At 40.0% G+C, this 72,089-nt stretch overlaps 4 protein-coding genes, 2 long non-coding RNA genes and 1 pseudogene across 6 annotated transcripts; 4 read left to right on the forward strand and 3 right to left on the reverse strand.

The window, feature by feature from the left end:
• The first annotated feature begins 10,335 nt into the window (after positions 1 to 10,335).
• LOC145888433 (uncharacterized) lies at positions 10,336 to 12,130 on the forward strand (annotated as a pseudogene).
• A 2,778-nt stretch (positions 12,131 to 14,908) lies between these two features.
• LOC145892934 (uncharacterized) lies at positions 14,909 to 16,146 on the forward strand. Its single transcript, XM_082982045.1, has 3 exons — positions 14,909 to 15,120; positions 15,181 to 15,421; positions 15,488 to 16,146. The coding sequence occupies exons 1-3, from the start codon at positions 14,947 to 14,949 to the stop codon at positions 15,850 to 15,852; spliced, it is 780 nt and encodes a 259-aa protein (XP_082838171.1). The 5' UTR covers positions 14,909 to 14,946; the 3' UTR covers positions 15,853 to 16,146.
• A 10,361-nt stretch (positions 16,147 to 26,507) lies between these two features.
• LOC145888452 (uncharacterized) lies at positions 26,508 to 29,819 on the forward strand. Its single transcript, XM_082979204.1, is given in 11 exon segments — positions 26,508 to 26,573; positions 26,666 to 26,771; positions 27,819 to 27,897; positions 28,630 to 28,728; positions 28,795 to 28,919; positions 29,010 to 29,151; positions 29,227 to 29,335; positions 29,394 to 29,518; positions 29,581 to 29,677; positions 29,737 to 29,772; positions 29,775 to 29,819. Coding segments are annotated over 11 exon segments (1,029 nt in total).
• Positions 29,820 to 30,194: 375 nt separating this feature from the next.
• LOC145888463 (zinc finger and SCAN domain-containing protein 20-like) lies at positions 30,195 to 31,588 on the reverse strand. Its single transcript, XM_082979215.1, is given in 6 exon segments — positions 30,195 to 30,466; positions 30,618 to 30,704; positions 30,818 to 30,850; positions 30,909 to 30,957; positions 31,125 to 31,269; positions 31,416 to 31,588. Coding segments are annotated over 6 exon segments (759 nt in total).
• Positions 31,589 to 53,351: 21,763 nt separating this feature from the next.
• LOC145893004 (uncharacterized) lies at positions 53,352 to 53,804 on the forward strand. The gene is made up of 2 exons (XR_014401391.1): positions 53,352 to 53,480; positions 53,573 to 53,804. It is a non-coding gene; the product is annotated as an uncharacterized LOC145893004 (long non-coding RNA).
• Positions 53,805 to 54,384: 580 nt separating this feature from the next.
• Positions 54,385 to 54,889, reverse strand: LOC145892982 (uncharacterized). Its single transcript, XR_014401369.1, has 4 exons — positions 54,791 to 54,889; positions 54,647 to 54,757; positions 54,507 to 54,600; positions 54,385 to 54,445 (listed from the first exon to the last, which is right to left on the reverse strand). It is a non-coding gene; the product is annotated as an uncharacterized LOC145892982 (long non-coding RNA).
• A 670-nt stretch (positions 54,890 to 55,559) lies between these two features.
• LOC145888470 (uncharacterized) lies at positions 55,560 to 62,809 on the reverse strand. The gene is made up of 9 exons (XM_082979227.1): positions 61,671 to 62,809; positions 61,518 to 61,620; positions 59,514 to 59,711; positions 59,056 to 59,259; positions 58,748 to 58,855; positions 57,300 to 57,470; positions 56,767 to 57,111; positions 55,842 to 55,906; positions 55,560 to 55,662 (listed from the first exon to the last, which is right to left on the reverse strand). The coding sequence occupies exons 1-9, from the start codon at positions 62,807 to 62,809 to the stop codon at positions 55,560 to 55,562; spliced, it is 2,436 nt and encodes an 811-aa protein (XP_082835353.1).
• Between the last annotated feature and the right edge of the window lie 9,280 nt (positions 62,810 to 72,089).

Here is a 72,089-nt window from a genome sequence, read left to right on the forward strand (position 1 = left end):
GTCTGTGGTACGCTGATGATGGAACAACGCCTACGGGCAAGCAAAGATGGGATAATATGGAGATGCCCGGACCAAGTAAGGGTTAGGGTTGATTTGCATTTCCCGTTGTCTTCTCCAAATTTAGGAAATGCCCAGAAGAAGTTGCGTTAACATACACTTCCTATAGTTGCCTTCATGCTTGCAGGAATGTCGAAAACAAGTCTCCGTTCGGACAGGATCGTTCTTCGAAGGAAGCAACCTGTCCATGGTTCAACTGCTTACAATTCTGTACTATTGGGCTGAGGGACGGAGTCAGGAGGCGATCGAGAAAGAGGCAGAAATCTCTAACAAAATTTCTGTTGATTTGTGTGGATTTCTCCGAGAGGTGATGGTTTTACCATTTAAATAGGTTGTTTAATACTTATTTACAAGGTTTACACTGGCATCATGCAGATATGCACAGAGGACCTTCTGTGGAATCCATGCATCATTGGAGGCCCAGGACATGTCGTCAGCATCGACGAGTCCTTGGTTGCTAAGAGAAAACCTTGCTCGAACGCCCAGGCTCGCCCGATTCCGCAGCAGTGGGTGTTCGGTGGCATTGATGTGGAAACCAAGTACTTTTTTAAAAGCGTGTTAATTGCATTTTGCACAGAACTATTTTGACAGGGACTGTTTTATGGAATTGGTTCCTTCGAGGGACCAAGTAACCTTGGAGGCAGTTATACGCCGACACATTTTGCCCGGCACAGAAATTTGGTCCGACGAGGGGCGGGCCTGTAACAATTTAGGAAGTAACTTCACTTAAGTGACCAGTAGATGTAGTTTTTTTAAACGTGTGTTTTTGCATTTGTAGACATCGGATATACTCACAGAACAGTGAATCACTCTGTGCAGTATGTTACGTCACAAGGCGTCCACACTAACACCATAGAAAACCTGTGGTCGGCGGCTAAACGCCAGTTACGCCAAAAAAATGGTGTCCATCGGGACTATATTCCGACGTACCTGGACGAATTCATGTGGCGTCAGAGGCGACCGAAGTCGCACTATTTCCATGATTTGGTGCTGGCCATCAGCACTAATCCAAAATATCAAGTGTAAATGTAAGTGTGATTAATGTGGTACATTTTAACAGTTTATACGAATGTAGTTTTTCAGATAGACTGGCGTTCCCGTTGCGGAAGACGCATGTGCGCAGGTAGAATAGGGCTAATTGCGAAGGGGCCTGCTGCAAAAAATCTAACTCTCGTGCAGGTAAAATATGGCTAATTGCGAAGGGGCCTGCTGCAAAAAACCTAACTCTCGTGCAGGTAAAATATGGCTAATGGCGAAGGGTCCTGCTGCAAAAAACCCTAACGACTGCATGGAGATTACCTCAAGGGTGCAGTTGGAAAATCTCAAATAACATAAAAATATTACAGTGCGGAAATAGGTTCGATTGTCAAAGAGGAGTTCTTCTTGATAATAATTAAGAGTCGATCAAAACAGTTGTAAACTGTAATTGTTGATGTCGCATCAAAAGATGCCAGCAAGACTGCGTTGTCCAAGCGTGCGGTGACATTGCGACACGAAGTTGTCTTCGATAAAGCCCAAGTTCTGGAGAAGGAGTTGGACCACTCCAAGCGGCTGTTTCTTGAGTTGCTTCACATCCACAAAAATAGTGGGTGCGTCAACGACAAAGAACAATGTGCTTTCTTTCCGACAGTTTATAATAATTTGTTGTAACTGTTGTGTCTCCTGCAATGTTTGGCGTTTTTGCCTCTAGCACGTGATTTGACAAGCGGTGTCAACGTGTCCTTTTTTCTTTTGCGTCCCTGCGTGTTTTAGTGCAGTTCACTTTTTGCATTATACCTGATGAAGTCTCGCCGCATGGCAGACGAAACGCCGAAGAAATACAGTACGTTATTTTATGCCAGAAGAGGAGTACATGCAATTGTTACATCACAAACAAAAGTTTGTCGTCCATTAAGAGAGGGTTAATAAAGTGGTATCGGGTTAAGATTTTACTATGTTGGTGTAGACACCCTTGTGGTTGTTCCTTCATGGTTACGTACAATTCCACACTATGGGAACCTTATTACCGCCAACGTCGCTAAATCGTGTTAACGTCGGTTGACGTTTTAATGATTTTTAAAAGATATACTCTTCTTGATAAAATTTAAGGACGGATTAAAATCGATTTAAAATGTAATTGTTACGTCAAAAACAATAGTTTGTCGTCGATGAAGAGAGAGTTAATAAAGTGGTATCGAGTTAAGATTTTACTATATTGGTGTAGGCACCCTTGTGGTTGTCTGTACATTTCAAGTTTGTGCGATGTTTCCTTCATAGGTACGTAGAATTGTACACTATGGAACCTTATTACCGTAAACGTCGCTGAAGCGTGTTAACGTCGGTTGACGATTTAATGATTTTTGAAACAAATACTGGTTGGATTCCGTTGAGAATGGGCTCGATTGTCAAGAAGGGGCTCTTCTTTTACATATTCGACAACCGATTAAAATAGACCTAAAATATGTTTGTTACGTCATAAACACTAGTTTGTCGTCGATTAAGAGAGGGTTAATAAAGTGGTATCGAGTTAAGATTTTACTATATTGGTGTAGACACCCTTGTGGTTGTTCCTTCATGGTTACGTACAATTCCACTGTACCAAATTTCAAGTTTGTACGATGTCTTCTTCATGGTTACGTACAATTGTACACTATGGGATCTTTTTGCCGCCAACGGCGCCAAAGCGCGCCAACTTTGGTTGACGTTTTCATGATTTCTGAAGGAAATACTGGTTGGTTTTTGTTGAGAATGGGCTCGATTGTCAAGGAGGGGCTCTTCTTCATAATATACAACAACCGAATAAAATAGACCTAAAATGTAATTGTTACGTCATAAATAAAAGTTTATTGTTGATTTAGAGAGGGTTAATAAAAAGGTGTCGGGTTAATTTTTTAGTATGTTAGTGTAGACACCCTTGTGGTTGTTTGTACCAAATTTCAAGTTTGTATAATGTTTCCTTCATGGGTACGTACAATTGTACACTATGGAACCTTATTACCGTCAACGGCGCTAATGCGCGTCGACTTCGGTTGACGTTTAGATGATTTTTGAAAGAAATACTTGTTGGTTTTTGTTGAGAATGGGCTTGATTGTCAAGGAGGGGCTCGTTTTGAAAATATTTGACAATCGATAAAAATAGACTAAAAATGTAATTGTTACGTCATAAACAATAGTTTGTTGTCGATTAAGAGAGGGTTAATTAGGTGGTATCCGGTTTATTTTTTAGTATGTCGGTGTAGACTCCCTTGTGGTTGTCTGTACCAAATTTCAAGTTTGTACGATGTCTCCTTCATGGTTACGTACAATTGTACACTATGGAACCTTATTACCGCCAACGGCGCCAAAGCGCGTCGACTTCGGTTGACGTTCTGATGATTTCTGAAGGAAATACTGGTTGGATTTCGTTGAAAATGGGCTCGATTGTCAAGGAGGAGCTCTTCTTTATAATATACAACAACCGAATAAAATAGACCTAAAATGTAATTGTTACGTCACAAATAAAAGTTTATCGTTCATTTAGAGAAGGTTAATAAAGTGGTATCGGGTTAATTTTTTAGTATGTTGGTGTGGAAACCCTTCTGGTTGTTTGTGCTTAATTTCAAGTTTATACAACGTCTTTTTCATTGTTACGTACAATTGTACACTATGGAATCTTATTACCGCCAACGTCGCTAAAGCGTGTTAACGTCGGTTAAAGTTTTGATGATTTTTGAGAGAAATACTTGTTGGATTGTGTTGAGAATGGGCTCGATTGTCAAGGAGGGACTCTTGTTTATAATATTCGAGAACGGATTAAAATCGACTTTAAATTTAATTGTTACGTCACAAACAAATATTTGTCGTCAATAAACAAAGGGTCAATAAAGTAGTATCGAGTTAACTTTTTAGTATGTTGGTGTAGTCACCCTTGTGGTTGTCTGTACCAAATTTAAAGTTTGTGTGACGTCTCCTTTATTGGTACGTATGGATGTATACTTTGGGACTTGTTTACCGCCAACGGCGCTAAAGCGCCTTAACCACGACTTTCATTTTTTCATATGTTGGTTTACGCACCCTTGTGGTTGATCGTACCCAATTTCAAGTTTCTCACAGGTTTGTTTCATTTTGTAATCAATGAAGCGTAAAAATGTATTTCTTCGTTGCTGTTGTGCCTTTTGCCGACCTTCATGTGCCTGCAGGAGAACCGCGTATGTGTGTGTGGGCGAGAAACTTCGTCGTTGCGTATCTTCGGTTAGTGACGTCACAGTGACGTAATTTTTGGTGTGACGTCATAACTTGACCCCACCTTCATTGTGACGTAATTTGGGGGTTCCCCGATTTTTAGAAGATAGGTACGTACAGTAGTACACTAGACCCCAGCTGTAAAACCATATAACACAAAAGAACAGCTGTTGCTATCGCTACACTTTGAAATGAAACAAGCTTGCCAAGACGAACTAAAAATACCTGTTACCCGTAACCCAGTGGAAAGAAATTCCGAAATGACAACTGGCCCATGCAACCTTCATCCATAAATGCAACCGTAGACATGTAATTCAATGGAAAAGCATCATCAACAGCCAAATAGTAGGGAACACTAATGTTAGATGCTGGCAAGCTTTTAGGGGCAGGAATACATAAAGAACCTTTATCAAATTTTTTTCCAACTCTGGAATTACTGAAGATCACTATGTCGACCTGAGTCCCCAATATCCACAAGAACAAACCGATAATGGGCATCACAAATTGCTAAAAGCACAATGGAGAAAAAACCCTTATAATTAAAAAATTCAGTGCCACTATTAGGTGGAGCCTTAATTCTAATGTGTTTTCCGTCGATTGCTCCAATGCAGTTTGAGCATTGCCAAAACTTATGAAAATCTTCAGCAATTTGCAACCAATCTTCTGCAGTAGGAGGGCGCAAAACTATTGGAACCAAACATTCCCATAGCGCCGAACAACACTCCCTGATAATTATGCCTACTGTAGTGTGACCCACTCTAAATGAAAAACCTATATGTAGCTGAGATGCACCTATTGCAAGGTATCGTAAGGTCAAAATCAGGCGACACTGTGGTGAAATTGCTTTTCTCCAAGGAGTGTCCATTTTTCTTATTTTGGGCTCAATAGTCTTCAGTAATGTATAGAATTTCTCTTTACTCATTCTAAAATATTGGTGACATTTGTCTGGGTCTCCACCTCTAAGAAGCTGCTCAGCCAGAATAAATTCTGATTTGCTGTCTCTTTCTTTTAGCATTCCATGCACCCAAATATTTCTGAACATTAAAATGATAGCTTTATGAATGCTTAAATAAGATATATATAGGTTACTCTCACTTAATCACTACCTTTCACTCCCAGATAAACTTTCATACAGAACATATGCTTCAATTGTGGAGTGTAGATTAAGCAACGTTTCAAAGCAAACGTCATCCATTGCAGCACACTTGTTACAAACTTCAGTCTTTAAGTATAGGGCTACAATAATTTAATACCTGCTACTGGGTGCATGGAAAATGAGCTGTAATATATAGCTAGCCCGGGCAGAAAAAAGGTCATGCTAATTTGGTCAGCATAGCAGTATCCCGCTGCTGTAACGTCCACATGGGAGCTTTGTTGCTTTCAAGGCACCATTTTCTCACGCACAAAACCTAGTCATTTGTCGAAACTGTCACCAAAAATGTCATTTTATATCAAATTTTTCAACTTCGAGCCGTTCGCAGCGATGTGCGGCCGTTTTCTACTTTGTCGCAGACGCCGCAAGACCAAGTCCTCGCAGCCGCACGACCGTCGCAGTGTGCATCAACCGCCGTAAGTTCGGCCGCAAGCCGCGCCGTAGACACCGTACGGCACCCGCTAGGGTGTATGTGTGCATCGGGCTTAAGAGTAAGGCCGGGTCCACACAGAAACTGTCGCGAGCGTAGCGTACGCCGGCGCGCTCACGCGCTGGCGCATTGGCGTCCACACAAAGAGAGAAACCTTGGGCTTGCGAGCTCGCGCGCTGGCGGAAAGAAAAAATCGGCGTCCCCAGCGCATTTTCGCGGCTACCGGTCATTTGCGTTCTTATGTACAAGACAATGGCTGTTTGTGAAGAGTTTGTGGTTGTTTTATTGTTGTTTGCTATTTTGATGAAAAAAAGAAGATGATGGAAAGAAAACGAAGATATTGGGTTCATCCTATTCTGCAAACACGTGAAACACTGCGTCAAGGTAAAGTGCTCATTTCACATGGGCTTTTATCAACATAATTTTACTTTCAGGAGACTACTTTAACTTGAACAGGGACATGCGAACGATGAGACCAACCTTTTTTTTCGAACGTTCAGAATGTGCCCCAATCTGTTTGATAAAATAAGTACAGAACTATGTGTGTCTGCAAAAGTAAAGAAATCAACAACTAATTGGAGGAAACCAATATCACCTCAAGAAAGACTTGCTGTAACATTAAGGTTACATTTTTTGTTGTAGCATTATTTTTTAGATGTGACCTACTAGCAAAGAAAAACATTATTAGTCACACTCACCTTATTTTTCAGGTATCTTACAACTGGCGATTCTTATTTTCAAATAGGATGCTCATACAGAATGAGCAAACAAATAGTGCACAAAATTATAATTGAAACATGTGAAGCCATATGGGATGTGTTTCATGAAAAATATATGCCCTTTCCTGACAAAAAAAGCATGGAAAAAGATTGCAAATGATTTTGAAAGCACTTGGAACTTTCCACATTGCCTTGGTGCAATATATGGTATGGTGTCTTTTTTATTATGCTATTTTGGAGGAAGTGATCTACATGTAAAAATACTATTTCAGGTAAACATTGTACCATTCAATCTCCTGCCAAGTCCGGATCTTATTTCTTTAACTACAAAAAAACTTTTAGTATTGTGCTCCTGGCAGCTGTGGATGCCAATTACAACTTTATAATGATAGATGTTGGAAGTTATGGCCGCGAAGGGGATGCTGGGGTCTTCAGAAAGTCTTTGTTTGGTAAAGCTGTTTTAGATGGATATTTGGATCTTCCTGAGCCCAAGGCACTGCCAGGCACCACTTCACCTGATATGCCGTTTGTGTTCGTGGGAGATGCTGCATTTGGTTTACATCCAAATTTGGTCTGCAAATCAAACGAGGGAGAACAAAATATATGATTTCAGGTGGGATTAATGAACTATTTTCAGCTTTGCCATACAAATAACTTTATGTGTGATAGGCACTCGCGAGCCCGAGGACGGGTTGAAAACGCATTTGGAATATTGGTTCAAAGGTTTCAAGTGTTGCGAGCACCAATCCGGATGGCCCCGAAGCATGCGGATCACGTCATAAAGGCTATTTGCGTCCTGCACAACCTTTTGCGCATTGAAAAAGGTGTAGAATCTGTCCATGCTGAAACTGATGACTATTCGTGGCGAAGTTTTGTCAGCAAAAACACTTTGTTGCCGGTTGCATCATTACGCGGCAGAAGTTTATCTAATGCACATAGTGTTCGTGACAACTTTCGCGACTATTTCAACAGTGAAGCTGGCAGCTTGCCGTGGCAAAATGACTACGTTTTTCGTGTCAACTAGTTTTCGATTTTAATAAAACAGTGCAATTTTATTTGAATGGTGGAAATATATGGGATAACACAGTGCCTGCGAAATAGAGAAATATACATTTCAACAATAAAACACTGCCCAAAATGTATCAAAAGTAAATTGAAGAAATCGAACAGTGGCATGTGAACATTGAAACAGGCAGCTGGTGGCGAAATGACTACGTTTTTCGTGTTACGTTTACTAGTTACTTCTGCAAGATTGAATTTCCGTAAAACAATGCAAATGTATTTGAAGTAAATACGACAAAACACAGTGCCTGACAAATACATTTTAACAATAAAACACTGTACAAAATGTATTAAAAGCGAATTGAAGAAATCGCATAGTGACTGGCATCGAGAAGTGCGTCAAAATACAATTGCATTACTGTAGAAATATGCATGAGGCAGTATGATATAAGACAATTGCATTAACACTGAAATAAACATCAGGTACGTTTAAACACAATTGCACTGACACAGCAATAAACATGAAGAAGTACGTTAACAGATAATTGCATCCACACAGAAAAAAGCATGCAGAATTACGTTAGTACACAATTACATTATTACACAAAAAAATACAAGAAACGACTAAAACTCCTGTGCATCATAAACTAATTGCAAAATTTGCAGTTGCAAACTATTCCACTTTTTTCTAGGTACGTTTTTTAGAGCCAAACTTAGACAGCTGCAAAATCTGTCAGTTTCGTCTAAAAAAAACAAATCAGTTGTTAAAACACTAAACCTATTAACGAACTCCATTTTTTTCACTTTAATCAATGTTTGCAAATAAAATTATGTTACAAACACCACCCGTTAATGGTTTTATAGGCCAGACTTGAGGAGTGACATGCAGACGTAATGCACACAAGTTGTGTGACACAACATTGTTGAGTAATATAACCAGTTGACCTGTTAACCCGCAGTTGACATGCCAGCATGAAGGGGGCCAATATAATACAAATCATTGCGGGATACAACACATCGGAGAATGTTTTTAATAATATCCTGAAGGCCGTGATAACGGATTATAGCAGGACCTGCTGGGAGGTTCATAAACTTGCCTCTGTTGTGATTTAAGTGGTTGCATTATCACTTCACAACCTCTGCATTATCACTTCAAAACGCTAATGGGGAAATAAAAGTGCCAGATATCTGATACTATTAAACCAACATCTTTAAAGCATACAATTAGTCTTTTATCCAAATCCAAAGTGAAGATACTTGCAAATGTTTATTTATATCATGGCAAAAATCACCTTCTTTTGATGATGATGAGCGTTCCAGATAGATGGCACAGCTCTTCAACACATTGTCCATGTCTTTTTTTGGTGAAATTGGGCTCTTTCCTTTCTTTTTAATTAGTGATCCTATATTCAAAACAGGTCTTTTAAGTTTTTATATTATATAAAACGTAAAAAAAGCCTACCAAAAGTTTTGCCAGGTTGAAGCAGCTGCGGTTCTTGTATCTTCGGTTTAGGTAATTGTTTAATTCCTACAAATAGAAAACAAGCATTTGAGTTAAGTAAATCAAACAAATTGTTAATTCAAGTAAAAGGTTCCAGAAAAAAATGTACAAGTAGTGTCTTAAATCATTTGCAAATCAACTAAACTAAAAAAATTGACATCCATTCAGCTACTTCAGCTGCCAAAGATTGTTAAAAGTCATCAATTCTAGTACCTTTAGATGCATCCAACTTAATGACCCGCACCGGCTTTGTTTTTGATTGCAATGTTCGGATTTCATCCAAGCTTACATTTTTTTATTTTTGGGCTCTGTTTCTCTGGAGTGACAACTACAATGGTAAAGTGTTCAAACAAAAGTATTTATTTTTATAATAGTTTTACAAACTAACAATGAAAAGTTTCATCATCTTTAGGATTCATATCAGATGCAGTCAAGTCCAAAGTCACAGGTGCATGAAATGTAACATTACTTTCAGTCCTGAGCAAAAATGTATTTAAGTAAACTAGAATAGAATATTTATTGACCATACAAGTAGAAACAGGATTGTTCACTGATACGTACTCTCTCTTTTTCCAAAGACACTCAATAAATGACAGTGACGAATACAGCTCCCAAACTTTGTGGTTTGCAGATGACCCAGAAGGAGAATTTATAATATCTTTTTCACGTTTGTACTTTTCTTTTATTCTTTTCCAAATTTTTTTTGCCACAGCTACATCACCTATAATACATATATTTATATAAAATGTATGCTTCAAGCACAGTCTTGCACAAATAAGTTTACCGCTAAATTTGCTCTCCAATAGAATGCTGTCCCATGCGTTGTCAACAAGATTGGTTTTGAAGTGATGAACATGGCCTGGATCATACACAATTGGGTGTGCCTGTATAGCTATGATAAAATTTAACAGTTCTCGATTGCTGAAACCTGACAATGCCATTACTAAACGTATCTATAAAAAGATAGTAGTTAAAGTAAATGATTTTAAAACATGTGGTGATCGAACGCAACACTTACACGGGCGCGTGTAGTTAATTATGCCTCAGGAATTATACGCCTTCTATGTCTGCCAGCGCCCTGTGTTTCTTTAGTTGTTCTTGGTGTTCTCTGTGTGCGGTCTTACTTTTGTATTTCTTTTACAGGTGTTATTGTTTGTTACTCGAAGTTCAACTTTATTAAAACCTGGATTCCGTTTACCAATAAAATCCCTCTAAAGGTTTTGACAATTTAATAAAGTTGATTAAAGTAGCGTTCGAACAAAAAAAAAAAAAAATGGAACAGCACATACCCCGACCGAAGGATTTAACTGCTGATCCGAATGCACCCGATGCAGCCAAGGTTTTTAAATTTTGGCTTCGTACCGTTGTGGATTACCTTGCCTCATTAGAAGACTTCAAAGCTGAAGGCTTACCGGCAATTAACAAAGCTCGTGTCATACGGAGTTTTCTTTCGCCTGATATTTACCCGTATGTGGAGGAAAATGACAGCTACGATTCCATCGTAACTACGTTAAAGGAACTCTATGAGAAAAAAAGAAACAACATCTACTCCAGGTATCTACTAGTTAGTAGACAGCAAGCAAACGGCGAAAGTGTTCATGAATATCTTCGTGCTCTTAAACTCCTTGCCAAAGAATGCCAATTTGAAAACGTCAGTGCCGTAATATATCGCGACGAACTGGTTCGGGATTCCTTTATAAATGGACTTCGATCTCCTTCAATTCGGCAACGACTTTTAGAGGTCAATGACATCGACCTTCAACGCGCCTCCGATTTAGCACATACTCTGGAAAGGGCTCACCTACAATCAAGCTCGATGGCCCCGCATTCTACCCTTCAGCTTACATCCACTATCAATGAGAGTGACAAAGGTTTCGATTTTATTGCCTCTACTTCCAAATTCAAAGATCCAAAGCTTCCTGTTAGAAAATGTTTCTATTGTGGAGGATCAGTGCACAGTCGCAATTTCTGTCCTGCTCGGGAAAGCAACTGCCATAAATGTGGCAAACGCGGGCATTATTCCAAAGTTTGTCGTAGCGGCAATCGTGTGACCGCCACTGCTTCCACGGAGGTTAGTGAACAAGCGATTCATTCTCGCTATCTGGTTGTAGCATCGAAGGCAGACGAGTATACAGTGGACTCCACAGGAGCGCCGCAATGCTTGCGAAGGGCTGTCGTTGATGCTCAAATTGAAGGCGTATTTGCAAAAGCCTTGCTTGACTCTGGAGCGTCAGAAAACTTTATTGATAAGTGCTTAGCTGACAGACTGAATATTAGTCTTAAAAGTAAAACAGGAGAAGTGACAATGGCTTCGACAAAGCTTCTCCTGAAAACATATGGTCGCGACGCGTAAACCTCAAACTTCTCGGAAGAGTGTACAATAATATTTCAATGGAGGTTATGCAAGATTCCTGTTCCGACGTAATACTTGGACAAAGTTTCTTTGCAATGCACCGTGCAGTTTCATTTTTGTTCAACGGGCCGGAGAAACCACTTGTGATTAATTCAAAGCCGAAGTTTGCAGCTCTAATTTCGGCAAAAGTACGGCCCCCTAGGCTTTTCCAATTTCTTCAGCCAAATTACAAGCCGATTGCATCTCCTTCCCGCTCATACTGCCAGGAAGACATCGATTTTATTGGTGGGGAAATTAAGCGTCTGTTGGACGAGGATATCATTGAGCCCGCGCGCTCTCCGTGGAGGTCGCAGGTACTTGTCGTAAAGAACAAAAACAAACGACGGTTGGTTATTGACTACTCCCAGACCGTAAATCGTTATACTCTACTTGACGCATACCCTCTACCCAAAATCGAGGAAATAGTGCGGAAAGTTTCTCAAGACAAGTTTTACAGTTCTTTGGACCTGCGCTCCGCTTATCATCAAGTACCTATTTTGGACAAGGAAAAACATTCACTGCTTTTGAAGCGATGGGGAAATTGTACCAGTACAAACGTTTGCCGTTTGGTGTTACGAATGGCGTATCTGCTTTTCAAAGAGTGAAAACCACATTTTGCAACACCCAGACTTCTATACCTACAAACTCATTTTCAAAGCTTGCGGGCGTGAGCTAAATCAAAATGATTTCGCCGGCGTATACGCTCGGCGGCAAGTCGCGGGCGTATTACGCCGAGCGCTCGCAAGCCCGCGACCTCTTGTGAGCGAAAGCTCACGCTTCCAAGCTTTGTCCCGAGCGTACGCCAGCACGCCGGCGTATACGCCCGCGGCAATGAAACAAACAAAGAATCCGCCGGCGCAAAGCGTGAGTGTGGCACATTAATATCTTGGGCACAGAACATGCTATCAAAATACATCCTTGAAAAGGCAAGCAAGACAATTAGCTATTAGCCTTAATAGCCAAGGTGCAGGTTCACAACAGGAAGAAAGATATTTTGTGAAGAATGAATTCACTTGTTAAGTAAAATGGTTAGTAAAATGTATAGCTTAAGACAATGCTTTGTGCATATGTGTGCTTGCAGCAAACAAAATTTGCAGGTAATATAAAACTGGTAATTGGTGCAGTTTATAGCAAATCCAACAATTGTTGCAGTGGGCTTGTTCAATGACTCAGGCAAATGATTAAGAAAGGCATGCTCTTCAGCTCAGTTTTACTTCGCAGTGCAAATCGCAACAAGATTAAAAATGAAAGGCCTGTTGCACCACCTACACATGTAAGTAACTTTAGGTTTTCTGTAATAAAATATTAAAACCCCTTTGATCATCCATAACTGCAAGGCAAAAATTGTAATTCAGGAAATTCTGAAGTTTCCACAGTTTCAGGTACTTCTTTAACTTGTTTAAATCTAATTATATTTAATTGGATATCAATAATTTCTTCTGCAATATGATTAGATAATTTCGAAATGTACAAGTGTTGTAAAAGATTTGCTGCAAAACAATGATAAGCACTTGCTAAAGCAACAAACTTACAGTGTTTGCTTTCCATCTCAGGATGACCACACCGGTCATGTTGTAGGGGAAGTAAGGATGTTATTAAAAATAAATGTTTACTTTTGAACTGTTTATTCGCCATATTACATATTTTAAGGCTGCCGGTTTCCTTCAACCTGTTGATCAAAGAATAATTGCCAAAATAGATCAATTGGTTACGGAAGGAGTGAGCACTATTGAGGAAATTCTCAGAAGCCTAAAAAATTATGTTGCCCATGAACTTTTTAAAAATGATACCCCACCATCTACTTCAAACAGGAGATTTTATCCAACAAAAAAGGACATTTAAAATCATTATTACCGAGTATTTTGCAAACTAATGTCCAGTGCTTGGTGGGTGAATGGGTGAAGGCAGGAGATGCCAACGACAAAATATATTTCCGACCTGAAGTAGTTGATGGAAAAACAGCACCAGTCATTCAATCTGAACAAACCATGCTGTTTATCCATCAGTTTGCATGGCAGCGTAGATTGCTACGGCCAAGACATCCAAATATGCTCTCCCATTGTTTTTTCTCTGTGTGAAGACAAATGTTGGCTATCAAGTTGTTGCCAGCTTCATTACACAGAATGAAAGACAATTGGACATTGAAGAGGCACTGAAAATATTGAAAGAATGGACTCCTGCATGGCAACCATCATTTTTTATGGTAGACAAATGTGATGCTGAGATCCGTGCCATTGAAAGCGATTTTCATCGTGAACAGGCATAGGAAAGATGGGTTAAACCCAATTTTTTTAACTTGGTGTACAATTTAACCTTTTCAAAATGTAATCAAAACAATGTGCGAGGTGGCCGACAATACCGTGCGAAGCAAGCATTTTGCCATGCACCCTTTACATTTTTAGAGTAAAACGAAACTACACTACACACGAAATGTTGCAAATTCTAGCGTTTTCGTCGCAATCCACATACCTAGAAGTGACAAGACCACGTGGTAGTTGGAAGTCCGTACTGACGGAATCTATCACTACCGCGGTGGATTTGAAACACAAAAGCGCTGTGCTGTTTACCACAACAACACCCGAAAAGGATGAAAGAAATATGGTTTTACATGATCATTGCTTCGAGGAATGGCACGGAAATTGTATGAATTTCTGGAAGTGTAACTTAGGGTGAATAGGTTGGAAACAATATGAGCATAGAGTTAATTTGTGGAATTTGAATAAATTTGTGTCTTACGTGCACAAAACGATCCAAAAGAATTTCTAGTTTGATGTGATTTAAATGTCTTTTGTATCAATGCAGTTACATGATTGTCTTGCTATTATTGTGTTAATAAACGTTCTAAACCACCAATCAATGACTATGTTTGGACTTCACATATCAATGCAATCCGCCATGCAGCTTCATCAAGATTATCACCCCGTCAACGCAGTGGGAGATGCGTTCGTTACAAAATCAGATATTGAAACCATGCACTTTTCTAGATAGTTAGGAAATGCTGCTATCAGAGCAATCGTTAAAACCTTGCACGTTTCCAGAGAGATGTCGTTATCAGCGCAGCCAATAAAAATCCTTTTTTGAGGCACTTAGATTCTGAACGAATAAGTGTGAAACAACGCCATCTGGGGGGCGGCATTATGAACACTTGCTCGCTCGCTAAGTTAACGAGCTCGCTAAAATAATTTTTAGCGAGGACTTAACGAGCGAGGAACTCGGTAACGTATTTGGTATTACGAAGTGTCCTCGCAAACGCCTCGCTAAAGCCTGACGCAAAAACGAGAGAATGCGTCAAAATCGTGAGAAAAAAGACGTCTGTCTCAGCAAAATTAGGAAGTCGCGCTATGCGACATCTTACGGAAGGCTTTTTGTGTTGGTAGTTGAGCTTCACGTGGACATTGGCGGCATTGTTTTGCAAGTTTTATGACGAATCATTTTATTTCTTGTGTTTAGTTATTGTGTAAACTGTAGTTTTTTAAAAAGTAGAAATTGATTATGGATACAAAAAGCAGTAAAACTGTAAAAAAGCGATCTCCAAGATGGACAGCTGTTGAAGTAGAAGCATTAGTTAATGCAGTGGAAAAAAATGCAAAATGCATTCTGGGTTCATTTTCACCAGAAATTACAGTTGCTTCAAAACAACAAGCTTGGAAAGTAGTAACAACTATGGTAAGATTTAAGCAAAATATTTTTTTATTACTGCTCTACATAGATTATGATATTTTACAGGTCAATTCAGTCAATATCAGTGGTGTTAATCGCACAATTGATCAGGTGGAACATAAGTGGTGGGATTTAAAAAGTGTTGCAAAAAAATCAGTGTCGGAATGGAAAAAAGAATCAACTAAAACAGGTGGTGGTGTCAACAAAGCTACACCACCTTCGGATGTGCATTATCAAATCATTAACATAATTGGACAACAAGCAGTGTATGGAATAAAAGGTGCATCATCACTTGAAAGCAGTGACAGTTAAGTAACCTTTGTTATGTTACATTGGTTTGTGCACTTGTAATGCTAATTGTTTTTTTTTGTAGAAAGTGTTTTCCAGTTTGCTACTACTAGCCAAGCACCTCAAGATGTTGAAGAACCGGTTGCATTCACATGTTCAACTATGGATGACAGCCTTTTTGAAATAATTCAAGAACCAGTGAGCCCTGCATCATCACACTCCGAAGCATCATCACAACCCAAAGCAAAGCGCCGCCGTCGTGATCCAGAAAAGGACATAGTTGATATACAAAAAGAAATTTATGTCCAAATATCAAACATAGCTATAATTCAACAGCAACAGTTGGAACAAATGATAATAGCAAATGATTTGCAGCGACAAAAGTTGCAGTTGTCTGAAACCAGTAAAGTTGAACTAACCTGCAGTCAACCCTTCACAGTTGATGATTAGAACTAATTTGCATTTTCAACAATATGCTTCTTTCTGCATGTGTTTTTCAATTTTCTTTTATTCACTGCTGGTTTTAAAGGTCCAAATCTGTGCAAGTCTGTCAGGGTTTTATTCATTCTTGTTCACTGTTTTTCATTACCCTACTTCATTAGTTTCAAATTCTTCACTGTTCTTTTCACCTACCTTATGACTTTCATATTCGTTCAGTATTCTGTTACCTACTTTTTCAAGTTCATTTCTGTGTTGCTGTGCAGCCACTTTTTTCAATAAACAAACGCAAAAACATTTCACAAACATGACTATTGGAATGTAGAAACAATGGAATCTCTCACAGTACTACCTTGTAAGTCATGAATTTCATTTGTTGTGGTGGTGTCAAGTAGTGAATCTATGTCAGCATTTGCTGGCAGTGGTTGAGGCAGTGGCACATTGTGAAGGCGACAAATATTGTGCAGAATGAAACAACACATTGTAATTTTACAAACTTGTAAAGGTGAATAACATAACCTTCCTCCTGTGTGATCAATAACTCTCCATCTCTGTTTTAAAACACCAAATGCCCTAAACAACAAAGCTTTATTATCATTTATGTTAATGTTATGAGGTGCAAGACAAGTGTAACTTACTTCTGTATAGTTGACCTTGTTTGTTTGTGAGCCTTATTATACTTCTGTTGTGAAGGGGTACTTGGATGGCTAAGAGGTGTCATTAACCAAGGTTTTAATGGATAACCACTGTCACCCAGCAAAATGTCATCGTGATATTTTCCACTCTCAAACTCCTGGTACACATTTGATTGTCGAAGAATGAATGAATCATGACATGAGCCAGGCCACTTGCATACCACGTCCAGAAATACCATATTGGCGTCACATATAGCCTGCAAACAGAATTTGAAGTCAAAACCAATTTATCTCAAGGGAAAAGTATGCAACTTGCCTGCACATTGATGGAATGGTAACCCTTTCTGTTGACAAAGAGATGTTCTTCCTCACTTGGTGCAATTATGGGAATATGTGTTCCATCAATGGCCCCTATGACGCCAGGAAACCGTGCAATTGAGTAAAAGTGTTGCTTTATCATTGTTGAAGACATCCTGTTTGGCATGTGGATGAATTGATGTCGTTTTGAAATCAAACTATCCATAAATCGACTTAGCACTACACTGACAGTTGGTTGTGAAACATTAATATTGTCCTTGGCTGAATTTTGAAAGCTTCCCGATGCCAAAAGTTTTAATGATATCAAAACTTGTTCTTCCACTGTAAGACATCTTTTACTGGCACTCTTTGGCTTCAAATCTTGGTGCAAGTGGTTGCACAATTCCATTATCACAGCTTTGGGCATTCGATATTCTGAAATTAATTCTAAATCCGACATTTCCAGGGGATTTTGTCTTACCTTTTTTCGTTTATATGAGCGTTTAGCGGCAAAATAGACAGCCATTATTAATTGCCGACGCAGCTGTGCGGCTTTGTCCGGAATATTTTGGCGTTAGCGAGTGGTCTCAGCTCCTCGCTACTTAGCGAGGAGTTTAGCGAGGTCCGGTTAGCGAGACGGGGGTTCGTAATACCAAATCTCGACTTAACGAGGTCGTGCGTCAATACCGAGCTCGCTAAACTTAGCGAGATGTGTTCGTAATGCCGCCCCAATGGTGATAATATCCAGTCATATTGTTGTGGATTGCTTCACAATATTTTCACTAAACTTGCTTCTAGAAAGTCGTTCAGCTCAGAAAACATATCCATTATTCCACTTTCAACTCTGCTAGCCCAATGTTGAATTTTCTTTTTGAAGGCTTTGATCTTGTTATAAGCTGTTAGAATGTCAGTTGATTCGCCTTGCAATGACAAATTCAAACTGTTTATCTTCTCAAGATCTAATCTTTGTTCAATGATTTTGGCATAATGGAATGCCATGGTACTTTGAGGGTTTTTTAGTTGTTCAGAAATCAAAGCATTGGTTGCGTGCAAAGTTTTATTGAAAATCAATGTACCGTAGCATTCTTTACTATTGAATACTTTGCAGGGTAATTTTTCTAATATTGAAAATATTTAGTGTTCAAGAGAATCATTCAAAAACGCAAACCATTGTCAATTTTAGCAGCATTTCCTCCAACTTAAATGTGTACTTCAATAATAATTTTGTACAAGAACTTGCCCAGTGTAGTCCAAAAGATGATGATATTGTAAAATCAATACTAGTGTATGCTGTCAGTTTATTTCAGTTTCTTCTTCGAATAGGTCTATTCCACTACCTTGGGGAGTGAGATTCAGCGTGTTTAATAAACTGAATATGTCAACGAGGCAGGCAAGCCAAAACAAATCTTGGAAAAATATTGCATTGCGATCTTCCCGTTCCTGACGCAGTTTCCACGCTTCCTCTTGACACTCTTAAACAAGGTGCCCATCACCTCCCATTTCTTTGACAAGTTCATCAAATGCACGACGCAAGGGAAGTTGTTGGGATGTGTATAATGCTGGTTAAAATTCTCGGGTATATTCTAATATTTCATTGGTGTAGTTTGTGGGAGTCCATGGGGGTCTTGAAAAAATCATACAACGGAGGGTTCTCACCTAGATGGGCCGACCGATGAGTTTAATAGTGCCTCCAATCTGTTCGGTGTGGCGGCGTCAGCCAACTCGGGCTGCTGTGAACATGGTGTGCCGCATCTGGAATCTTGCTCGGTATCGTGGTTGTAGTGCCATTGCTGGGCGCTTTTGGAGTCTTGCTACTCAACGTGGTTGTGGCGCCCTAGCTGGGCGCTTCTGGAGTCTTGTTGGGAACTATGGATGTGGCGCCCTGGCTGAGCGCTTCTGGAGTCTTGCTGCCCAATGTAGTTGTGGCGCCCTGCCTGGGCGCTCCTGGAGTCTTGTTGTGGCGCCCGGACTGGGCGCTTCTGGAGTCTTGCCGCTTTGTGCCTTCTTGCCTGGCAACAATTTCAGGACCACCCCAGTTTCATCTGGTCTGTACGCCGAACAAAAAAACGACGTTTGTCTTTTCTGAAATTCCTTTAGCAAGGGTCTTGCTCTTTTTATAACTGTTGCAAAATATACTCCGCTTCCTATTGACTTTCCCTATGACGCTGGTGACGTCAATGCGCCAGTTGATATCGGGTATTGTCTTTATTAAGGCCAGGATTGAACCTCGCTTGTACCTTGAGGTATTTGTTAGTCTTAAACATTTCCTGGAGATTTAAGACTGGCTTCTGTAGAACTCGATGCTGAGACCATCGGGGCCGGGGGTTCTTGTTAGGTTAGTCGCGGAGTTGGTCGGGGATGTTTTTTATTCATTATTAGGGTGCGGAGGAGGTAAATGTTGATCGGAATAGAGGGAAGAGAAGAATTGTCTAGTATGGGATAGAAGTAGAGTGAGTTTCTTGTAAGCAATAGAATATGGTGTGTCACGCTTGTCGCTGAACTCTACTACACAGAACGAAATAGTGGCCCTAAAAAGGGCCGGGCTTACCGTATTCAAATAGAATGCCGGTCCGTGGCAGAGAGGAAGGTTGAGCTTGTGGGTACTTTTACTGGTAAGTGCCGGGGTTATTACCACATTTGCAGACAGCAATATGGCATACTGAGCACGCATGCTCTATGACGTATACAATTTCTATTGTGACAGAGGTCTACGCAAGGACATTCCCGCCACTGCAACTTATTTCCATAGAAATATCAACATGCGGCTTAAAGTACACAGAAGGATCCTATCCGCTGGACGGATAGGGATAATACACGACTTCATGAGCACGAATCGGGGGGAGCTTGAAACGATTGAGTGGGAAAGTAGCCAATTTAATATTTTATTCGGGGCACCTCATTGTCCCCACGAATATCACACCAAGTAAGCGATTGCCTGATAGGATAGAGAAGTGATGATAGGTCAGCGTAGAGGGGAAAGTTTGCCGCGCCGTAACCACCAGGGTCACGACGGGCCGCCAGGGTGTTAATTGGCAAGGTAGGGTTGTTTGGGCCGACGACGAACTTTACCACAATGCCGTCGATCCGTTCTTGTTGATGGGTTGGTAGGGGGTAAGTTTTTATCGAGGTATGAAATTTGGGGTAAAAGTATAGTCTTAGTGAGGATGCATTTTGAATCAAAAGTACCATACCGCGGTAATGTCCGATGGTGCGCCTATTGGGGTATATAGATTTAGGGTTGTTCTATTTTATCTGAGATGAGGTTGGGTCGTCAAGGGCAGGCTGAAGAAGCAATTGCCATTGGAAAATTAACCAAAATTATCAATGATTAAATTAATGAGTGAATGACTGGGTGGGCGGTTGGCTGTTGGGGGGTGTCTGTCCAGGGCGGGGTATGAAGAGGAGATATAGGGGAAGAGGGAGTCGAAGAATTTGTTGTTGAATATGTAATTTTTTGTGCCGGAGGGTTCATATATATTAACCAAGTGAAAGGTGTGGGGCAGGGTTGAAATGTCGGCCGCAATGATGCAACCTTCAGAGTCCGGAATTAAGAATTTGAAGATTGGAGGAATTCAGAAGGAGACTACGACACCCGCGCAGGCAGAGCCTTTTAGAGGTGCCGAGTTTAAGAGAATAGTCCTGAAGACCAATCGGACTTCCACAGGGATTCGGTATTCGGGGTAAAGTTGGGCAAAAAAGGTCAAAGAGGAAAGGTACCGAAACAGGGCCCTTCTCTTGGTTGCCTGGGCTAAGCCGTTAACGTGCAAAAACGGAGATACGATATAGGCGCCATTGTGAATTAAAAACAAAGTTCTCTTAAAAGCAGGTGGCGTTAAAGTCATTCGGTATGACCACTTTGCAATTACACACGATTTGCTCTCCGGGAAGTAGATTATAAACAGCGCCACAGTTACAACTAATCAAAAGCCGTTGGCATTTTTTGTTAATTTCCACACCGGCATTTAAAATGGACCTTGCCGCATAAGCATTCAATACTCTTGCCTGCGTACGCAGTATGGCAACATGCCGTTTTCTTCGGGATCGGTGGTGATTCGCTCTGCTTCAGTTTGCGCGAACGCACTTCGGTGAATCCCTCGTCGTCCCGCATTACTGGTTTCGGTGTGGATGAGGCCACAGGTGATAATTGGTGTGTTGGGGTCGTAGCGGTATCGGCCAACTCTGGCCGCGGGATACCGCCTCTGGTGTCTTTTTTAATATTCCTTTAACGGGCGTTGGGGCGCTGGAGAGTGACGCCTCTGGAGACTTCACGCCGCTTCTTGTGACGTCAGCCGTCACGGTCGGGGGCGCACGGTCAACAGCTGATTCGCCAGGTGTGACGTCAGCCGTCACAGCCGATGGCGCAACACCAGCGACAACAGCTGTCGCTTTGCCATTACCACCTGGCGCGATCTTATCAGCGACGCCAGGTATGACTTCTTGCACATGCAGGTGCACAGATGTTACGACATCAACGGTCGCTTGCTGTTGTGGTCATATTTGCCTCTGGAGCCTTCTTATCTGACCGATTTTCTTTCTCTTGTACATTCGGCGCTTTACCGCCGGTACTTCTCTTTACGGCTGACTGCTTTCGCTCTTCGGCTTGCCTTGCAAAGCTTGGGCAGTCGCTTTTAATATGGCCCATTTCCATGCAGAATTCGCATTTTTTGGGATCTCGACCACATTTTTGCCGAGGCGCACCCGCTGTGGAATTGGGTTTTCTTTTAGCACAGAACCGTATTTCGCAAAATAAGTAAGTAGCGCTTGCATCGGGATGCGTGGGGAAACCTTTGTGCGGGTTACACACGTTGCGTACACTGACTTTCCAGTAGCTCTCAGCGCCATTGTAAAAGACCTTCTAGGAAAGTCCGCCAGCGAATGTTGTGTTGCCACAACAACGACAAAATCTCGGGACGCTTTAGCCCTGGGTTAAAACGGGCGTCCACCTCCAAGTTTTCGTCCGTATCAAACGGATCTCGTACTGGCACAGAACGGGCCACCACACGGGGTCCGGCTACGGCTTTTGCAAAATTCATTTGCATCTTGCAAAAACAGAATATGGCGTGTCAACAGACAAAGAACACATCCTGGCCGCTTGTCGCTAACCTCCACTACACAGAACGAAATAGCGGCCCAAAAAAGTGACGGGCTGGCTGAACAAGCGACCTCAAGCTCTTCCTCAATGCATATTAACGGTTGACAATTTAGCTCCAAAACAAAATGGTAAATCCTTTCTTGCACAACTCGAGAATGATCAGTAAAGAAAATAGCTTGTAGAACTGAATGTAACTCACGTTTGATGCTTAAGGCACTCGGAATGGTAATTTTCAGCACCGAGTGCAGCGGTATAATTACCACGATGGCAGCGACAAAAAAGTATGCCTGCCCCTGGACAGTAATGAGCACGAATCGGCATCAACACAGCAACGGCAGCAGGGGGTCTTTTGCAAAACGATTAGGTCTGGCCACCACTAATATCACACAAAATTATGAAAGGTATTGAGGGAAATGGGGAGAAATTCAGTAGAAAGAGGGCAGAAAGTAAAAAAGGGTAGAATAATGGCGAGACAAAAAGGCACAATGAAAAAATGCACTTACAGACGCCAGGGCGCTGCACGAAAAAAATTCACAAATGAAGACGACCAAAACTTACAAAAAAATCAATACATTTTTAATATGAAATTGGTTGCCCGGGGGATATGTTTTAAATTAAGTGGTTAACGACGTCGGCCAAGACACTTTCGAAATCGGCATTTGACCTGTTCCTTTGTACAGCAAGGCGAAAGCGCATAGTTAGTTTCAGGGTCCGGGTCAGGTGTTGGGGCATGTTGATTCGGTTGAAGAGTCTTCCAAATGGTATGGGTGAGGGAGGTGTTTAGCAGGGCTGCTAGGATTTAGGAGTATGGGTTTTCTGACAGGGGAGTTCTAGGTAAAGTTAATTAACTGGGGGTGTCGAAATACGTGAAGGTGTTTTTGAGGAGGGAGTTGTCGTATTCTAAGGCTGTGTGGCAAGCTTTATTTGGAGGCCCAAATCTACCAACATTGCCCATTAACACCTTGGCAGCCCGCCGTGACTTTGGTGGTTACGGCGCGGCAAATCTCCCTCTCTACGCTGATCTATAAAATTATTTTTTTGTCCTGTTCTGTTGTAACTGAATTTCTTTCAAAATATCCATCCAAATACTTGAAATAAGACTGGTAGTTGGACTGTTGACCCTAAAACAGTGGAGGTGTCAATTCAGTCTGCATTACGACTGTCGGTGATTGCGCTTGAGGGTTTTCTGCATGTTGCTGAGAGTGTCCTGGTGCCGGACTCACGGAATTCGTTGGGTCAGATTCCGTTGACATGGTGATTCTACTGCGGGTTCTTAGTGCAATAGGTGGGCTCATAAGAGGTGCTAAAGTTGGGACTTGAGTTTATTCAACGTGATATGTTATGTTTCGCCAGGTTTATACCTACCCAGGTAATGAAAATATATGTACAGATGACACAACATGGTATAAAGCGTTGTTCTTTAAACCCGTTAACAGATGGTTTGTGAAAAGCACAGACAACTTTACCCCCTAGTAAATCTGAAGAAAGTTCCCCGAAAATTTCGTTGCAGATGTCCGTTGAAGGTGCAGTAGTCGTTCTCCAATGATGAAATGTTCTCCGCGCGTTGACAGGTGATGCTGCAGAAATCGTAGAAACTCCTTGTTGGAACTCATTCACACAACACACGCACAAAATCGTCGAATCCGGAAAAATGGGATCTGAGCCGGGTTCCTCGGGCTCTCAAAATATGTTGTACCAGTCGCTCCAACCGTGGTAAAATTGTATATCAGCGGCGTGAAATCGTATCACTGGACGGTTTAGGTATAGTGAAAACCGTTTTGCCGATTCACCACGAATTACAATTTTACTGTCTCGAAGAATAGACAAGGCAAGATGACGATTGCCTTCGGTTGCCTGAAGGTGATAAAAGTCTCTTGCAAAACACTTAGTCTCGCTTGTGGTAAAAAATCAGGCTTTGCCAGTTTGCAGGGTAGTCGGCTTCCCTGACAATTTGTCGGTCGGCTGACCTGTTGGCTAATTGCCACTGAATTGTTTGTTCACCTGTCCTCTCGGCTGAGATGCAGGCAGGCAGAATAACTCCAATTTTAGTTTATTGATCGAATCGAAATCAGAATGGAATAGAATCGAATATAGAAAAAGGATCCCATTAGACTAATTTAAACAACGTCTACTTGCAACTAAACAGTTCGCGTTTTTAATGTGTTTCGCATTTGAGTTTTGTCTCCCATTATAACTGGATTAATATACCACCACCCAGATCAATCTATCGAAAACACCTTGCATAAACTGAACAAAAATAACACATTATTTTATATTCTCGGAGACTTAAACATAGAATCCGTCTATGCTTGCTGCTGTGCTAAAGCTAATGTCTGCTTGGGTGTTCTTGCTGTATAGGTTACGAAGTTTATTATATTGAAAGGCATGATTGCAAATAGCCTTGGCTGTCGAAGGATTACGAAAATGGGCGTTTTATAACGAAGTGTGTAAAGAATTAAGTAGGGAAACATGCGTGTTGCTACACATGTCCCTTCCTCGTGAACTTGGTTTTGCGTGCTGCATAACAAATAAAAAGGTTTATAGTAGTAAAAAATATGTTTTTGGATTAGACAGCAACAAAGACCATAAAGTTAGTTTAAGATGAATTCATGTCACAAAAATATGGGCCAAAACTTTGACAAGTTAGGTTAAGCAGCAGTTTCATGCTTCAACCAGCCATAACAACCCTAGCTAAAATAGTGCAAGGATTTCTCCTAAAGGGACGTCAGTCGTGCTTGACTAAATGCCATACGCATAGAAGTCATGTCGTCAAGACCAGTGAAGGTCTAAGGTATTCCGACATAATGACTGAAATTGTATCTGTGTGACATTGCTTCACGAAAGACGTCAGGTCCCTTAACTGCGCCGCGCCTCTGCTGTGCAAGCAGACAAAATGTTTAGGCTAGGAAGTAACGTTTTAGTTACAAGAGTTACTTCAACTAAAGAACCCCTTTCTTGAAACAAGAAGAATATAATATACATATGCTTAAAACGTAGTGATAAGACTTACAGTACCGGGTCATAAATGGTGTTCGGTCATTACGTCCAAACTACTACGAAGTCATGTCTTATCAATGAAGTAACTATGAACAACACCAAAGGGAAAACACACATATCACAAATTACTAACATATGGCGCTTCTTGTCCCCGCAACATCTAAATCACCAGCAGAATACCTCACAAACGGCCCATCATCGTCATTCTTTTTTCATGCCCATAAAACCAGTCATCTCTCAAATTCTTTGCATGTTGTTTAATTGTTACATTCAAACAGCAAGTTACTCAAGTTGCCTTAAACTGTCTCAAATATCACCATTGTTCAAGGGCGGGTACCAAAAAAATGTCAATAACTACAGACCGATATCGCTTATACACAAAAGAGTTACCGAGTACTCAAATCATCCTGCAAATATTTGAGTTTTATGGATTCCGGGGAAAAATTAAAAGCTTTTTTTAAAACTACCTCACTGGCAGGCAACAATACACTAAAATTTGCAATTCCCGCTCCAATGTCTGTGACGTACCCATGGGATCTCCTCTAGGAACCCTTCTGAGATTTGCCTTGCGCCTCCTCATTCTGCACAACATTGTTCGCATATGACACATGTCTCATCAAGTCGTGCAAAATGTAAGGAATTTAGAAAAGGCTGCAAATATCGAACTAGAACAAACTAACAGTTCAACTGCAAAAAAAAACAAATTTTTGCTCTTCGCAAACAGCACAAAGACAAACAATATCGATTTTACCCTTAAGACACTATAACAAGTCTAGACCACAAAGTACCTTGGTGTACATATTGATGATACACTGTCATGGGCCCCACATGTCAAGCTGAATTACTTCATAGGACAGTGTATCATGCACTTGTTCATACATCCAGTGGTGGTCCTGCAAAATAGGGTAATGACAAACAGTCCCTTTCGCACCCACACCTAGCAACTGTCGCGTTAAAGCGCAAATTCTTCCAGTCAATCTACTGCACTTGCTTAGGACTATTTTACCCCATTAGCAAACATTAATAACCACATAACACGATGTCAAACCACACATCAATATTATCTCCCACCTGTTTTCACTCAACTAGGTAAAGAAACTATAAAATACCAAGGCGCAGAAATTCGGAACAACATCCTGCAAAACATTAAAAGCTTTAGCTCAAAAGGATTTCTTAAAGCACTAAAGTTACATCTTCTTGACTTATGTAGAGATGACCACGTGCGATGTCAACACCCGCATGAATGTTTTGATGCGATGGGGCGCAATTTAGCAAAAAATCGCAACGACACTTCACCGCCTGCCTAATTGGTAATTGCCCTTGACGTGTGCACATGCCCTTGCCAAAAAAAAATTCACAACGATTCATTCTTGGTAATATTGTATCTTTTTTGTTTTGTAACATGCGCAGTGTTTGCTATTATTGTACTTTTTTTTTAATTGTTAATGCAGAGTGATTATATTTTCCTTGTCTCGTCAATGCACTGCGTAAAACCGCCTAAATTTTTTGCAACTTCGAAACAACCCAGGGGCGGTTTCAAATAACCAATTGAGATCCTAACTGGTTCATTTGTTGCGTTTTACTGTTCCGCTTTTTATTTTATCGGATTATGATGTAAATAAACTGAATTGATGCTGTGGAAATAAATGGTCTTTTATGTAACACTGGTCACCGAGTTTCCATCGAAGGCAGTGTTGAAAAAGGATGGCTCAGTAAGATTGTGCGGAGATATTAAAGTAACCTAAAATCTCTCCGCGTCACTACCATTCACAAACACGCAATCCTGCTAAAAAGATTCATTTAGTCTGAGTCTCTGCAAGTCCGGGTGATGATTAGAGGAGTCCTGGAATTCCTAGAACTAACAAATGTTGCAAAGAACTTTGCTGTAGGGAAAGAGAGATGTGATAGAGGTAGGTGATGTGCCAAGCAACTGGGTAAAAAAATCAGCGACTAACCCTAGGTCTCAATTGGCAGAGGTTTTTAATAAAATGTTTTTACTTCATGAAATCCACCTAACCAGCAACACTTGTTACTAAACATCTTCAGTTCTATTGTTATTTTTGCTGGCATACTAATTAATCAGAATTGTTTCTAAAGTTTGGGGAGGATAACACAAAACGTCTGTTCCTGGAGACACTCCACATTCACAAGAACGACCATTGAGTAAACGACAAGGAGCAATTTATGTACTTTCCAGCGGTTTATAACAACTTGTTGCGAGTGTTACGCCCCGCTACACATCTAGTCACGTGAAGATACATGCGGTGCCAATGTTATCTATTCCCTATAGATGGCAGACGAAACGTTGGTTTTAAATAAAACTTTAGAAATGTAAGTGTCAGAAGAACAATTCTGATCTTCAGTTCTCCAAACAAGATAAACAGAAAAGACATAAAACTCGCCGAAAACAACGATAAAAAGAAAGAAATCAAATAAAATGGGCGGGGCTCACCACTCACAGCAAAACATAAAAAAACGCCCGAGAAAAAACGATCAAATTAGCTGATTATGCAACACAGTTATTCCGTCATTTGCCTACGAGTTCGCGCCACAAAAATCTTAAGTCAACATAAGGGTGAGGTTGAAGGCATGACATCATACCCAAAATGACGTCATAATGTCACTGAGCAAAGAAACACGCCATCCCGGTCACAGAGTAATGAAGTACCCTTTGATCTTCCGATAATTAGGCACAAATAAGCCTTTGGCGCCTTCTCCTATGTAAACAATGCACTTTTTCGACGCGAGCGCATTGTGTGATGCCAATTTCGCCAAAGCGCAATTTTTAGTTGACGAAGAACCGAAAAACTTTGGATATTTGTTTATTGTAGATGTACCTTTAGTTTTACGCAAAGTTGCCATGGCCGTGTCATATGCACTTTAACGATGATAGACCGGCACCAATCAACAGGCGATTTCTCCCAACCAAAAAAAAATTCAGTTGCATTTTTATGAAGCCTTCACCAGACAAAGACTCTCCAAAATTGATCAAACAAATGGACAGAAAATGCTTAAACTCATGATTCCATTTCACGAGTGAGCGAAAAATTGCACAACAACATTTAAATCAGGAGAAATCTTTTTGGCTACCAGGACCTCTCGATGAATCAAACAGTAACCCTGTTTACATGACCAAGTCGACTCGAAGCAAAGTCACGTGATTTTCAAAGTCGACCCGCGAAAACGACGTATTTACATGATCATCTTAAGTGCTCTCCCTGCTGCACTACAAATAGGCGATAGAGGCTTGTCTAGGGTTAGGTATCGAAATGAATTGTGGCAAAGATTGTTAATGCTCAAAGTTGCTGCAATGGTCAGTCAACGAATGCAGCAGAGGTGATTTCTGTGCCGCAGACAAGCTGTTTTCGATTTCACGCTTTCTCAATTTGCCCTCACACGAATTCAACCGAACCGCTTGTTCTTTGAACTATTAGTTCACCGTTTAGCTGCTAGACTTTCTGGCGCCTGCCAGATGCAAGGGCGGTAATTAAAAAAACGCACCTCCCAGTGGGAGGCGGATGTCTGCAGTCTTGGTCTACAAAAAAAATTACGTTTACAGTACATTGCACTATACAGTTGTTTTACCAAGAAGTTAGCTGAAGTTTTGTTGTGTCTACAGTTTTGTTACTTAAGTTGCACAGTAAAATCATGATTGTGCTTTTTTTCTCAGATAAACTGCCAGCATGATTACAAATAGTATGAATTTTGCCCTGCTCTTTATTTTTAAATATGTATTTGATGTTGTTCATGACATCTTTCTGTCATCAGAAGACAACAAACAGACAAATATCAAATAATTTGTTCTGGCCTGACTTTTGTAGCTTGCAAGATTGATAGACGCAGTGGAAGAAAATGGATGTATCAAAGGTAAAAAACGTTGATAGCAAATTCGTTATGTTATTTTATATGGGATTATTTAATGATTTTTCACAGGTATGGCGTGTATTGGAAGAGAGATGTGGTAAATTATAATAATGCTCAATGGATTGAGAATTTTCGGATGACAAAGAGTGCTTTTTTTGAGTTGTTGGAACTTGTTAATGATGACATGAAACCAGGTAGTGTGAAGTTTTTTATTACTTAGCTGTGTTGATTTGTCTGGCCAAAACTGTTGATTGCATCAAAAAATAACTTCATCATTTTCCTAGATGATATAACTATAAGGAAACCTATTTCTGTTGAAAAGAGGACTGCCATTGGAGTCTATATGTTGGCATCATCTGCAGAATATAGAACAGTTGCAAACATGTTTGGTGTCAGCAAATCATCAGTGTGCAACTGTCTGAAACGGTATGTTCTTCCAGAAATGCAATTTCTCTTGGAAGATGCAACTTTTATAATAAAATGTCTGCTTTTTCTTTTCAGTTTCTGCATGGCAATTAACAAGCACCTTCACATCTTTGTAAAAATGCCAAATGAAGAAGAAGCCAAAGAAATAGCGAAACGCATTGAGGAAGTTCATCACTTTCCACAGGTAAAGTTATATAGCAAAGGTTTAAAGCACATAGTAAATGTTCGATGCTTTGTTGAAGGTAATGGGATGCATAGATGGAACCCATATTCCTGTGGCTGCCCCAACAGATGGAAAGAAAGATTACACCAACAGAAAAGGATGGGAGTCACTAGTTTTACAAGCTGTGGTTGACGATCAATACCTGTAAATTACTGCAAACACATTTTTTTGGTTATTATGTAACACTAATGAAACTTTTTTCTAAGATTTCGAGATATAAATGTGGTAATGCCTGGGAGTGTACACGATGCGACAGTTTTCAGACAATCCGGATTATTCAAACATTTTGACAAGTTACCAAAGGTATTTCAAGCATGAACAAATTGTTAAATTTGCTTTTGAATATGCTTTTCTTTAACCAGGCACCCAAATTTCTGGATGGCATCGAAATTCCCCTTTTATTATTGGGTGACCCAGCTTACCCACTTCTACCATGGCTGATTAAACCTTTCATAGGTTTTCAACTCTCAGCAGAAAAGGAATCATTCAACACTTACCACAGCAGTGTGCGCATATGTGTTGAAAATGCTTTTGGACGATTAAAAGCTCGCTGGCGTATACTGGCCAAAAAATTGGATGTGTCCATTAGCATGGCACCTTATGTCATATCCACATGCTGTGTTCTGCACAATTTTTGTGAGACCAGAAATACTGCAATTCCCCAGCAAAATATCTCTGGTAGCAAATTTCCACAACCTCCTACAAACCCATTAGGACAAAGTGAGACAAGCCATTGTTAATCACCTGTATGAAACACAGCCCCTACGACAGTCATTTCGTTTTTCTTAAATGTGTTGTTGTGTATTATTCGTTTCAAATATTAAAATACGCATGAAATGCAAAGAAAATACAGTGCAGTGACTGGAGTGTCTGTGCCAGAGGGAGTGCCTCTGCCAGAGGGCGAACCTGCACCAGATAGATTACTCTCATCCGACATTTGTACAACCACTGCTGGTTGTTGGTAGGAAACCAAGAACTGCATTGACTCCTTTAATGTTTCGTTGATAGTGGCCACCAGTCTTTCTCGACTTTGGCGGTCTTTTTCACATTGTTCCACATATGCGCCAATGAATTTCTCCCAACCATCATCACCTTAAAAAAAAATTTCATACACTTACAAATGTGATGTAATGCATTGACAGCTGTACCTTTGCTTCTCTTTTTTTTGTGCTGTGTTCATCTGTAAATAAAAATTAAATTCAATTGCACACTATATGTTTTCAGAATGTATCTAGCACCATACCTCTTTTTCGTTTTCTGCCAGTGGAGGTGCTTGGCACATCTTGATCCTCTGTATCAAGCTGTGCAGCAGGTTCTTCTACTTCCAATGCTACATCACCAAAAATTGTGAGACATTAATACAAATAATTTTAAAACATGGGGAATTTAACATAATGCTCGCTGCTTGCATTGTAAATTGACTAACAATGAAAGTATACTTACATTCACTTTCTCCTGTTGGAGATTCAATATCACCTTCAAAAGATTTGCAGTGAACAAAAATGCACATATGTTCAACCAAAAAGACTCTTACCGAATTGTTGGGCCATTGTGTCCACCATGCTGGATTCACCTTCAACTGCCTAAAAAATTTTTATTTCACAACACTATGGTATTAACCTAAACAATGAAAACAATACTGTTTAGTAAAATGGCCTGTGGAAATTAGCATAAGTCCCATTCACATATTTATGCAATCAAACAGCACATATTTATTGTGGGCCTTCATGCAGTTTCTAACTTGTCTTACTTTTGTCCTTGGTCTGCCTGAAAGTAAAGCATTTAATTTCTCATAATAGGGCCAAGAGGAAGCTGCAGCTCCTGATTTTGAAGTGTCCTTCAGCATGGCATAATAGTGGTTTTTTAGATTTTTCCACTTTGTGGACACTTGTTTCCTATATTTCCAAAAAATAACATGCAATATTAATGGAAAATGTCAGCAGCAAGGCTAAAACATTTCAAACAATAATTCCAACTCATTCTTACTTCATAAAAACAATAAATACTTGAATATTTTTTGAAATGTCGAAAGTGCACCAACCAATCTCTAATGATTCCTCTTTATCGAAATTCTTCAGCAATGTTTTTGTAGAACTGCTGATTTCTACCTTTGCTGCCATCTATTTTTTCTATAATGTTCTTTTCGGCAATAAGATCAATTAAAAGAAATGTTTCCTCATCACTCCATGCACCCGATCTTACTTTTTTACTCATTATGTATGTTACTGATCTGCAAAATAAATGCAACAGTTCCTGTTAACTAAAGCAGCACAAATGTCTATATCATAAATGTTGTGGAAGTAACAATCAAAACGCATTGCAGTAGCCTTCTTGAAAGGTTTAAAAATCACCTTACAAAATTGCCCTGAACAACAAACTGTACCGCCAGCGCCAGTCCGCTACCATAACTGCATTTTGGTAAAACAACTGTATAGTGCAATGTACTGTAAACGTAATTTTTTTGTAGACCAAGACTGCAGACATCCGCCTCCCACTGGGAGGTGCGTTTTTTTAATTACCGCCCTTGCATCTGGCAGGCGCCAGAAAGTCTAGCAGCTAAACGGTGAACTATAATGTTTTCCTAGCTACGTTGTCTAAATCAACAAGTGTATAAAAATTTGGCGTACCTTCCTTGTTATTTACTCTTCAACACCTGATGTGTTTTTTATACTCATAGCAATTTCACTATACTATGCTACATTCATTATCCTATACATACTTGTAACTCATGAAATACTAAACAAAAATTACATTAAAGACACTCGCCCCTTGTTAACTACTTTGCAATGCGTTAAGCTGACTTAGTCGCTTTAAGCTGTCCCGTAAACCACTCTCCGCGTTAGATCGAAGGCCGAGACGGCTTAAGACGCTTGCCTTTTTCTCTTCGCCGAAAACGAGAGAGTCGGATCGGCGAGTCAGCTTCGAAGCTGTCTTAAACCGTCATGTAAACGGGGTAGTGTGTAAAAGTAATAGGTGTATCACTTACAGATCACACTCTTGCATGAAACCCAGCTGTATCTCCTATAATGGCAGCATCTCCGTCCAAAATAGCGCCACTTCCTTGAAAATCATCAATTCTCTAAAAAATATCCATCCTTGTAGTACGTTCATGCATTGTTACAAAACAGTAAATCCCCTTGATTTACATAAATGACAAACTGGCTTGTGCTATTATGTGGACCAAGATTGTGTTGAGTTTTCTTTGCAAACCACCAGGGATGTGGCTGCCCAACCACTTTCACAGTCACTCAACCTACAAATCCTTAATTGAAATTAGCGACGGAGAAGCCGACAAAGGCATGTGAGATTGGAACATGAAGACGAATTGCCGATATTCTCTCGTAATAATGGTAACTCACAGTAACGACAATTTAGCCGAGAAACCTAAACAGACATACCATATATTGATGTCAGCAAGGCAGCATTCCAGACACACCATATATTGATGTCAGCAAGTGTAATGTTGACGATATAACGCGCAAAACCACCTTAATCTTTAACACATACTTCGGAGACGGCAGAATTGTTGCAGGGTTATAGTAAGACAAGTTTCCAAGAATTGCACGAGGCAGAAGTTAGTAGGAGTCGAATGTAGTTCAAAGCAGTGACCTGTTAAAAACAAGATGTACTACGAAAAAGTGAAAAATCGCCTCTACCTACACTCACGGCAATAGTTATCCAAACAAGTTGCTTGAAGTTGTAAGTATGGCTCAAAAGGATTTTGCTGGACAGGACAATCCGTACTATGTTTTGATGAAACCTACAACCTTGGTCGGGTTTTTGTTACAGAAAAAATACGATATTTTTGGGTCCAGTATTTCTTCACCACAAATCTCATGTACCAACATATTATTTCAATGTCCTTTCCTAACTGTCACGATACTTTAAAGTTAACTTGCTGGAACAAGAAAATCAAGTTTTCGGACTAAGTGTGTAAATTCATATTTTGCAGGTAAATTATATGCAACGTTAATTTTTTGGGGGTGTGTCAAGTTTTACGATCGTATACCAGTGCTTAGCAACCTTTTAACAAGCATAACACTAAGATTTTTTTCTTAACAAACAAAAGTTCGTCTAATTGAAGTTATGATACATGAACGCATCAGATAATGGTCTCGCCGCCAAATGATTTTAAATAAACATCTGACAATCTCGATACAATAGCCAATGGCGGATCTAGAAAAATATATGAGGGGTTTACGGTTCCGGTACCTAATTGATGAAGTCGTTGGATGTGGTTAAAAAATTTTTCGGACATTTATCCAAATATCGAACAACTCCCGCGAAAACAAGACTTTTTAGCTGCTTATGTGCATGTCCAGTTTAACGAAAAGCAAACCCTATATTACGTAACAATGCGATTTTATCTGTATCCTCGACTAGTATAATTGCGGTGGAATCGTTTATGAACTGTTCTTACTAATAACAAATCTGTAGTGGTCTATAGGAAGTGGTCTTGCACCACCATATACAAATCAATGTTTCAGCAGTAGATAATTTGCAAAATATATTTTAAAAACAGACGAAATACAAAATACTCTACAGAGTGCGGCTTCGGTATAGAAATTGTAGCAGAAATAAGCGAACACTTGTTTGGTGGCCCATCGTTGCCACGAGTTTTCATTGAATATAAATTAATTTTGATCAACATTTTTTTTCTGTTTTGATATGAATTTGCATTTCATTTTTATTATGAAAGGTAATTTTATTTTCATTATGTAATGCATTTTCATTTTGAAAAGCATTTTTAATTTCATTTGTGAATGAATTTTTGTTTTGAAAATAAATTTATGTAGGTGGCCCAGCGTTGCCACGCCCAGCGTTAAACACCAGCTTTGTCACGGCTATCAGGAAACCACAGTTTTAGGTGTAGGCAACTGTTCTGCATGTGAATACTCTTTACGTCTTACCTGCATGCATGAACATATATGCATTGGATAATGCGTTGAAAAGGTGAATTTGACTTCCTTCAATATGTTGATACAACGTACAGGCAAATCCTCACAGCACCGTGGAGTTTCGTCTAATACAAAAAATGTCATGCTTCATTACCCGTCAACACGAAAATCTAGAGTAAATGAATATATGCTTGTGTACTATAAGCGAGCCGATAGCGCAATTGGTTCCCAAACAGTTGTTTTGGCCATAGTGCGCTCCACGTGGTTCGTCTGTGTTGATTTGTACCTAGTTTGGTACCCAACATGTTGACGATTGACCGAAAGGTACCACAAAGTGGAAATGTGTGCGCCTGCTAGTCTACCAGCTAGCATGTGTCATGGTGACCAGCTGCACTGATGAGACCTTATGGTCTGCTTGTGTATTATCTTGAAAAAAGTTCCACAAACAACAAGTTACAATACAAAACATTTTTTTAAACATGGCAATTATATTTCCAACCGAAAGCAACCAATTCCAATACAATTGTTCAGATTTTGCCCTCATTGTATGTATTATTTGCTGTTTTGTGCACGTGGATTTTCTATGTCTCGTATAGTCGATACATTTTCTTCTGACTTGCGTGAGAACGATTAAACTGTCAGTGCGTTCGTTTCAAACATCAGATCCATCTCATTTGCTAAAGGTATGTCTAAAAAATTATACGACACAGTTTAAATCTTAAAACTGTTGTGCGACTTTTGTTTACGTGCGGTTTTGTTGTCTGTGTGGTAAAACGTCGTTGAAAATTTCTTTTGGCTTTGTTTCTTTTTAGTGAAGACAGTTAATAACAATGCCAGGAACTCGCTGCGCCTAAATGCAGCTGGACTAAGAAGAAAGCAGGTTGCTGGAGAAAGCTGGAGCTTGTATCCAAACTTGAAACGAAAAGCTCCCAAAAGAAAGAAATATTAAGTCAAACAAATTGCCAGGGATAATGAAAGGTATTGCAGATTTTTAATCTAGTGTTTGAAGTAATAATGTATTAAAATCCCAACACAGCCATCTTTAGACAGCTCAGATCGATTTATTGAGAGAAAAATATATTTCGCCTAAAACGGCATCATCAGTTTCTCCATTTACCAAAACTTATTCAAATAGAAGTAAGGAACTAAGTGCTTTGATATACTAGAAAAATAGGTTCATTACCTCCATAAGGACACTTTTGTGGATCTAAATTACGTTGTTTCAAAAATCAAGTAAGTTTGTTTTCCAATGTCAGTGCAGAGTTATATTTGACAGACTGCAGCAATAAGGAGTGTTACTTTATGGGGATGGAGGATTGAAATTCATACTATTTCCCAGGTCAATTCTCAAACAGACATACTTTATTGGGTCCTGGGTATGTATATAGTACATCTTAATGTACTGTTTTATGTTTTAAATGATTTAGAATGTTTACATTGTTGCTCTGGTGTGCAGTCAGATGATGCGCAATTACATTGTCATCCCATTCCGCAGCGGATAAACTCGAAAGTTTGCATAGAACATATTTACAGATCACCTAATTGATCTATCTGTTAGTGTGACATAAGTTTTACACTCTACTGATGATAAACTGCTTGTCAAATATTTGTTTCTGCAAAATTAGGAAATTACTGTCCAGGAACAATCCAGAGGAGTGATGCTTTGATCAGAGATGCATGGTTAGACATTGCTAAAGTTGTGATGGCCAATTGAATTATTCAGTCGATCCCCAGCAGCACAATTAGTTTATATAGGTGAGGTGTACCAATGATTAACACATGACAATAAGAGATTCATTTGCAGAAAGCAAGCTTTAAAGGAAATGGAGCGTGTTTTAGGCAGTGGCAAGTTCCCAAAGCTTGCTGCCTATATTACTGTCGATGAAATGAAATGTAGGCTTAAAGTTTATGTTACTGCAAAAATGTTTGAAACAAGTTGTGATATTTCTGTTATTTATCCCTACCTCGCATAACTTTTTGCAGTGAGGGAAAATATTGTTGTGCACCAAGGAAAACTTGTGGGATTTGTCGATTATGGCAAGACCATAAAACAACAAACACCCAGCGTGCCTATCCACTCACTTACGTCTTTTTAAAAAGTTAAGTGTTAAACAAGTAGAAACTTGTGTGTAGTGTTCTACGTAAGATCCATTGAAAGAGAAATTTCTGTTCCACTGGCATGGTACCCAACCAAATCCACAAGTGCTTCAGTCTTAGCTTTGTTGTTGTGGGAATGCGAGTCTAGAAATGTGAATATTCACGCTGTGGTATGTGATGGTCATGCCACAAATCGAAAATTTATGAAGCTTTTGGGAAACTCACCAACACCCTTGAACAAGGCATTTACAGTCCCGAACCCTTATTTCTGTGCTCAGATCCATCTCATAAAGGTATGTCTTAAACTTCAGAAACCTAATTTTGGTCCCACATTTTGCAGCTTTACCAAACTGAACAACAAAATCCATTGTTAAAGAGATGCAAGTTAAATGATGCAAATGTTTTCCGAAATCCTTACAGCAAGGTAATGCAGCCTAGTTTGTTTTGTGGATGCATTTTTTTCAAGTGAAAAGTTGGGCAATGTTTGAAGACTTTACCATCTGCAACTGGAACATCTGAGTTTGTTCTGCTTTTCGCAAGGTGACATCTTCGAAATATATATTACTCATATCCAAACACTAATTATTGTGTACAGTTTTCATGTGACGTTTGTCAACAGATTTTGTTGAGAATTGGTTTAATATTGTGAATTGTGGCCCTCAAAAACCAATAAAGGTTGGTAGAAGATTGAAGGCTAAGTTGGTTAGTGCAAGACTTTCTTAATTATCAAAATATTAGCGTTTGTTAAAAGTACAAGAATGGTCATAAACATTACAGAATAATGTTAAGAAATTTAGTTGATTTAACGAAGCGTCTACTGCACATGGGCTCTACTAGAGTGTGTCTCAGGACGTCTTAGAAGCGTTTTTTGGAAAAAGTCATGGGAGAAGATCCACTATCCCCGATGTCATGCAAGTGGCATAGCCCACATTGCTACTAGAAAAATAATTGCCAAAAAATGTGCATTGTGTATACACAGCTTTTTTTGACAGAGGTTGGATATTAGCTTGACTGTTTCTGACGAGATAAGGTTTACATCTAAAATTTACAGTGAGAATATGTGGTACTCTTCTGCCAGGTTTAGATAATAATCCATTCCCAAACAGAAAACAATTCTTTTGTGTTTATTTTGCTGCCAGTCTGAAATACAACAAGTTTTGTAGTTTGTTGCAAAAGAACAGCCTCTAACAATAAAAAAAAACAGTAATATGTTAAGCTTTTGTTTAATTTTGCCCTGAAACCATTTGAGTGTGCGTTGCATTTTTTAAAAAAAGACTGAAATACATACATTGCAAAAGTATGTGACAAAACGCGAATAAATAAACTGACATAATATACTAGTTTTGATTTTACAATATCATCTTCTGGATTACACTGGGCAGCAAGTTCTTTTTTTCACAAAATTATGAAAGTACACACTATCCAAAAAGTTGGAGAAAACGCAGCTAAAATTGACATTAGTTGGGGTTTAAGATTGTGTAGCAAGTACATACATGACTAAGGGGGATATTTTAAATATTGTAAGCCCCCATATGCGATTATTAGAGCATAAGGACTGTCGGTGCACAAAATATTTGCAATGTAACAATATCAGGAAAATTAAGTGAAGCATTTTTTTATTGTATACCCTGCAAAGTATTCAATACTGTCATTTTCTACAACACCTATACAGCAGATACGGTCTTGTTGAATAATTAAGTTCATAATGGAACTTATTTGGTGTCTGACAAGGTAAATAACGTTTTTGCTGGTAATCAGAGTTAAGCGCTTGTAGAAACGACTTAAACTGCCGATGATTTAATCCTCGCGCTCGAATGTAATTTACACACGAAACAACATTTTTCATGATGTCACCAAAATCCAGTACTTTTGAGCACAAGTTTTCCTGATGGATGATACAATGGGTCACTAAAACATCTTCAGTTTGAATGGCATCCAAAAATCTTTTGACAAATCCATTGTTTTTTCCCACCATTGATGGCGCACCATCAGTGGTAATACCAACCAACTTAGAAGAATCTTTCATAACTTTTATTGCCTCATCGCAAATATCTTGACCAGTTGTTGTTGATTTCATACTTGCCAAATTCTTCAACTACTTCGAAACTTTCTGTCACTCCTCGTATGAAAACAACTAGCTGAGCAGTATTGTTCAAGTCTGTACTCTCGTACAAAGCGACACTAAAAGCAGAGCATTTCCTTATCCTCTCCTTTAGGGAAACTACGATCTATTCGGCGAGCCACTGTAAACCGGGACAGACTTGTTTGCTCTACTAAATATTTCTTTTCCGGAGACACATTTTCAATGAATATCTCTAAACAATTCTTGACGAATTCACCATCACTATACGGCTTTCCTTTTTCAGCAATTGCTTCAGATATCTTAAGGCTCAGTTTCGTTACAAGCTCAATGTCTTTCTTGTAAACATGAAATACTTGTTGCTGTTTGCTCATAGTGTCGCTTACATCTTGATTGTGTTGAACAACGAAGTAATTTATAGACCACTCATTGTTGAACTTCCGCCTTTCATAATCAACCTTTCTTTTCTTACTGACCGACATTTTACCTTTATCAAGATTTTAGTAGAATAAATATTGACATCAACACCTTGCACCCATAAAGTAAGATCATGTGCTAACGAATCATTGTCAAAAACTATGTTTCCAGAATGCGAACTATGTCGCAACAATGGGGGAGTCATCACAGTGGACTAAATTTAATTAATACTGTGTGGCGTAATGCAAAGTCAAAAATGCCACGATCTAATAGTGAAAAGTACTCGAATACTTAGGGCATCTTGAGTCGGGCCACGTAAATAGGTACCGCGGGCCGTATGTTGCACACCTCTGGCTTAAACTATAAAAACGGTTACACATTTGACAAAACATGCTAAAAAGCAGTTTGGCATTTTCTTTTGTTTGAAATGCTTGTTCCGGTCTTTGTCCTTGATGGAAAACGGCGAAACATGGCTAAATATCTTTGGTTCGTACAATCGATAATTTTTAGACACAGAAAATTACCCATTCAGTTAATTTAATAAAATGCGCAGATTATTAATCACAAGGTTAATTTGCGTGTTCAAGTATCACGTCGGGGTCACCAAATTTGCACTAAACTTCCTGGGAACGTAGTACAAAATATGACTTCTGCTCTACTGTTTAAACAAAGTCTGCAGACCTTTAAGATTTACCCTCCAATTTAATTCATTAAAACAACAAAACACATCGACAACTTACAAACATCGCATAGAAACTGGTCCCAAACAATAGCTCGTATGGCTAGGCGACAATCAACCCCTTTTGCCTTGTCTCTGTGTCTCTCTCTCTCTCTCTGGTTACATGATGAATTTGAATGGAATATATAGCCAGAGAGAGTGCAGTTAATTGGGTTCAAGAAAAAGAAACACTACTTTAAAAAATGACGTTAGTGTTAAAAGTTATGGCAAGATTGGTGCAGAATGATCAATGAGTTGGACGGAGCGCTACTTATTTCATCTAGCATGAATGATGAATGTTCGTTCGTTGGTGTCGGGACAAAGCAATTGCGTGTTAAACAATAGCATTACGATACTGGGAACTGTTCTTTAATATGATTGCACCATTAAATACTTTTTGAAAACTTTTTTAACGATTAGAGCACCCGATACCTTGTTTCATAAATTTGCATGTGATGGTATATCAATAATTCCCAGTCTGTTGTTAATCCACCGAAAATTATCATTAGGTTTAACGAGAAAAATGTTTGACAAATACATAAATTATCTCTCCCAAAAAACAAGCATGCATTTCCAAGTTGCATGAATTTGAGGAATTAAGCAAGAATCGGAAAATGATGATTTTGATGTGCCACAAACTAGGGGTGCACCGAAATTTCGGTTTGCCGAATTTATTCGGCCGATACCGAGGTTTTTATAATTATTCGGTTTCGGCGGAATTTTGCAAAGGTTTTTTGCGAAACTTCTTTACTGCATGCAACTAGTGATGTTCCCAGTTTCAAATTATCTGGCCGGATCCGGATAGTTATCATCAAATCCGGCCGGATAATTTGGATCCGGCATTTTGTTAACACCGATTCGTGTATTTTATCGGTATGGCAAAAATGTATGATTGCCAAACAGAATGCTACGTTAAGGTTAGGTTACCATGAGTGGAACAAATAAACATGGGCAATTATTAATATGGTACAACACGTCACGAAAATCCTTCATAACAAACAACAGAAAAATCTTACGTCGGCGAATATCACAGACTGGGTCCCAAAACGAGTAATTTGCGAATTGTTTGCTTTTACGACAAAAATGCTTTCCCAACTATCCGGTAAAATTAAGTGTATTATCCGGCCGGGTCCTGGTATTGAAAATTTGTCAATATCCGGCCGGGTACCCGGATCCGGCGCAACACATCACTACATGCAACACTGATACGCAAAGTTTAGAATCATAGTTCAAACTGTACTAGTGTGTTTTATTTGTTAATTTTCATCGAAATCAAGTTTAAGCAGTTGGCGCCTACCCGCGGATCTAATTTCCCCAGATCACGAAGTGCCAACGACTCCGCTCGTTTATTTGACGGGCTACGAGCCAGTTTGGGGCTGGCTGAGGAAGTAGCCAGAGAATCCCTGACAACTCAACGCGTTCAAATGCAGAAGCAATACAATAGACGACAACATGGGGACTAAATCAAGGAAGGTGATATCGTTCTGTTGGAGAACCCGGTCGTTCCACCAGGCGAATGCCGAAAGTTCATAAGACCATACAAAGGCCCTTTCACAGTTATTGAACAACACGGCTTGGTGAATTACCTTATTGAAGGAGAAGATGGGAAACAGCAGCGAGTACATTTCAACCGCTTGAAAAAGGCGAACCTGCCCTTTCATAAAACAGAATGCCAAAACACGCAGTGGTATGAGCTCGTGCTGCACGACACTGACAATCTTGCAATATACACACCGCAAAGCCAAACACGCACGGACGCACCCACTGCACAGGATACAGGGTTGCCTACTCGGCCATTGTTGGACGTTGGTCGAGGTTTGGACGCCGATATAAGAAATGCTGCGGCGACGATGAACGACAGCCGGCCACAGCGAAATCGGGGACAAACTGAATTTTATCAAGCGTCCTAACGGAGTAGGACAATTTTTAACGCGGGGGTGTAAACGTTATTATTCGTTTTGTTTTTCACGCTTTTCTTAAGGTATTTTCACTCGCATGTTTTTATTGTTTATTTTCACACTCACATTTTCTAATATATTTGTTATTATTTCGCTGTTTTACTCGTTTTTATACGCCCGAGCAGTCACGCTTGCGTGGCAAACGTGGGCAGTGTTGATTGGTTCAAGTGCTGGCGGCAGAAAGAATGTGAAAAGCCAGACAGTTCTCTGGTGGTGGCTGGTTGCAAACACTGTTTTTGTGGGAGATCGAAAGATATATTTGTTAATGAACGTTAGTGATAGTGAAATGTCATTGTTGTGCAAGTTTTAGAACAACCGTTGTTTTCTTTGCACTTTCATACTTTCCATCTTATTACAAAGGGAGCCAGCACCTTGGTCGTGTGACTCCAGGTCTCTACGATAGGCCGCTAGTGCAGAGTAGCCCAGGCGTTAAAAGTTATGGGGACAAGCTGAATTCGGTTACACAATCTCATGTTGCAAAGTAACTTCAATTACAGAGAGCGACTTTAGAGAAGGCGATCTGGAGATTGCATTAGCAGCATGCAAAGATTTACCAGGTACATGAACTATATCAAAGTGATACCACAACAAATGCATTCTTAACCTTTGCAATCGAGGGGACAACTCATCAATATACTTTTTCCCTACGAGGCTAATAAGGGGCTTATGATCAGTCTCCATAATAAACTTTAGCCCAATCAAATATTCACGAAACTTTTCACACGACCAAGCTACTGCCAAAGCTTCTTTCTCAATTTGGGCGTAACCTTATTCTGTTTTCGTTAGCGCTCGTGATGCGTAGGCTACTGGACGAAAGTTACCGTTTCGCTGTAATAAAACAGCCCTGAGTCCATACGATGATGAATCAGCAGAAAGGACAGTTTCAGCCCGAGGATCCTAATGTTGAAGTACGTTAGCGCTCGTGAGAAGTTCTTTTACTACCTTAAAAGATTCTTCATGTGGACGAAGCCATTGCCATGTTTCATCATTCTGTACCGGTCCACACAACGGTTTAGATATGTCTGCCAAACGGGGAACAAATTTAGCGAGTTGATTTGCTAAACCCAAAAACCTGCGCAATCCCGTTGTATCGTTTGGAGGTTTCATGGACACTACTGCTTCTATTTTTGAAGGATCTGTATAAACACCATACCGATTCGTTTTGCAGAAAAAATACACTTATCTGCGAATAAATTTCTTCAGTAAAAAATACACAATTTTTGGATCATACAATAACTTGTTTGAATCTTTGGTTGTCACAAAAAAACTTTAACAACTGCATCCATCACCTACAGACAATATTTAGGTAAATGACAATTCTGTTATAATGTAGGTTATTTGTATCTTTTTCTTACTCTGTCATCCAACCATTTGTTTTTAATGCTCAAAATAGTATTGCTGTCAATAATCATGTCCTGCAACACGCGGAAGATACACTGACCACATAACGGGGACATTGACGCAAACCAGATTATGACGTCACAATCGCTTTTTAACAATCAAATCAAATCATGTTTATTTTGCGAGAAAAGCAACTACGCGACGAACAAAAAACAAGGAAATGAAATGGCATGGGCACCGATAAAACCATAAAGGTTATCGAGTCAGGCGCCCATGTAAAGGTGATTTCCTCACGGAGAATCACCGTCTGCCGTAGGATCGCAGCCAGTCGCACTGGGAGGTGATGGGTTGCGACAAGCTGCATGTGACGAAAAGGTGGCCACCCGGCCGTGCTGGCCAAAGCAAAACCCAACGAAACGCAAACGCCAACTCGGTTCTCAGAACGTTTCCTTTGATCCACATCGACAGACCTTAACGTCCCGAGGACAGTCCAAACGTGGTGGTTTTGGTTGGAGATGGTCAGGATCGTATGGAGGTTGCGCTTGTTGAATCATCGTAGGTCTTGCTGATGATCAATCGCACGTTATGATGTTGGTGTGCAGCGCTCCTAGGTCTGAAACAACAACGGATCCTACGGCAGTAAATTGTTCATTTAGGCGTAGAGTGTACAGTGGAATATGCATAAAAACACCATAAAAAAAAGACAGAAGAAACGCAATAAACGACAGGAGGACTACAAGAAAAAGGGGAAAACGGACTGCTAACAGGGTGGATGAAAAAGGAAGTTAATACTGAGATGTGAAACATTGGCGGATTTTTTTTTTAATTGATGTACGGGAGAGCGATCTAATGGAAGGGTTTATTTCCTCCCATATCTGTGGGCCCCTATGTTTTAGCATACGTAAGCCGAAGGTGGTGTTAACTCTTGGGTGAAATAAGTTCTTTTGCGATGCATTTCTTGTGAAATGATCGTGCACTGTGCCTACTAACGAAAATAAGGAGTTGTAGGAGGCCGGTAGATTGCCGGTATGGAAATCATGCATTACTTTGGCCAGTTCGAGTTTGTAAATGTCTCTAATTTTTGTGAGATCTAATTTCTTATATAATGGCGTGACGTGGCTTTGAAAGGAACTAAAGGTTATGGAGCGGAGTATATTATTATGAATAGTGTTGAGTTTTTTCAGTGAGAGTGCCGATCCTCCACCCCAAGCACCGATAGCGTACTGAATATGGGAATATACAAATGAATAGTAAACGTTTCTCAAAGTTTTAACGTCAAGATAATTTCGCAACTGAAAAAAAGTGCCGCATGCTTGTGACAATTTCTTTTCTAAATGATGAATGTGAGTTGTCCAGGTTAGTTTGTCATCAATGTATACACCGAGGTACTTAATATTATCTGATCGCAAAAGTTTTTCATGACCAATGGTGACGGTGAAATTGCCAGTGCTTGAGGTGGAAGGGGAAAACAATAGGAACTTTGTTTTCCGAATGTTGAGAGAAAGTCGATTGTGCCTTAACCAGTTGTCAACATTTGTGAGTTGTTCGTTAACACGGGATTGTAAGTCAATAAGTGAAGGGGAGGTCATTGAAAGAACCGTGTCGTCAGCAAACAATTTTGTTGTAAAAGAGGATACTTGCGGAAGGTCATTGATGTACAATAAAAAAAGTAAAGGAGCTAATGGCGAAACCTGTGGGCAACCGCATGTTATGGGTTTAATATCCGACACAGAATTTCCTATTCTAGTGCATTGACTTCTACCTACAAGGTAACTGCGGATTAAGTGTAGGGTATTTCCCCTAATTCCATACCGGCGCTCTAACTTTTCCAACAACTTCTCGTGATTTACGGTGTCGAATGCCTTAGACAGGTCTAGAAAAATGGCGCATGTAAACTGTTTATTGTCAAAAGATTCTAACAGCTTCTCGTAAATATCGTAAATGGCGAGGACAAGGTTGTGCGTGCGTCAACTGAACCGTGAATGTTTTGAAGAATATAATGTGGGTTGGATCCAGATTTCAGTTATGGTGTAGCGTGGAAGCATTAAATACTGTAATGTGGGTTGGGCCTAGATTTCAGTTGTGGTGTAGCCTGGAAGCATTAAATACTGTAATGTGGGTTGGGCCTAGATTTCAGTTATGGCCCAGATAACATTTTTTGATCGGCATTACGTTGGTCTTACAGTTGGTTTTAATCGGTACAACGTTGGAGTAATGTGTTTTTGCTCATCGGCCTATGGTAGGCTGCCAGTTGGCGCGAACCTTGGACCAACCACGGCCCAACTATTCTTTAAACATCAATTGGAACAACCAACGTGCCCCCAACTATCAACAGTAATGCCTCAAACTTTCGCCATCGTCGAACCAACATTAGCAAACAATCATAATTGCCTACAACGGGCCAACAACAGCACACAACGTATTGTTGCAACAAAATTTATTAAAAACGAATAATCCCAGTCTCTTTGGGGATCACGGCAAAGATGTGTCTGTAATAAAATGCAAAAAATAATAAGACTTATCCATTGACAATCAAAAAGTTTAATTTACTTACTTGAGTAATAGTTACATTTGAGTTTACTTATTTTACTGAAATCAGAGAGATTACATTTAAATTGTTCAAGATGAAACATGAATTCAAATCCAATGCACACACCATTAGGCAGACAGGCAAGTTGAAAGTGACAAATTGTATTACATAGTTTTTTACAAACTGGTAATGACCTGCACTTTCATTGAGCTCGTTAATCAACTTTTTTCTCTCTCTTTCCGCCCTCCACCTCTGTCTTTAGCGAAGCGAAGCCAATCTTTAACAATATCATCAATCTCAGCACCTGTTTAGGTGAAAATTTTACAAAGCAGTCTCTGTAGATTTCGGTCCGCTATGTTTTGCTATGTTCTTACTTTGGACAACTCTATGCAGCTTCAGAAGTAAGAAGGGTCGCTTTGAACCTTGAAGAAATTTGTAACTTTCAAATAACACATCTCTTATTCGATCATTGACCAATGCCAATTCACTGTCGGAGGTATTACTGCCTACTTGTGGGTGTTGTGTAATTAGGCCTACCAGCATTTCTGTGTGTGGGGACAGTTTTGCTTTTCAAGTGCCTTCTTGTTGATTCAATTGATGATGATGATGGGGAAATGAGCTTAAAATTCGGTGTCTCTCTGAGGTAACTACTTCATTGTTAAGCAGTTGCTCTCTTAATTGACTTTCTGTAACAGCACTGCTTGTCCTTAACAGCGGAATAACTGGTGCAGAACGCTTTTTAGGGTGGGGCAATTCATCTTCAGAGTCTTCATCGTCATATCGGATGACTGGTCTAAACAAACAATTTAAAGTGATGACAGATATGTGGGTATGATATATAGTATCTGCATACACACACTGCAGCAGTTTATCTTTTAATACAAACTATGCCAACATCCTCTTGCCTCTTTTTACGCTTTGCTCTTGGAGTGTGGTCTGTATCCGTTTGAAGATCAGAGAAGTCTTCAGCCAACTTTAATTTCTCACGTGCTTTTAAATACGAATCTGCGCATAAATAACATTAAAATGGGCTAAATGTAAAAAAAAACTTGGTACATTATTCTTTCGATCCCCACATATGTATAGTTTTGATAAGACTTCAAAACAGTCAAAAACAGCCGGGACTATAAAGGGCTCTGCACACCAGACGCGGTTGACAGTTGCGGCTGGCGATGCGTAGCGGTCGCGTATTTTTCCCGCGCTTTTTAAAGCGGCAAAAGGGGATTCACACCTGCAGTGCAGTTGGCGGCAACGCGATAAAACATTTAATATCTAAAATACCTTGAACGTCTTTTTGTCGTAAAAACGTTCATGGGAAACTTCATTTAGTTTTATTATAAGACAAGTAACTTAATAATCTATATAATATTCATGTACGAAGCGTTTACTCACGACTTATATATTACTTGGCAAATGACTATGTTAGTGAAACTGATCTAAAGTCCAAAAAATTAATTGCCGCAAATCCATTAATTAATTTCTGATATTTTATCACCAAACACTCCATATACAAAGAGAATTACCTAAAACCACCTAAAATTAATCGTAACAAGCCAAAAACCCGGCGAAAACAAACTTCACATCAACGCGGCTGACGGAAAAGTTAAATCAGATTGAACTCCGCCGTCAGACGCTTCGAGTGAGAAAATCACGCCGTCATGACGCCAGCTGGTGTGAATCTTCCGCCGCTTCGAAACCGCGCCGCCAGACGTCAACCGCGTCTGGTGTGAATCCCGCTTAAACCTTACATTTGGAGTTTTAAAGCAACGATGGAGGGTGATTGATCACACTGGAGGCAGACTCTGTTACAGCCCATTAAAAGTGTGTAAAATAGCAATGTGCTGTTTTATTCTTCACAACATATGCAGGCAAAGAAGCATCCCTTTGTTACAACCACTACCAGCTGTGAACATTACACCAGGAAATCTGCCACATGATGATGCACAAGGAAACACGGTACGAAATCGTATCATTTTAACTTTTGCATGAAAAACTGCCTGTATGTAGTATGCGTATAATAAATCATTCACATTTCAATCCTGAGACCAGTGGTGTGAATAAAAAATAACACCTTGAAGAATTTGCTTTTGAACCTCTAGAATGTCAATTTCAGGTTCATGTCTTCTGCGTTTCAACTTCGGAAATGATCTTTCTGATATTGCCGGACTTATTGGCTGGTCAAGTAATTCCAAAAAGCTTCCACTTGGTTTGCTGAATGGATCAAATTGTTTTGGACTTGTTGAAACTTGCGGATCATCTTTCATGAGAAACACAAGGCATAGCATAGATTAATTTCTAGTTCCGCTGCTCCATCCACAGACTGCTTTCCAATTATGTTCATTACTCTGTGGTGGATGTCTGTTGGTTGAACAGCAGTATTTGAACCTCACTTTCTCTGTTCCACTTTGAAACATGTTTTTTTTGGCAGTGCTCTTCAAATCCCAGAGATATTCGATGAATTCACCTTAAAACACACATTTAAAGGTAAGGATACGGAAACAATACAATAAACTTACGTTGATGGTGATTGTTTTCCACGCTTGTTGCTTTGAGGCAAACGTTACTTCACTGGAAAACTAACCCAAAATGTGTTTGGCACTTCGTTCCACGCCGGACACTAACGCAGCTACTTCATCTGTGGTCCACCTCGGTGCACGCTTTTTCACTTTATTACTTTCAGACTGCATATTCCTAATTTGCTTTAACTAATGTACACAATCAACAGATCTATCGTAAAGTGTTGCTATCTTATCTTAGTATGAAATACCGCAAGTCTGAAAAGTTGCGCCCTTGTACGAGGTCCTAACGAGATGTGGTCGGCATACCATTTTTGATTTTGGATACAAAAAGCAGTAAATCTGTAAAAACGCGATCTCCAAGATGGACAGCTGTTGAAGTAGAAGCATTTGTTAATGCAGTGGAAAAAATTCTGGGTTCATTTTCACCAGACATTACAGTTGCAACAAGCGTGTAAAGTAGTGACAAGTATGGTAAGATTTCAGCACAATATTTTTTTATTACTGCTGTACATAGATTATGATATTTGCAGGTCAATTCAGTTAATATCAGTGGTGTTAATCGCACAATTGACCAAGTGGAACATAAGTGTTGGGATTCAAAAAGTGTTGCAAAAAAGTCAGTGTCGGAATGGAAAAAAGAATCAACTAAAACGGTTGATGGTGTTAACAAAGCTTGCATTATCAAATCATCAACATAATTGGACAACCATCAGTTTATGAATTTGCATTTTTACAATTTGTGCATGTGTTTTTCAATTTTCTTTTGTAAAAGCCAAATCTGTCAGGGTTTTTATTCAATCTTGTTCACTGTTTTTTATTGCCCTACTTCATTAGTTTCATATTCTTCAGTGTTCTGTTACCTACTTGCTGTGCAGCCACTTTTTTCAATGAACAAACTCAAAAACATTTCACAAACATCACTATGTTGGAATGTAGAAACAATTGAATCTCTCACTGTACTACCTTGCAAGTCATGAATTTCATTTGTTGTCGTGGTGTCTAGTAGTGAATCTATGTCAGCATTTGCTGGCAGTGGCACATTGTAAAGGCGACAAATATTGTGCAGAATGAAACAACACATTGTAATTTTACAAACTTGTAGAGGTGAAAAACATAACCTTCCTCCTGTGTGATCAATAATTCTCCATCTCTGTTTTAAAACACCAAATGCCCTAAACAACAAAGCTTTATTATCATTTATGTTAATGTTATGAGATATCCAGACAAGTGTAACTTACTTCTCTATAGTTGACCGTGTTTGTTTGTGAACCTTATTATACTTCTGTTGTGAAGGGGTACTTAGATGGCTAAGAGGTATCATTAACCAAGGTTTTAATGGATAACCACCGTCACCCAGCAAAATGTCATCGTGATATTTTCCACTCTCTAACTCCTGGTACACATTATTTGATTGCCGCATTATGAATGAATCATGACATGAGCCATGCCACTTGCATACCACATCCACAAACACCATATTGGCGTCACATATAGCCTGCAACAATAATTTGAAGTCAAAACCAATTTATGACAAGGGAAAAGTATGCTTGGAATGGTAACCCTTTCTGTTGACAAAGATGTTCTTCCTCACTTGGAGGGAATGAAACCGTGCAATTGATTGGAGACACCCTGTTTGGCAGGGTGCCTCTAAAATTCCATCGTAGACATTGAATCTTGGCATTGAGCGCATATAGTCCAGGCATCGTAGGCATTGAATCTTGGCATTGTGCGCATAGAGTCTAGGGCCGTATTAGGAGACCTGACTTGAGTTTGACCCGAGTCAGACTTGGCAGAAATAACGGTATTACAAGACCAGACTCAACTCAGAAGATGGAGTCAGACTTAGGTAAGACTTAACCCTATTTGAGTTTGACTTGAGTTACTGTGGTATTACAAGAGGTAGACACACAGGTAAAAGTTCAATTGATAAGATGGATACAGATAATTCAAAGAAAAAGGGCAAATATTTAACTGATGGACAGAATATCAGTTTTATATGCGGTATAGGCTTACAAAAGGAACGTACCAATTTATGCCACTGTTGGTGCCCCCAATTTTACAGTTGACTGTAGTTTTGAGATTTTATGCTGCAGGAGATTTGGAAGGCGTTTCACAGCCTACAGTAAGCTTACTGGTGAAAAAAAGAAGTCAAGTAGTCCAAAAAATGTACTTGGGCAATCAAGAAAGGTTTATGAGAAAGCTGAGTTTCCTGGTGTAATAGGAGCTATTGATTGCACCCATATAAAAATACAGTCTCCTGGAGGTCCAGATGCTGAACTATTCAGAAACAGAAAGGGATATTTTTCGATTAATGTGCAGGCTGTTTGTGATGCAAACATGTCTTTTTCAAATATTGTTGCCAGATGGAGAGGGTCTGTACATGACTCCAGAATATTTGAAAACTCTTGGAAAGTGGACAATACAAAAATATTCTTCTGGGTGATGGTGGTTACCCATGCAAGCCTTACCTTATGACACCATTTTCAACTCCCCAAACCTCTGCCCAAATTAAATACAAAAAGTCCCATGTGAAAACAAGAAATATGTGGAAAAGGATATTTCCCTGTCTTTCACAAGGCTTAAGAGTCCATGTTCAAACAGCTTTGTCTGTTATTGTTGCAACTGCAGTGCTCTACAACTTTGCAATGAAATATAGGTATGTTGCATTTCATCTCATATGGTCATTTATGAACCTTTCAAAATTGTCAAGGTTTTTGTAAGAAATATTTGTGCTACAACTTTAGTTTCATTCATTCTTGTCATTCTTTGACTAAGTACATTGAAGAAGAAGTACTTGAGGTCCAACACAATAGTACAGACAGCACTCAACAGCCGAGCTAGGAATAGTGTGTCAGGACTGACCAGAACTAGTGCAAAACCACTTTTCAGCTTAGTCTGATGTAGTTTTTGTGTTTGAAAGTCATGTGTATGTGCTTCATGAACTTTACAACATTTTTTGGGGTTAATACAAAACGAGTATATTTTATTTCAAAAGTTGTAGAGTCAAGAAAGTGTGAAAACAGAACTACAGAAAAAAACGAGTTACAAAAACCTAACTGATTAAAATATTTTCCTCTTGCAGTTGTTTCGACATAAGTTTCATTTTTAATTCATGCTTTTTTTTGCAAACAATCTATTTCCAAATTAACTTTTTTAACTCTTCATTCATGTTCAAGTTTTTGAGACTCCAATAAAAAGTTTTCTAATTCATTTTGGGGACGTTTTTGATTTTTTTGGGGTTTATGAAAACTGATGTTAGCAGATGAAGTTGAGTTGGACAGGTAGGTTGAAGTTGGTGTGACAGGTTCAGAATTGATGGGTTCAAATAAGACAGCATCATTAGCTGTCTCATTTATCATCTACACATCTTCAAATAGTAAAAAAAAAATTAGATTGGAATTTATTCAAATATCTTATGTTTTCAGCTCAACTAACCAGAGTTGCAACTATCTGCAGGCACTTCAACTGCAAAAAAGCTGTCTGCGTCATCGTTAAAATTATTTTCAAGTGGGTCAAATTGTGAAGGAATCAATTGATAAATTTTTTGGGAAATTTCCGGAGTATCAGCCTCCTCCCCCTGTTTTCCTGCGCTCTCTTTTTTCATGTGCAATGTCTTTTTTGGATCTAAAAGTGAAAGATATGAAAACCTCAAGATATTTCCTTGCATCAAGGGAGTAGCCTACATACCTGGCTTTTAAGTTGGCCCAACACTTTTTTAAGTTGATTCCAACCAAACTTTTGGACGTTTGGGTTACTATTAAACTCTGTGGCCAAATTTTCCCAAGCCTTCCTTTTTTTGTTTAAAGAAGTGCAGTCGTTGTGTTTATTTTCAAGTGTGTGTATGTTACATTTTACAAGTTCGGTTTCAGTGAAAACACACCTTTTTTTGCTATCCATGTTTGTACTGTGGCAAAATACGAGAAGGTTTTTACTTATGCGTGTACATTTACATTAATTTAGCAAAATAAAACAGTAAACAATACCTTTGACCTTGTTGCGCAGACAACTGCCGACGCCAACGCTATGTGGCGCATTTGAGTTATCGATGACGTAATAACTCGACGCAAGTCTGACTTGAAAGTGCAAACTTCAGTGAGACTTAAGAAACCTTTTGTAATACCGTGTGCCTGTTGATAAGCGAGCGCACTTAAGTCTCGCTTTTATAAGCAAGCCAAGCTTAAGCCTTGTTCTATAATACGGCCCTAGGCATCGTAGGCATAGAGTCTTACCATTGTGCGCATAGAGTGTAGGCATTGTACGCATAGAGTCGAGCAAGGTATAAATTTTATACGTGATTAGATATTGGCTGTAGGTAGTCGCAATCGACCGTTTTTCTACTTTGCCACATCTTTGACAAGCAACTTATAGACTAGTAAACACGGTGCTTGGCATTCCTCTACACAACATATTTGACTATACCAGCCAAATGTAGGATTTGCTTTGAATATTCGGATTGGACGGAATGTTAGAATGCCTATTAGTCGACTGAAACATTTATAACCCTGATACAGTGTTTCTGTAGGAGAACTTCTATAATGGCAACATACAAATGCAACATATGCTCGGTTCCATGCATCAAGGACTGAATAGCCTTTACAAAATGCGACAGTTGGACACACTTAAATTGCTTGAAACTTGGATAAACAAAAAAAACTTTCGTTTTTTTGCGCAAATTGCAGCTGTACCCACAACAAATACAATTACTATGAAGCACTGTACAGACTAAAAATGATAGCAAAAGGCACTTCTAAAAAATCGTTTCAACATTTCGTCGAACAAGAAATCATTGACAATTTATGTGAAGGCAATTTCCAAACAACAAGCCAACATTTTCATTGACCAAGTTTCTACAAATTTGCTGAAAACACTTGCTCCAAACATCCTTAACGGAAACTGTTTTTACAGAAGCATCTCATATGCTCTTTATGGGACACATCCACAGTTTTACCAAGAATCAAGTAAACAATACATTGATGCAGTGAGGGATGTTAGAGTGGTAGCTCCATCGTTTGATAGTTTGATGTCAGCAGTAACAACTGGAGAGTATGCTGAAATACTACACTTGTATGCAGCAATAGGACATACATTCCAATCATACATGCCATCCACAGGACCTCTGGATAATAGAAGCTCTGCATACACAAGAAAAATTGTCGAGCGAGGAATTAAAAATACTAAATCACCTTTATTTACCAAAATGTGGACCACGGCGATCAACAAACCTATTTTGATTCATAACTTTTTTCCAAATCATTTAGTAGTTTTACAAAAAAAAATTTCAAAATTTGAGTACATATGAAATCGGTTCAGATGCTGAAAGTGCAGAGATTGAAGGTAGTGAGTCACATGTGCAGTACGATGCTGAAATAGATGATTGTTCTGAACCTGAAAATATAGGTGATTGCCCTGAAACCAAATAAGTCAGGAGATTGAAGGTAGTGACTCAGATGTGCAGTACGATGCTGAATAGGTGATTGCCCTGAACCCGAAAAAATAGATGATTGCCCTGAACCTAAAAAGGAGAAAAGAGTAAGTCAGGAGATGGAAGGTAGTGACTGAGATGTGCAGTAAGATGCTGAAATAGGTGATTGCTACAACAAAAAAGTGAAAATGGAAAAAGACTATGTCAAGAGATGGAAGGTAGTGACTCACAGTCACAGGATGAAAGTAGTGTAACAAGAGAAACAGAAATTCATAAAAGTTTTGGAAAACAGTGAAAGTAAAGAAGATATAAACAAATGGTCGTAAAAATAAAGAAATGAATGATTGTGAACAAAAACTGGACACAAGTGAATTTTTGCCAACTCCCAAAGTAGTCACTATTCTCACAAACAAAAATACTTCCACATTACAAGCAATACCATTTGGGAAATGGTTACAAGCAAAAATTTTATGATGACTGTGGAAGCTGGCCAAAGGGGTCATATGTCTCAACATACTATCTAAAAAAAAAATTTAAACAGGTTTATTTTTACAAAAAAATTTTACTTCCGTAAGCCAAAGGACAATGAATATACACCAATTTTCCCACAACCAACCCAAGCAGAATTAATAAAAACCACAAAGTACACATCAAAGCACAAGGCAGACAACAACTACAAACGTAAAGTTACCTGGATAAATTATTTTGGAATTGAAGAAATTTTGCCACTATACCTGGTTGAATATTTGGGCTTATTTCCCAGTCTTCTTCCTCGTGAAAATTCGAAACAAAATTTAAATGACTACATGAGAATCAATCCCGACTTGCTTGATGATTTTAGAAAGCAGGTACCCTTCAAAACAGCCAAAAATATTTATGACGAAACATTGGCTAAAGAAACAGACATACTAAAAACGGCAAATAACTTACAGCAGTTGCACAATCTGAAATACAATGAAAAGAAGAAAGTTGGCAAAGACCAAAAATTCATACGAAAAAATTATAGTGATGACTTGCTCCCATTTGTCCGAATCCAAGCCGGTCTCAATAATCTTGTTCGAGGACAAACAAATTTTAGATATTCAAAGACTCTGTTGCAATAAAAATACAGTACTCTGTGTCGACAAAACTTACAACCTAGGGCAAACTTACCTGACAACCACAGTTTTTCAAAACAGTTCTGTAGATAGAATAAAAACAGGAAAATCACTGCTCTTTTTGGGACCAGCATTCCTTCATGCTAAATCTGATATGCAAACATTTGAAATTTTCACTGTGGTGCAGAACAATACATCTTTGGCACAGATAATGAAAAGGCCATACATCAAGCTATCCTACATTCTTTTCCTGGTGCAATCCATATATTATGCTGTCGTCACTTGCGTCAAAACTTGGAGCGCTACCTTGCAGATAGAGTAGGTGTTAGCATGAGTTACTTTTAGCAAAGGATGAAATAGAATATAGTAATGAGGAAACTAAGGTTCTTGAGACCGTTTCATATGAACATCCAAGCATTGCTTCCTACCTCAACTCAAAAATAAAGTATGGAAACACAAAGACAAAATAAGCATGCAGTGGAAAAACAATTTTGCAGAAAGTATGAAACAGGTTGGACACAGTTGAAATTGCCAGAGTTAATAACAATGTTGCATGAACAACTAGAAAAGGCATTAATTGGACTGGATCCCTTCACTCTCAACAAATCATTTTTATCCCACAAAATTGCATATGAAAACTGGTGCCAATTATCAAGCGAACAAAGAAAAAAACACTTCTTACATTTTATGAAGTTCTCTGGCAAACCAACCTTTTCCAGTGTATCCACTGATGAAAAGTTGCACACTGTATGTCTCTCAGTGTGCCCAACTTCTTGTATATGTTCGATATATGCATATCGATGCAATTAAAGAATTCCTGTTTTACGAACCACTTTCGGAAACCACAAAGGCCACAGACGTATTTTATTTGCCAAGCAAGACTCCAACTGGAAGGAAAATATAGGTAGTTTGTGTACAGACGGAGCACCTGCAATGCTCGGAGAAACATTGGTAAAGAGGGAAGCTCCCTACATCATTGTGACTCATTGCTTTCTCCACCGGCATGCATTGACATCAAAGGTTTTATCAATGCCCTTGAAAGAAATTTTGTCAACTTCTGTGAAGGTCGTCAACTTTATTAGAGCTAGGGCTTTGAATCATCGCCTATTCAACAGGCTTTGTCAGGAAATGGGTGCACAACATGAAGTTCAAGTCTTGAAGCGTTTGGTGGAACTGAGAAAGGAAAAGTCCTCTTTCCGAGAAGTTTGACTCTAAGGAATTTATGTATGCTTTAGCTTACTTGACAGATATTTTTAGTAACATGAATGATGTGAATTTATCGATGCAAGGACCAGCTGTAACAATTATGGGCGTTACCGAAAGACTGCAAGCTTTTCAAGGTAAGCTTCCTCTGTTGAAAAGGAGACTGGAGACAGACAACTTCACAAACTTCTCAATGCTTGAGGAAAGCTCTCTCCCCACGGAATCGATAATAGAAAAGCCATCTCTCCTTCTCTGCGTGCAAATATGTCCGAAACTTTAGATGAATTATTGCTCAGATGATCTGAATTACCCATTTCTTGCGGATTTATCTACTATACCTGATGACGACCTTGCCTTATTGAGTGTATCCTTGTGTAAAACAAGTGTATCCTTGTCTGGTAAAGAGAGACATGGCTGCTCTTATACCTTTTGCTATGCGTGTTGCTTTGTCAAAGACCACTCCACAATTTCGTGCTCTTGTTGAAGACAAACAACAACAACCTTCTCATTGAAAAAGTTTCCGAGCAGGCGAGTAAATGATTACGCACCTTCATGTTGTTTCTCACCCGACCAGCAGACAGCGAAAAAAACACTGTGGCGTGCTTGCTCTTTTTCGTAGTAAATCGAATGATGCGAACATGGCGTGACACATGACACGTGAGAGAATCGCAAGAAAAAGCTAGCAAGCACTGAAACTAACGCAACCCGCGACGGTACATCTTTACAACATATTATGTCGCTACATTACTCCCCCCTCCCCCCCAAAAGCGGGTTTTGCACTTTTTGGAGGTCGGCCTCTTTTTTAGGCTTTGGTGTAAGAACTGGCTGTGTTGCATCAACGAGACTGTTTGCCGAGTTCCAGAAATATCTAACACAAAATATTTGTCGTCGCGGGTTACAAGGTCCCTGATATGGTGAATGTAAAGGAGGACAGTATCCATCTTTCCGAACAAACACATACTCGCAAGTAAAAAGCAAATCAGGAACAAAAGTACGATAAGTTCGATGGCGGGACATCGGTACAGGTAGAACACGGGAAACGGAACTGCGAAGCGTTTTAAGAAATTGCGAGGGTTCAAATCACCCGGTACAGCGATCGGTTCGCCATATACCAGCACAGCGCTGGAGGATTGAAGATCATCTTTCGGCATGGCCCTGATTCCCAGCAACACCCATGGCACCTCATATATCCAATTTGAAGAGTTGAGTCTGGCCATTAAGGAACTTTTTAAGTGTCGGTGAAAACGTTCCACAAGACCATTTGCCTGAGGCCGGAAAGCTGTTGTGCAGTTGCGCTTAATACCAATAACGTTGGTAACAGTCGCCCACAGATGCGATGTAAATTGCGAACCTCTATCGGAGGTAACTTGAGATGGAACGCCAAATCGGGCTATCCAATGGTAGATAAGAGCACGTGCGCAAGTTTCTGTGGTAGCATCGGGCATAGGTATAGCCACCTAGTAATCCGATCAACGATTGTGAATAAGTATTTGTTACTTTGGCATTGTGGAAAAGGCCCCACAATGTCAACGTTGATGTGTTGAAAACGCCTTGCAGCTGTAGGATAATGCTTCAATGGTGCACGCGTGTGTCTGCCAACTTTTGCCTTCTGGCAAGCATTGCACTGTTAAGCCCATGTGCGAACTTGCTTATTCATGCCATGCCAGACAAATTTACTTGATACCAGCTTCTGTGTGGTTCGAACAGAAGGATGCGCCAACCCGTGAATCACGTCAAATACACGACGTTGCCATGGTTGTGGAATGATTGGTCGAGGGCAGGGTTGCCAGGGTGGCGGTTTTCCCGCCCAATTGGGCTGGTTTTCAACATCGAGTTGCGTTTTTTTTTTGCGGGTTGCGGGTTTTTAAAAGACACTGTTATCTATTCCAAATGCATTATCAGCCTCGATTTGATACTTTGAAAGGGAGAAACGGCGAGTTTCTCCGACAAAAGAAACAATTGCATGGCATTGTATTCAGAGGAACACAAGATCCAAGACGGAAAACTAAACAATTCAGTTTCCAAACAACGCTATTGTTGCAAGCAAAATGATAATTGTCTGTTGTGTGCTCACTGCTTCCATACCTCACACAAATTTTCCAATCATTTTACGCGACTGGATTGTAGTGAGAGTACGCAAAGTTTTGATTTGAAAGTATTGGTACATTAACAAGAGCATGGGAAAGTGGGCAAAATACGGCAAACAGTACAATCAAGACTGGGAAAAAGATAGCAAGTTGAAAACAAACATCAAGCAGCTGGAAGCCTTGGACAACCTTTCTCCATCTGTCGTTCTCAGCAGGAAGAGACCAACATTAAAACAATTGTCGTTTCTGCCCCTGTACCAAGGTCGGCTAGGGGATTTGGAAAACCAGTGGGAACGCCTTCCAAGTTTGCAATGGGATCATTCCGATGATGACGCTGAAGTTGAGCGGTTTTGGATAACTGTTGCACAGTATCGCGATGCAGCTGGAGAAGCTGTTTTTTCCGAACTTGGTAATTTTGCTGTGGCATTGTTGTCCCTTCCGTTTAGCAATGCCGCTGTCGAAAGGTCATTTTCACAAATGAATTTAACAAAAAATAAATTACGCAATAGAATGGAGCAAGAAATGCTGGAGGCCATAATGCACACAAAAAGTCATCTGTGGCGTAAAAAAATATGTTGCAATGGTTTCGTGCCGACAGCCTCCATGTTCGCTCGATTTACGCAACACATGTATGATAAAATTGAGACAGCTACGTCTATGTAAAATTCCATTTCTTTACAAATTGTTGATTTGCGTTTCTGTGTTGAGATTATCTTCACTGGTTTACTGATAGTTGTTTTTATTTATGTGTACAATATATATTTTTAAAAACTTTTTATTTGAAAACAGTTTAGGTATTGGTCGAATTTTAGAACCCTCTGGAAACGTCAGTACGTGATCTAAAATATGTGTAAAAATTATGCCAGTACATCGTAGGACGGCTTAGTCGTCGGCGTTGAAAGATTGAAGTGGCATTCATTTTTGTGTTGCTGTTAATAAAAGTTGAATTGGCCTGTTTTGGGGTTTTCTTTTATATTTATGTGAAAAAGTTTCTTGAAACTTTAACTTGATAAGCGCTGTGCGGTACTTCTTGGCTTTGTTGAGCAGCAGCGAGGGCGTTGTAATCAAGGTCGTGCTTGGTCTGCAGAGGCAATGTACGACCGGGACAATGAATCTGCAACAACATTTTGTTTTCCCTCTACGTGTCTAACATCCGTTGTAAATTCGGATATAGCAGTTAAATGGCGTTGCTGTCGTGCAGAAAGAGGTTCTGACTGCTTCTTCTACGCGGTGAACGTTCGACCTTCAAGAAAATAGCGAAAGTGGCGAACAGAAAGGTGCAACGCCAAGAGTTCACGATCAAAAGTGCTGTACTTTGTTTCTGCGGGTCGCAGATGCTTGCTGAAGAAAGCCAACGGCTTCCAAATTCCATTGATTTGCTGCTCCAATAGCTTTATCCGACGCATCGATGGTTAATGCCGTTGGAGCCCGTGGTTGCGGATGGCACAAAATGGTTGCACGTTGCAGAGCCATTTTTGCGTTTTCAAAGGAGGCAATTAATTCAGGTGTCCACTGCAGCTGTAAATTTTTACCAGAAAATTGTTTATAGATTGGGGACATGATTTTAGCAGCTGTACCAGCAAACTCTTGTAGGCCCTTAATCGTAGTTGGGGGCGGAAAACGTTGAATGGCTAAAACCGTTGCAATCAATTCGATGTCCCAGAAAATCAATTTGCGTTTTTCCGAAAACGCATTTATTGACGTTAAGGACAAGGCCATTGTCTGCAAGTCGTTGAAATAGTTGTTTGAGATGTGTGCGGTGAACCTTTAACGAGGAACTCGTCCATAAGTCTTTGAAAAGCTTGAGCAGCGTTCTTTCCAAAAGGCATGCGAAGGAACTCAAATAAACCAAAGGGGGTGATGACGGCTGTCTTTGGAATGTCGGTTTTAGCAACTGGCACCTGGTGGTATCCGCGCACCAAATTAATTTTTGAAAACACTTTTGCTCCATCAAGCCGAGAACTAAAGTCCTGAATGTGCGGTATATTGTAACGGTCTGGTATTGTGGCAGCATTCAGACGGCGATAATCGCCACACGGTCGCCAATCACCGGAGGATTTCGGCACCATATGTAATGGTGATGCCCATGGACTGGAAGATCTGCGAATAATACCCAGTTGCAACATTTTAGAAAAGTCGCGTTTTGCGTGAACTGGTGGACCGTCAGTTGGAATATACCTGATGTTTTGGCGTTGCTGCGGAGAACTTGGGAGTAGTTATGGAAGGAAACTGCGTTAGCAATTGTGCGTAAATGTTGTTACTTGTCGAAAGTGCGTTGATTGTTGAGGAAGAAGAAGTTAGGCCTGATTTATCGACAAGTGCAGGGGAAGGTGAAGGTTCGCGTGAGGGTTTGACCAGCGAAGTGCCTGACATATCGGAAATGCTCTTTCTCCCCATCCATTTCAAAGTGATCCACAGGTACATCGTTTCGGACAGTTTCATTCTCCCACTGCCATATTTAATTTATTCTTCGATGATGAAGTTGTTAATCGTTTAGTTGACATGACAAACCTTTATGCGTATCGCGATAGAGGAAAACATGGATTTGCAACCGACAAAAATGAAATAAGACTTTTTTTTGTCAATGTTATTGTTGTCTGTATATAATGCTCTACCCCGCTGAAAAATGTATTGGGAAAATTCATCGGATGTTTTTAATGAAGCGATGTCGCAATGTCCAGGAACCGATTCGAGGAAAGAAGACCAAATGCCTGAAATTTTCACCCAATTCTACTAATATCTGCGTTAATGAATCGATGCTTTCGTACTATGGAAGACACAGCAGCAAACAACGCATTGTCGGAAAACCTGTGAGAATGGGGTATAAAATGTGGGTTATGGCGGAGAGCAACGGCTACGTTATTCAATTTGATCCTTACTAAGGCGCGAAAGGAAAAACTCCTTCAAAGCGCTCTAAATCCAGTTGGTGTCTTGGAGAAAAAGTGGTATTGGATTGCCCATGGGTCACTCATATCATGTGTTTTTTGACAATTTTTTTGCATTTTCACGATTATTGTGTCTGGGCAACCACAACATAAAAGCCACTGGAACTCAGGCTTGACTAATATCCTGACTTGAGCACCAGTGTTTCCAAAAAAAATTCAGGAAAAATAGCCATGCAATCTGTGCGTTGCAATTGCCTGACTTTCGTGATTGTGTGTTGCAATTGCCTGACTTTCGTGAATGCGTGTTGGAATTGCCGGACTTCTGTGTTTTGGAATTGCCTGACTTTCGTGAATGTGTGTTGGAATTGCCTGACTTTCGTGAATGCGTATTGGAATTGCCTGTCTTTCGTGATTGTGTTTTGGAATTGCCTGACTTTCGTGATTGTGTTTTGCAATTGCCTGACTTTCGTGATTGTGTGTTGGATTCGCAGAACATTCTCATCTTCAGACTTTCTATAGGTCTTTCAAGGGTCTAAGTAACAGCGCAAATACTCCCAATCTCACAAAAGCTGCGCAATTCCACCCTAAGTAACAGCGCAAATACTCCCAATCACACAAAAGCTGCGCAATTCCTGCGCCCATACTAAAACAAAAGTCATGCATTTAAAATACAAACATATGCAAGTCAGGCAATTTCAACGCACATTCACGATAACCAGGCAATTGCAACACATAATCACGAAAGTCAGGCAATCAGGCGACTTTTCCTAAAAATAGTTTTGGAAACACTGCTGTTGAAGTCAGGCAGTCAGGATTTTAGTCAAACCGTGGAACTATCCGCAGTAATCGGGTTGGTAATACAACCAAAGTTAACTCAGCTAACAGTATTACGAAAAACTTATTATGAACAAACCAACGAGGAAGCAAACTTACATCAGAACCAGTATCAACTAAAAAGGAAAGATTATGGCGTTTATCAAATACAGAAAAAGTCCGTTTTACACAAAAGCCTCCCCTTCCAGTACGAGAAGAAGAGGCAACTACCGGTTTTTTGTATACCGGAACTGGGAATTCAACCGACAAGGAGGGTCACAACGTTTAGCACTAGGGCCGTACAGCGCATGATAATAACACAGATCACCAGACCCTTTCGACCAACCCTGGTCAGACCGGTTATTCCGCTGAAAACCGTTTGCAGGCCTCGCCTTCTGCCGACTCTGCCATTGTTGGCCCGAGTCTTGCCAAACATTCCGCGGGCCTGAGGGGCGCGTCTGCTGGCGAAAATTTGCCGATCGCGGACGAAACTCTCTACCGCGAAATCCTGAATCAAAACCCCGCGAACCGGAACTAACTTGTGTAGACAATGCGTTTATCTGCTCGAATAGCTTATTCATTCGTCTGTCGACATGATCATTTATGAGCATTTGTGAAGACACAGAAGAAGGCACAGCCTCAGATTTACCCAAATCATGAACATCAAGCTTATGCGAACTAAGAGACATCATCGAGTCAGCCTTTAATGCCAAATTCTCCAAACTATCCTCATAATCCGTCGACAATATCAAACGAACGCTCGCTGGCAATTTATCGATGAAAAAACGCTTCAATAATCTCTCGGTTGACGCGTCCAATGGACCCGGATGATTTAACAACGCGATCATTTCATTTAACAAGTCAGTGGGGCGTCTGTTCTGCAAAGTGGTTTCATTCAAAAGCTTATTCAAACGGGTGATGTCACTTTGCTCGTAATACCGCAATAAAGCTTGCTTTAATGTCGAATAGGGAAACTGATCACTATCAATATTCAAAATAGCGTTGCCCACCTTTGCAATCTGGTCCTGGTTAAGACATGAAACAGCATAATTGAACATTTCAGACTCACTCGAAACGTCGCAATTAGACAAAATGGCCTCAAAACTTCGAAACCAAGCCTTCGGTAACTTGAGCCAGAATTCCGGCAAACGCATTTTTGGCGCCTGTTCCGCCAAACCTCTACGACCAGTACGATTACCAAAAAAATAGCGATTAGAGCCATCTCTATTGAACTCGGTATCATCAGAAAAAATTGGGCGTGGGGTTTGTAATTTACTGGAACTAACATTTAGAAGCTCAGTGTCTGCCAAAAGCGTACCCCCTTGAGACGTGGCTGACGTGCTTGGACCAGCAGGGCCATTATCAGTCATTGCGAAAGTCGTGCTAGCAATGACCGCACTAGTGCCGGAAAAAGTTACCCCAAGTTTGGGCGTCGAGGTTTTACTGACTTATTTTTGTATAAATCATTTATTTTTCCAATATCGGGATTTAATGGGTTAAGAACAACATTAAACAACATGCTAGGCTAAAATAACTTAAGAACAACTTTCTGAAAACATACATGATTTGCACCAACGCCAATGCGCGGGGGTCATAGGTTAAGTTGTGCTACGCGCGTTTTTGCTGTGTAGAAAATGATCGGCGTTGCAGATGTGGACAGTTGGGAGTTTGCGGGAACATTGTAAGCTGTTTGGTTTGCAAACCAATGACAAACAAAGGCGTAGGCGTAACATTGCTTTGGTCTTTTCCGCATATGTCATGGCCTACAAGAGTATTTCCCGTATTTCCTAAAAAGAGCAACTGCTTGACCCGTGTGATGGCATCACAAAGGACAATCTGCTTTGTCTAAATGAGAAAGATGTAGATTTTTTTATATTAAACCATTGAAATGCTCCCTACTGCAGAAGTACTGAATTTTCACATCCAAGTGTACACCATCACAAAAGATTCTTCATCTGGAGAAATTTTGCAGGCATACTGCACCTGCACAGATAAGTTGTTTGGGTAGTCAAAAATTGTGAAGTAGCCTAAAATAGGAAATCAGCGAAACCACTGCATTTTTTTTAGAATAAATGCAATCAAAGCTACAGCAACTAAATTAAATGAGAAATCGTGCACTTTCTCCTTTCAAAAATTTATGGGTTTATTGAAAGCTAAATGTTGTACTTTGTTTAGTACCTCCTTTTTGTTCGATGCCTTTGTTTGTTCCTTTCAGTTTACTGTCACATTACCTCATGTAATTGAAAATTCTTGTATTCACACAGTGCTGGTTGATGTATTAATGTTATGTGCAAACATTTGTATTCAACTTTCAAGAGAGCAACAATTTAAAATAAACCATGTGAACAATATTTCTGCGGACTAAGTAGTTCCATTAGATTACACCGAGCAGCGCACATCATGACAATATCATCAACAAAATACAAAACATTTTCAACCGTATTGCTTGTTCTACATATATACGATATTGGCCAATTGTTAACTTTTCTGGACCTCCTACCAAGTGGCTTCAATAAATCACAATTAGCCCGTTTACATGGCGGGGCTTTTTGAATAACGGCCGGCCAACACAAGCGGCCTTTGCGGCCGCTTTTCGTTATGCGTTTACATGGCCGATTGAAGGCCGCGATCTCAACAGACGAGTGTTCTTTTCTACAGTGCTAGTTGCTGTACGCTGCTAAATATTATACAGAGATGACCCTCATGAACGATTACGTGATTGCAAAAAACATGTTCATAAATAATGTCACCAGATTGTTTGTTATGAGACGAAATTTGTTGTGGAAATGGCGGACAAGAAAGAGAAAACGTTTGTTTGTGATGTTGTGTGTAATACTTTCTAAACAGACCAACAAATCTCGGAGATTTTGGATGATGAAACGGTAAAATACGTTTTAATATTGTTTTCCCAACTTATAATACCTACTGTCATATTTCCAAGATCCACAGAATGGTGGAACTTTGCCTTTTCCAATTATTCTGATGAACACTGGGTTCAAAACTTTCGGATGACCAAATGAACCTTTCTTAGGATTTTAAATGAAATTAAAGAACATTTAGCACCAGGTAAAGGTTGAGTGCCAAGTAAAAAAATATATATAATAATTTTGTGATCATACAGATGAAAGGGCAGTTAGAGAGGCAATTTCTATTGAAAAAAAGACTTGCAATTGCTTTATTTCAACTCGCATCTTCAGCTGAATTTAGAACAACTGGTATTGTTTTTGGGGTATCAAAATCTTCTGTTCACAACTGCATTCATAGGTACAATTGAAATTAACTGCAATTTGGTGGTGACAGGATTTTATGTGGCAACCATCTATAGCACCCCATACTTGAGGAAACTTGTTGCACCTTTGATTGTATTTAGCCAACTCCAATTTGGTGTTGCAGGTTTTGCAAAGCCATGGTAAAAAATATTAACAAATACATTAAAATTCCTAATGACGAGGAGGCAATGGAGTTGGCTAAATACAATCAAAGGTGCAACAAGTTTCCTCAAGTATGGGGTGCTATAGATGGTTGCCACATTCATGTTTTACATCAACCGAAAAATGTTTCCAGTTGATGTGCATACAGTTAGATATTTAATTGTATGAAATTTTAGATTTTTAGATGTCAGTATAAAAATGCCAGGATCTAGTCACGATGCTGCAGTTCTGAAAAAGTCAAATTTGTACCAATTTGCTGATCAGCTTTTACCTAAGGTATCCTACTCATTTGTCATTGCCAAATTTTATGAGGTTTCTGGTCTAGGGTGTCATACTGATTAAAGATGTAAAGATTCCATTAATGATGACTGGAGATGCAGCTTACCCATTATTGCCATGGCTTATTAAGCCATACACTGGATCGAGGCTGACCCCTGAACAGGTTTCATTTAACTGTTACCACAGCACATCAAGGATTGTGGTTGAAAATGCATTTGGAAGATTAAAGGCAAGGTGGAGAATTTTACAAAAAAAAATTGCGATTCCTGTTAATCAATTTTTTTCATTAAACATACATCATACATGTAACTCATACTAGACACTCCCACTTCTTCATTTGTAGTATCTTGCTCTGTTCTGCTTTCTACATCTAACTCTTCATCAGCACAAAATTATATCAAAAAAACTTCCTCTGATTTGGATTATTTTAAACATTTATAAAACTTTTTTATGGGCTGCAGACAGGGCCACTGCTTTGACCTGTTTTAAAATTAATTACAACTCATTAGAAATTACCGATGATTTAAAAAATGTAATATGCATCCTGTTCAGTGGAGGGTCCAGCCTGCTCCACATTCTCCAAGTTAATAACGCTTTCGTCATTGACTGTCCCAAATGGTTCTGATGACTCTGGTGTTGGTGGAATGATTGACTCAACTCCACTGTCTCCAACAACTGCCTAAAGGAATAAAAACATTGTTTATTCCAGAAACAAGGCTCATCACTTTGTATAAATATAAAGCACTTACAGTGTTCCTTGGTCTTGTTGCTAAAATTCTGCTCATTGCAGAAAAATATGGCCATTTTAGTGCCTTTGTCGATGCTGCACCGGACTTGTTTAACTCGCCAGATAAATCATGATATGTTTCTTTTACCTTCTTCCACTTATTTTTTATTTGTATCCTGCAATATATTTGGTACGACAATGGAAAGTGACAATCATAAAAAGCACTGTTTTACTTTGAAAAATTGTATCCCTTTTTCTTCATTTCTTCAACTACTGCTTCATGCAAAACACTTGTCCGAACATTTTTGCAATCAATTCTTTGCATTAATTTACTTTCATCAATACATGCTATTAGGTCCAATGTTGCCGAATCCGTCCACTTTGCTCTTGTATCTTCCATACTGATATTGCGTGAAATAAAAACCAAACTAATAATTATTTTAACTATGCACCTCTAAAGCTGTCTACAAACATTATCAACTCCCACTAAACACAGACGGCACGCCAAAAAACATCTTAGCACAGCAAACAAAACTCCTTACATTGCAAAACTCTGCGCCAGAGGCACCATAAGCCAAGTTGTCGACGTACCGTCGTCGAAAACAGGCAGTTTTTGAAAAGCCACTTTCGGCTGGATCACCTCCGGAGCAGGTCCGTTTAAAAGCCACATTTTGTGCTGAAATTTGGCCACAAAGTCGCGACCGCCTCTTCCATCCCAAACAAAATGAAACGGTTTTGATTTGCAATTAAATTTGCAGTGCTAAATCTTTTTTTCCAGCGGTTCAAATCGGTATCTCATGAATGTTATCACTAACTCATCATCAAATAACAGACATATATAGATTTATTTGATTCTTGTTGCATTACAACTTGAACCTTTCCAATATTTCATCCCAACAGATCTCTTTTCTATTAACTGAAAACTGATTTTTTTTTAATTTTACCAATTTATCAATTGTTTCCTGACATGTACTTGTGTTGGGAATATAACTTAAATCGTGGTTTCCTAACTTTTATGACCCATGTGTAAATTAGGAACTAGATTTAGTGTTGTTGGCCTGCCTTTAACAAAGTTGCAGGGAATTGGGGTGTTTATTTGTTGTTTGCGTATTCAGCTGCGACTGCGTTTCCCGATTATTCAGTAGACACCAAGATAACGAATATGTGCAGAATAACAGACGATTGATTCCACACAAAGGCGAGCCAAAATGTAGGATGAATCTCACCACAAAAAAAAACAGAATATATACACACTCTATAACAAGCAAGTATGCGATCGCGGGAGCCCACGATGCAGTCATTACGATCAATTCTCTTTGACATCTTATACTGGTGTTTACCTGAGCGGTGCAAAACTGCAAGTCATTCCAATACGCCACAGAAAGTTACTAAAAAGCTTGAAAAACACATTACAGCATAGCACGCTACAAAGTGCTGTTTGGAGCAAATGCGAGTCCATTTACATTTTTCACAACCTTCCCTTTTAACACAATTCACCCATCGATGGAGAATCACATACTCACCGCCGCACCGCCTACATCCAAGGTTCTCCACCGACGCAGTTTGAATTTCAGGTTTACAACCAAAGCCTTGTAACAAACAAAAAAATGATTATTACCAAAACTTCGCTCACGAAGCACAACTTTACCTTTCGTGCAAATAGCAAAATGCAGTAGGAATTAATAATCACTAAACAAAAACAAGTACAGCTTATGCTCCTTTATAGAATTTTTTTTAACTTGGCTTCCTTTTCTCACCCATGCCGACCGAAAACATTTAAAAACTGTTTTGTTTTTGGGAGAAAATGAACAAGTCCACATTCAGCTAAAATAGCAGTTGAAACTGTGATGACTTTTACAATGTAATCCGGTTAGTTTGCATGACGTCTACAAATGAAGATTATGGAGGGTAGTCGGCTTCCCTGACAATTTGTCTCGATGATGCTACCGCAATGAGTCTCAATTGAAGGTCGGCTGACCTGTTGGCTAATTGCCACGGAATTGTCTGTTCACCTGTGCTCTCGGCTGAGATGCAGGCAGGCAGAATAACTCCAATTATAGTTTATTCATCGAATCGAAATCAGAATGGAATAGAATCGAATGGTCAGAAAGGCGAAAGCGTTACCGTATAAACTGGAAGTCAGGCGATATTGTGAGAGAAAGGCAGTGTGCTCGTTAATACCATGTGGATAAGTCTCTGGGGCATTATTTAAGATAAGTGTCCATGTTAAACAAAACTCCCCCCAATGATGGACACGGGAAAAAGGTCTTATCAAAACAGCCTCCAGCTGCGCCGTTGTCCCACGTGCGGCTTTGCAATGCAATTGCGGTCGGTTTCAAATGGATCGACCGTTGGCACAATTCCGGCCGAAACAACAGGCCGGGAAGCTAACGCTTGCGCGTAGTTTATAGTTTTTGCTGCCATTTGTGCGTCTCCAAATATATCGCACGGGCTGGCCAACAAATAGCAGCCCTTAGAAGGGCTGGGGTGGCTTTGCACAGTGGCCTCAGTTAGTTTTCTGCAGACGAAAACTTGTAAACTGTATAAATCACTGCTTTAGATAGACGCGGGCTGACAGCCGCCATCACGAATATCACACAATGTTTTGAAAGGAATTGAGGGAAAAGGGGAGAAATTCAAGAAAAGGAGGGCGGAAAGTTAAAAAAAGTTTACAATAATGGCTAGACGAAAAAGCACTATGCAAAAATACAATTACATACGTCGAGGACGCTGCACGAAAAATTTACACAATGGTAGACGATAACTGATGTACGGAAACAATTACACAATTGCAGACAATAACGGATGTATGGAAAAAATACACAATTTTCAGACGACCAAAGGATGTACAAAAATTTTAGTGTTGCAGACGACAAAAAATTGATAGTGTGATATTGGTTGCCCGGGGAATTGGTTATAGGTGAGGTGATTCACGACGTTGGCCAGGATACCTTCAAGGTCAGCGTTTGACCTGTTCTTTTGCAAGGTTAGACGAAAGTGCATAGTGCGTTTCTGTGTCCGGGTCAGGTGTTGGGGTATATTAATTAAAGGGCGGGGGTCATGTTTAATTCGGTTTCGGCTCTTCCAGATGGTGTGGGTGAGGGAGGTGTTTAGCAGGGCTACAAGAGTTGCAGAGTATGGGTTGTTTTACAGGGGAGTTTTAGGGAAAGTTAAATAAACTGGGGTGTCGAAGTATAAGAATGTATTGTTGAGGAGGGAGTTGAGGGTGTTTTTTACTGAGGGATAGAGGGGCAGGTATGAAAGAGGTGACTGAATGTTTCTGGGTGGTAATTGCATAGATGGCATTGGGGGGCTAAATCGAAAGGTAGGTAGGACTTCTGGCAATTCAGGGGGAGGATTTTATGGACTAGTCGGTAATTTGGGGAAAACGGGGTGGTGGATTTGTGACCAGTCTGTGTGACTGAATGGATACTGGGTGTCGTTTATTAAGCGGATATAAAGGGGTTTAGATTTGGAGCAGATTAGGTCTTGTTTAGAGGGTTCAATGGTGTTGATGAGGGAAAAAATGTGCTGATAGTGAGTGGAGGGAGTTGTAGCATGGGGGAGATTATTTCTTTTGCGGAGGCTGCATTAATTTGATAGGGGGAGGCCGAGGTTGTATTCCAAGAGGGAGAGTTGGGGAGTTGTTGGGGTGTCTAAGATTCTGTGTTTGTAAAATCTTTTTGGGAAAGAGAAGGGATAGATCAGCGTAGAGGGGGAGATTTACCGCGCCGTAACCACCAAGGTCACGGCAGGATGTTGATGGGCAGTGTTGGTAGGTTTGGGCCTCCGACAAAGTTTGCCATAATGCCGTCGATGCATTTTGAATCAAAAGTGAGAAACGGGTTGCTTGTAGATTTGGCGCAGGCAGGATTGACTGCTTTTTGCCATGCCGCGGTGATGTCCGATGGTGCGCCTATTGGGGTATTTAACGGTGTTATAGATTCTGACTTAAGGTTGGGTCGTCGAGGGGAGGTCGAAGAATGGCAATCGCTTCGGTTAAGTTTTTAAGAAAAATAATCAATGAGGCCGAGGGCTTCGGTGAGGGAGTGCCGATGAGCCACCACTAGGGTGACGTCATCGGCGTTAGCGATTGCCTTGGGTGTGTTGCGGCATGGCACTTGGGTTGGATCGACAGAAGCGTTGTTTTGTAGGGCAACGAGGAGCGGATTTAGGGCAATCAGGAAAAGGTTCAGACAAAGGGGGTCTCCTTGTCTGATGCCGTTTACGAAGGCCCGGGAGTTGGCGCTAGAGTGAAGTGCAGAAAGATAATTAGTAAAGCAAGTGGGAAAGCGTTTGAGAGTTAACTGAAGAAGTAGCCAGGAAAATGAAACAGAATTAAAGGCTTTTTTGCGTCGGTTGCTTCTGTAGTCTTGCGGTGTGCGCCGCACTGCTCCTTTTCTCTCGTTGTAGCAGCTGACACAACGTCGGGTGCTTCTGACGTCTTGCGGAGTTCACCGCACTCCTCTTTATTGGCTGTTGTAGCCATCGACCCAGCGTCGGTGGCTTCTGACGTCTTCTCTATCTCGACGCTTTGCGCCTTATCGGCCTTGGTTCTCGCTGCTTCGCGTTTCGCAGCTGCTTGCTTTTCGAACACTTCTTTATGGAAGCTTGGGCAGTCAACTTTGACGTGCCCCATTTCATGGGAAAAATCACATCTTTTTGGCTGCCCGGGATAGTCAGCTTCAATTTGATTGTTTGCTAGACGCAAGCGCTCTGGTATTGGATTTAATTTCAGCACTGACGCCTTCATGTACATAACGCGTCGGCCTCCATCAACGTTATAGTCATCAAACATCTTCCACCCTCAAAAGACAGGGGCGTACTTTTTAAAGTAATCTATTATTAGAGCTGGCATTTTAATGGTTGGTGGTACTTTGTTAAGGAAAACCCTTATTGCATCGTCGCAGCGAGCTGTAACGAACACTGCTTTTTGGCTGTTTCTTAATGCGCCAGCCAAGTTGCGCGACTTTTCCATTGTAGGAGTAAAGAATTTAACTCTTCCATTGGGGTAGTTAAACAGCCCAGTTAACGATAGGCGAATGCTAACTTTCTCCTTCTTCAGAAGGGCATAGATTTCGGCGCGTTTGAGCCCGGGATTAAAGCGGGCGTCGAGTTCTAAGTTTTCGTCCGTCTTAAACGTATCTTCCGGCACAGATTGGCCCAGCTACAACGCTGGCATAACTCATGTCTGGTACAGATTTGTGTGTCGAAACAGCAGACACGCACTGGTCGTGTCTAAGTTTTAGTTGGGGAAGAAGCCATGGGATAGAAATAGAATCAAAAGCTTTTTGGAAATCAAGTGAAATGAAGAAAGAGTGCGAATTTATTAAGGAGGTGTGATAATAAAGGTCGCGAAGGAGGGAAGTGGGGTCAGATGTTGAGTTACCGGGTGTGGAGAATTGGTTTTGGGAGAGAATTGAAGAGATGAAGGGTTTCATGCGGAGGTTGAGGATCTTGTGGAGTCTGTATTGAGGAGGGAAATTGGCCGGTAGTTATTCAAGAGGGTCGGGTCGCTTTTTTTATGGATAAGGGTGAGGTGTCCAATGTTAAATTCCAGGGGGGTACATGCATTAAGGTAGGAGTAGATTAAGGTAGGAGAGGGTGCGTATATATTAACTAAGTGAAAGTTGTGGGTCAGGGTTGATATATCGGCCGCAATAATGCGACCGTCAGAGTCAGAAGTTGAATTAAGAATTCGGAGGCTGGAGGAGTTTAGAAGAACTGCGACACCCCCGTAGGCAGAGCCTTTTAGAGGTGCCGAGTTTAAGGGGATTGGGCCGGAATGGACTTCCTTAGGGATTCGGTGGTAGAGTGAGTTTCTTGGAGGCAAAAAAGGTCAAAGTTCAAAGAGGAAAGGTACCGAAATAGGGCCCTTCTCTTGGTTGCCTGGCCTAAGCCGTTAACGTTCAGAGTGCAAATGCGTAGATAAGAAATTGGCGCCATTATAAAAACAAAATAAAAACGAAGTCACGTGGTCAGTGGGGTTATTTTAAAAACAGGTGGAATTAAAGTCGTCCGATATATTCGCTTTACAACTACAAACAACTTTTTCTCCGGGCAAAAGATTGTAAACCGCGCGGGCGTTGGGGCGCGCGTGAGTGACGCCTCTGGAGACTTCACGCCCCTTTGTGTGACGTCAGCCGTCACGGTCGGGGGCGCACGGTCCGCAGCTGATGTTTTGCGCTTGCTCGCTATGACGTCAGCCGTCAC

This window comes from Ascidia mentula, chromosome 1 (assembly GCF_947561715.1).
Source record: "Ascidia mentula chromosome 1, kaAscMent1.1, whole genome shotgun sequence".
Classification (NCBI taxonomy): Eukaryota; Metazoa; Chordata; class Ascidiacea; order Phlebobranchia; family Ascidiidae; genus Ascidia; species Ascidia mentula.

Coding starts and splice junctions, on each gene's coding strand:
- LOC145892934 (XM_082982045.1), top strand. CDS start 14,947: ATGGATACAAAAAGCAGTAAAACTGTAAAAAAGCGATCTCCAAGATGG. Junction 15,121..15,180: donor GGAAAGTAGTAACAACTATG/GTAAGATTTAAG, acceptor GATATTTTACAG/GTCAATTCAGTCAATATCAG. Junction 15,422..15,487: donor ATCACTTGAAAGCAGTGACA/GTTAAGTAACCT, acceptor TTTTTTTTGTAG/AAAGTGTTTTCCAGTTTGCT.
- LOC145888470 (XM_082979227.1), bottom strand. CDS start 62,809: ATGACTGATAATGGCCCTGCTGGTCCAAGCACGTCAGCCACGTCTCAA. Junction 58,856..59,055: donor CTGCGACCCGCAGAAACAAA/GTACAGCACTTT, acceptor ATGTTGTTGCAG/ATTCATTGTCCCGGTCGTAC. Junction 57,112..57,299: donor GGCATGGCATGAATAAGCAA/GTTCGCACATGG, acceptor TCGGATTACTAG/GTGGCTATACCTATGCCCGA.